We start from the raw sequence: 70049 nt of genomic DNA on the forward strand, positions 1-70049 counted from the left end.
TTATACCTTCTGAGTTTCTGGATGTTTGGGGCATTTCTCCCAGGTAAGAATGCATCCTGCCACAAAACAGTGCTTATCCCTGAGATTAGAATGGTTCCAGTTGTTTACATTTTGGGTCAGAGGTTTTGAGGGAGCATTTCTGTCAGGGAGACACACATCCTGACAAACATGTTAACTTTGGGGGTGAGAAATGCATCTCTCAGGAAGGAACGTGTCCTGTTGCTTTTCTTTGGGTCATAGATGGTGCCTCTATGTTTCGAAATACCATGTTTCCGAGTTGCCTTCACCAGGCCTCACTTTCCCCTAAAATAACTTTGGTCCCTTAATCTTAAAGGAAGTAGATGGATGAATATCTCCTGTGTTTGCTTTAAGCTTGAGTCTTAGAATTCCTGGCAGTTGTTTACCATATCTCACTTTCCCTAATCCATCCTGCCTCACACTCTCCTACCCCCCCCCCCCCCCCCCCCCCCGCTAACTGGTGCCTGGTTTCCTGAAACAGGCCACACCTGGCTGACCCAGACTTGTTCAGTGGATTTGCACAATAGGTTACAGGAACCAGGTTTGTGTAAATTACTTCAGGAGGAAACCATGAACTTGTAAAGCCCTTCCCCAAACTTTCTGTACCCCCAGCACACCTTGTGTCCTCTGACTTTCCTCCGGTCACCATGGCAACCCTCTTCAACTTTCCATTAAAGTTGATCTGGTATGTTGAAGTTGTTTTCGGCTCTTTATTTTAATACCCTCATGACTCAGTTTTCTCAGACTCATTGAATGTTTTGTAGGTGGTGGTGGTGGTGTTTGTATGTGTGTACTAGGTCTTGAACTCAAGGCCTGAGCACTGTCTGTCCCTTGGTGTCTTCACTCAAGGCTAGTGTTGTGTCACTACAGCCACAGCACTACTTCTGACTTTTTGCTGATGAATTGGCCATAAAGAGTCTCATGGACTTTCCTGCCCAGGCTAGCTTTGAACCTTGGTCCTCAGATCTCAGCCTCCTGAGTAGTTAGGATTACAGATGTGATCCACCAGGGTCAGGTTAGGCAAGCAGTTCCAAGCTTTTACCCAATAGGATGAGGTTACTAGGGGGCAGGAAACTAAGGCTCTCTCCTTGTGGCTTCTCCCCAAATGACTTGACCTCTGGGCTGTAACTGCCTGGTAAGGAAAGGCACATGCCTGGATTTCTGAGCCTCTCCTCCCCTCCCCTTTTAGCCTGACAGAGCAAGGTCAGTTATCAGTCATTGTTCACTCAAGTCCCATGACCTTAATCTTAATAATCTTAACCTTCAGCCTAGTGAGTTGGACTCGTGTGGTCTTAGAATGGAATCTTGTAGACCAAAGCATTTCCTCATTCCAGGTACTGGACAAGTAGAAAGGAGGCCTGCACCCATAGGCCAGGCCAGGGGACATGTCCTAGTGCTGTGGTTAGATCTAGAATGTTCTCCAAAGGCTATGTGTGAAGGCTTGCACTCCAGTGTTTTGCTCCTGGAAAGTAGTAGAACCTTTAAAGGTCATTGCATGGAATTGAAAGCAACCCACATCTTCATATTTTTTGGCCTTCTGACCATCAACTCTTTGGGACCCCAACTGAGTGCTGACCTTGTAGGTCCAGGGGAATCTAGAAAAGTCAGTCTGAAGGACAGCAGGTGGATCACATGAAAGCCCCTTTCCAGGGAGAGAGGGAGGGAGGAAGAAGGAAAAAGGGAGGGGGGAAGTAAGAGGTGAGGAGGTGGCAGTCCATGTAAGCAGCCCTGGATTCCTGGAAGATGTTTGTTTGAACTTGGAAATAGCCCTGGAATTCTATCCAGGTTGTCAGATACAGCGTTGGAAGTATGGACAGCAGCGCCATCTGCTGTCTGTGTCTTGGAATATCATGGCTAGAGGAACATGGGAGATCTCTGATCAGGTGGGCTGCTGGTTAGATCTGCAGCTTTCCAGGCCACTCTCCGAGATCTGGCTCATTGGGTCTAGAGACCCACAAATTCATCACATGCTTCAGTGTATTGTTGTGCAAGTGATCCAGTGCCCATCAACCTGTCATCCTGAGGATCTCTTTTAGTTAAGGTTGTCCACAGGAATGTTCACAAGGATATGAAGAACTGGGTAGGTGCAGGCTCCTCTCACCCCAGATCACCTGACCTGAGTCTCAGCAGGAAGAAGCGCTGGCCAAACCTGAGAGAGCAAGATTCTCCGATGTGAGCGTCAAAGTCATTAGAGACAAAGAAAGATGGGGACTCTTGATGACTGATGGTACTTCAAGGGACAAAGATGAGACAGATGAAGAGACTCTTTTCTTTCTGTGTAGATGAGATGGCTAGAAACATCCAAATACAGTTTCTGATTAGACAGCAAGCCAGATGAGTTGGTGTATCTGAAATTCCAGACTTACTTATCCCCCTCCTTAGTCTAGGGCTTTTGTTTTTGTGTTTGTGGTTTTCTTTTTTTTTTTTTGAGGGGGGGATGAGTCTGGTTTTTTTTTCCTATGTTGATCCTGGGGCATGAATTCGGAGCCTGGCATTTTTGCTCAAAACTAGTGTTCTACACTTGAGCCATAGCTCTACTTTCAGTTTTTTGGTGGTTAGTTGATGATATCTCACGGATTTTCCTACCCAGGCAGGCTTTGAACCACACTCCTCAGATTTCAGCCTCTTGGGTAGCTTGGATTACAGGCATGAGCTACTAGTACCCAGCTTTCCTTGGTCTAATCTTAAACCACAGTTCTCCTATTTCCACCTCCTAAGTATCTGGGATCACAGTTATGTAGTACTATGCCCAGCTTGTTGTTTTGTTGCTGTTGTTTTACTTTGTTTTATTTTGAGGGGGAAAGGTATTGGGCTTGACCTCAGGGCCTTGTGCTTCCTAGATAGGTGCTTTACCATTTGAACCATATCCCCATCCTCTCCGCTTGTTTGGGGGATAGGGTGGCACTATGACCTTTCTGGCTCTACCCACAAGGAGCTAGAGGATACCATGGCCAACCTTTAATATTTTTGTCAGATACATTCATTAACTGTAAGTGTGTGTCCAAATTTTATTTGAAGCTTGCCACAAAGCCAAGTCAACAGTTCCCTTTTGTTAAAGTTGTTTCTCCGGAAAGGAGAATGATTGGATAATCATTGCTAAACTGAATATAAGACAAAGAGTGTCTTTGGATAATCAGCCAAGTGTTTAGGTAGCTGATTTCCCTAAGGAGGTTTTAATTTTGTTAAAGTTTATCAGAAAATTGCTGAAGTACTTATCCAAAATGCTAATCTCCTCCCAGAAGGAAGTGTGAGCTGCATCCCTAAAGAAGTTCCGTCCCAGACAGGGCTGGGGACACTTTTCTTAATCATCCCTGCGACATTCTCAGCTGTCACTTCTCAAGCCTCCATTGTGAGCTTGGCCTAGACTCCTCCACTGCCATTTAGCACTCTGGGTAGAGGACAGAGCCATGCAGAGGGCACTAAATGATGATGGAGGAGGCCATAGCCATCCTGTTGCTGGCCTGTGCCCAGTGAAGAACAATGTCCCCTGCCCCCATGCCACCATGATGGAAGAAAGTGGAATTTCTGAGAGGAGAAAGACCACATGCTGCTCTGCCAGTTCACTAGGGATGTGATCCACACTGTCTGGAAGAATGTGGCTTGGTTAGGCTTCTGCTCAACTCAAAGTAAGGAACAGAAGGCCCTTCCTTGGTGTGGTTTGGTGACAAACTCCCAATCCTTGTTGAGAGACCAAAAGCTCCTTGTGAAGCATGGATGCCTTCTCTCTGACAGATGATGGAGGGCTGACCTGAGTTATTGGTTAGCTTCTCAGGGATTTGCTGGACATCTTGCTATTGGGTAAACACACATCGTGGAATGGACTGCCTGACTGTTGTAAGGAGTCAAGCACTCCGTCAGGAAGGAGAAGCACCATCTCCAAGCTGGTTTGGGCAAAGTCTATGGCTCTCCCAGCATAGTCCTCTGAGCAGCAGAAACACCAGCTGAGAATGTTTTCAAGATGAGAACTCTTGGTTCTCCCCTTAATGCCAATGCATGGGACAAATGTGGGCAAAGCCCAGAGACCTCGCTTTTCTTGACATGCCTTCACATGGCTGGAGGAAGTAAATCACTAGGCTGCTGTCCTTGGTGGCTATAGCTTGCCTTGGATCCTCCCCATATTCCCTTGGTCTGCTTCCTGTCCACCATGAGATGAACAGCTTCCACCAGACGCTATCACCACCACGTTTCATAATGGAAAGAACAGAGCCCAGAATTAACAATTGTGGACTAAAATATCAGAAACCACTAAAAGAGATACAAGAAGCTGCGTGAGGTGGCTCACACCTGCAATCCTAGCTACTTCTGAGGCAGAGATGAGAAAGAACACGATATGAGGTCAGCCTGAACAAAATGTTATCGAGATCCCACCTCAACTAACACAGCTGATTGTGGAAACTTGCATTTGTCATTCCCTGAAATGAACCAATTCATTAATTAAGTAATGGGCCATGCTTGCCCATTTCAAATACAATGCCTCATTCAGAAAAATGAAATAAAAATGGCTTGAGACATGGCTCAAGAGAACTTGCCTAGAGGCCTTGGTTCAATCCCCAATAATGCCACATGGGGGGGGACCAGGAAGGTTGAGGATACAGTAGAAAGAGGCCACCTGCCATCCAGATATAAATGAAATATTGGGTAGCACCTTCATCTGGGGCTTCTAGTCTCCAGGAGTATGAAAAAATAACCTTCTGTTGTCAAAGGCCACTGGTCTAAAGAATTGTGATATGTCACCTCAAGATGACTGAGGTTCTTCCTTCTGCTCAACTAAGCTGTCCAGGAGGGGAGAGGGGGGCAGTCCAAGAGATGCCCCCCCTTTAGGGATTAAATAAGAAGCAGCTGGCATTACCTTCCTGGCCCTCAGTTTTCTTTATAATGCATCTGACCCCTCCGTGCCAAACCCCCGGGAGGAGAGATCAGAGCACTCACTGTAGCAGTTTGCCTTCTGCTTCTGTTCTGACTGGCAGAGCCAGCTTCTCCTTTGGTCAGCTGCTTCTCTGCTCTCTTGTTCTTCCTCAGTCCCTCAAGGTCCAAAAGCTGCATGTTTTATCTTAGTAATTTCTAATTATGCCTGTGTTCTATCTGTCCTCCGATAAGCCATAGTAATACAAGCATATGCTTGAGGACAAATTCTCTGAGTAGGAGCACTGATAAAAAGAGCATTAAAAAGATTTGAAGCATCCTACCTTGTGAGACCAGAATCCTGTTGCATAATCTTATTTCTTAAAAGGGAAAAGCTGGTGCCAGGGCTTTTCCCTATAATCCAAGCTGCTCAGAAGGCTGAAATCTGAGCATCAAGGTTCAAAGCCAGCCCAGGCGGGAAGACTCTTATCTCCAACTAACTGCCAGGAAAATTGGAAATGGAACTATGGTTCAACATAGTAAAGCACTATCCTTGAGCAAAAAAAGTTCAAGGATAGCGCCCAAGCCCCAAGTTCAAGACCCATAAGGGAAAAGCTAGTGCTCCTTGACGTCTAAATCCTTCTCAGCACCTGTCCTTCACCTGTCCAGGCACACTTCAGTGTCCCATCACTGTGCTCCTAGAGGTGGGTGGAACATGTCTCCTCCATGCAGCCTGAAAGATAGACTTTAGACTGGCTACAGCTGAGGAATTTGTTATACACTGTTTTCCATGATGTTCCTGTCTCCTCGTTTCCATGCAAGCAACACAGACTGATTGCTCTCCTACTAAGTGACTCGAATATGTACTCAGAACCTGTCCACAGAGGTCAATGGAAGCTCTTCAGTCTAATAATGATGTCGTGGCATACCTTGTTCCTGTATCATTTGCATCCTGTTTGCTGTTTTTTGTATTGTTGTATTTTTGTACCCTTACTGGGGTTTGAACTCAGGACCTTGCCAATAGTGAGTGGCTTTTCACTCACTATTGGTCTCTTACCACTTGAGTTATGCCTCTAACACATTATGCTGGTTTATCCTTGAACCATGAACGTCAAGTCTCAACTTCCTGAGAAGCTAGGGTCACAGACACGAGCCACTAGTGCCTTGCATACCCCTTGTGAGGGCAAGAAGAACAAGCTCTCTTGGACCTGCAACCAAGAAATGCTTTGCACCTTCTGAGAAACTAGTACTTATTTTTGTGTGCCCTGTGTAAATGTGCTGTTTTGTTTTGCATTTATTTTTAATTGGGAGGTATTGTTTATATTTATGGTGAATGTCATATTTTGAAATATATATATATATGCATATATATTGTGGAATGACTAAATCAAGCTAATTAACATGTTTTACTTCCATCCTTCTAAGTTTTTGCTTTGATTGCACTTAAATTCTACTCATATACTTTCATGTTTGCCCAACTAATATATTATTAACCACAGTCACCATATTATACAATAGACTATATCCATAACAGTTTGATCCCTTAATCCCTCTCTCTACCGTGGGCCATTGGTAACCCTCATTCTGTTACTCCCTTCTCCCACCAGAACTTCTTTTTCAGACACCACACAGAAATGAGGCCATGCTGAATCTATCTTTCTGTAAGTTGTAATGGAGACCCTGCTTTAGCTGCAGAGATCCCAGCATCAGTCCTCCAATCACTCCTACACTCTACCAACAGAAGTAATTAAAAACCTTCCATCTAGAATGTACAGTAGTACAGCCACTCTAGACAGTAGTCTGAAGGCTCCTCAACCCATGCTACTCCTGAACATCTACTCTGAACAGCATAAGCCCAGGATACCATAAAGACACCTGTACATCCATGTCCATTGCCGCACTATTCACAATAGCCACAGTGCAAATGTCCCACAATAGATGAGTGGATCCAAAAAAAGGTGGCACCTACACACAATGGAATTTTATACAGCCATTAAAAAGAAGAATGTTAACCAGGTGCCAATGTCTCACATTTGTAATCCTAGCTACTCAGGAAGCTGACATCTGAGGATCACAGTTTAAAGCCAGCCCAAGCACAAAAGTCAGTGAGACTTTTATCTCTAGTTAACGACTAGAAAGCCAGAAGTGTCACTGTGGCTCAAGGGGTAGAGCAGTAGCCTTGAGATGAAGAGCTCAGGGGCAGTGCCCAGGCCCAGAGTTCAAGCCCCAATATGGACCAAAAAAAAAAAGAAGAATGTTATGGCATTTGCAGGAAATGGATGGATCTAGAACAAATTATGTTAAGTGAGGTGAGCCAAGCTCAGAGAGACAAATGGTGCATGTTTTCTTTCATATGTAGAGTTAGATCTAAAATACACCAGGACATAATAAATTATACAGCTCTCTAGGCATTCACACAAAGTGAGACCAAAGAAGGATACTCTTAGGGGAAGAATACAAAGGCACCAATGCCTATATGCATCTGATCATAAAAAATAATACTTACCAACTTGAACTCCAGGAAATGGAAACAAGAGGTGTTTTCCTTGTGGTTGTTTTCTTTTCTTTGTGACTTGTTTGTTCATTTATTTGACTTTGGGAAGTTATGGAGAGGCACAGAAATGAAAGGACAAAGAATGAACAAATGCACAGTAGTACTCACTAGACACTATGTTGAAAATGAACTATACAACTTGTGGGTGGGGACGGGGCAGAAAACTGGGAAAGAGTGAGGGAAGGGATGATATTGTCCAAAAACAAATGTACCCTATACCTGACTTATATAACTGTAATCCCTCTGTATATAACCTTAATAATAACAATAGTTTTTTTTTAAGTCTATCTAACCTGGCATGGGGTTTCACACCCGAAATCCAAACTGTTCAGGAAGCTGAGATTTGAAGATTGCAGTTCAGAGCCAGTCTGGTCAGGAAAGTCCATGAGACTCTTATCTCTAAACACTAGCCTTGAGCTAAAAAGCTCAAGTACAGAGTCCAGGTCCTGAGTTTAAACTCTAGAACTAGTATTCAAACACACACACACACACACACACACACACACACACACACACACACACACACAATCTCTCATCTGAAAAAAGACTTATTAGCTTGACTGTTAAATTCCACAAAATCCCAATTCTTGAGCTATTCCAAAACACTAAAACGGAAGAAATCATGTCATACTCTTTAGAGGAGAAGGAGGGAGAAAAGGAAAGAAGGAGAAGGAGAGGAGAAAGGAGAGAAAAGAACTGCACATGCATATCTCTGGTGAACACAGACACACATTTTTCAATAAAACACTAGCAAACTGAATTCAACTACACATCAAAAAGATGAAGAAGTAAGATTCACTACAAGGATACAAGGATAGTTCAATGTCCATACATCAGTAAGCATGATACAACACATCACACATAAGAGGGGAAAAAACTTATTTCAATAGGTTCAGAGAAAGCTTTTGATAAGATTCAGTGTCCCTTCTTGATAAAACTTACAATAAATCATGTGTGGAAAGAACATGACCTGTAAGTGCTGTAGGTCGTCCATGAAAACACAAGGAAAAGCTGAAGATCAAGACAAGGGCATCTACTTTCCCCACTCTTACCTATCAGAGTGCTGGAAGTCTATGCAAGAGCAACCAGGCAGGACAAATTGGACAGGTAGAAGTTCAATTAGTCATTTGCATATGACATGATTTTTTTTACATAGAGAACTTAAAGACTCTAGCAAATACACTAATTTAAAGGAGGACACAAGTTAGAGGACACAAAATCAACAACAACAAAAAAAACCTAAAAGAACATTTTTATATACCAATAATGAGCTTGCTGAAAATGAAATTAAGAAAACAATTCCAAACCAGGGAACTTTGCCCATGCTATTATCCTAGCTATTCAGGAACCTAAAATCTGAGGATCACAGGTCAGAACCATCCCCAGACAGAAAGTCCAAGAGAGGCCAGGCACTGGTGGCTCACACCTATAATCCTAGCTATTCAGGAGGCTGAGATAGGAGGATCCTGGTTCAAAGCCAGCCCGGGCACTAAAGTTGGTAAGACTTATCTCCAGGGCCAGGAGTTTGGCCTAGTGGTTAAAATGCTTGCCTAGCATGCACGAAGACCCGGGTTCGATTCCTCGGTACCACATACATAGAAAAAAGCCAGAAGTGGTGCTGAGGCTCAAGTGGTAGAGCTCTAATCTTGAGAAAATCCAAGAACAGTGCTCAGGCCCTGAGCTCAAGCCCAGGACTGGCAAAAAAAAAAAAAAAAGACTTATCTCCAATTAACCACTAGAAAGCCGGAAGTGGTGCTGTGGTCAAGAGGTAGGGTAGTGTGGCTGGGAGTTTGGCCTAGTGGTAGAGTGCTTGACTTGTGTGCACAAGGTCCCTGGTTCGATTCCTCAGTACCACATATTAAAAAAAAAAAGGAGGTAGGGTAGTAGCCTTGAGCTGAAGAGCTCAGGGACAACATCCAGGTCCAGAATTCAAGTCCCATGACCAACAAAAAAAATAAAGAAAGTGCAAGAGATTCTATCTCCAATTTGGATGTGTGGCTCAGGGGTAGAATACCAGCTATGAGCAGAAAGGTCCAAGCCCTGGTAACAGAATAAAATTAGCTAAATGACAGGCTGGGATGTTGCTCAGTGGCAAAGCACTTGCCTAGCAAGTGCAACATCCTGGGTTCAATCCCCAACACCAAAAAAAAAAAAAAGATAAAAATAGGTAAATGAATAAATAAAACAATTTCACTTACAACAGTTACAAAAAGTAAAATGTTTGCGAATAAAGTTAACAAAGAAAGGGAAAGCTCTCTACAGTGAAGACTGTAAAATACTGATGAAAGAAATTACAAGTGACATCAAAAAGTAGGAAAATATCCCATCTTCAAGGAGGAAGAATTAACATTGTTGAAATGACCACACTGCCTGAAGCCATAATTAGCCCCAATGCAGTTCTCTCCAAACACCAATGATATTCTTCCCAGGAAAATAAGACTAAATGCCAGGCGTGCGGCTCACGCCTGTAATCCTAGCTACTCAGGAGGCTGAGATCTGAAGATCCTGGTTCAAAGCCAGCCCGGGCACTAAAGTCCGTGAGACTCTTATCTCCAATTAACCACCAGAAAACCGAAAGTGGTGCTGTGGCTCAAGGGGTAGGACGGTAGCCTTGAGATGAAGAGTCAGGGACCGCACCCAGACCCAGAGTTCAAGCCCCATGACTGAGAGAAAGAAAGAAAGAAAGAAAGAAAGAAATCCATATGAACCACAAAAAAAAAAAAAAAGCTCAGAAGAGTCAAGGGAATCCTAGGAAATAGAGCAGGAAGAGATATGATGTGAAAGATAGCATAGTATCTGAAATCAAAACATACTACCAAGCTAAAACGCATGATACCAGCATAAAATCAGACATTGACCAATGGAATAAACTAGAAAACTGGAAAGTTGAAGGCTGGTGGCTCACTCCTGTAATCCTCCTTACTCAGGAGGCTGAAATCTGAGAATCACAGTTTGAAGCCAGCCTGTGTAGGAAAGTCCATGAGATTCTTATCTACAATTAACCACCAAAAAAGCTGGAAGTGGGAGCCGGGAGTTTAGGCTAGTGGTAGAGTGCTTGCCTAACATGCACGAAGACCCAGGTTCAATTCCTCAGTACCACATATATATATAGAAAAAGCCAGAAATAGTGTTGTGGCCCAAGTGGTAGAGTGCTGGTCTTGAGAAAGCCCAAGGACAGTGCTCAGGTCCTGAATTCAAGCCCCTGGACTGGCAAAAGAAAAAAAAAACCTGGAAGTAGAAGTGTGGCTCAAGTGGTAGAGTACCAGCCTTGAGCAAAAAAAATAAAATAAAATAAAAAATAAACAACTTAGGGACAGCACTGTGGCCTTGAGTTCAAAGCATAGAATGGGCCCTCACACACATACACACAAACTAAACAGACATTTCACAAAAGAAAGTATAAATGGCCAAAAAGCACTCAAAAAATATACTGTTACTAATTGAGAAATATAAATCAAACCCACAATGAGACAACATCGTAAAGACAATAAATAACAAATGCTGACCTGGTTGTGGAAAAAAAGAAACTTAAACTACACACTGCAATGTGAAGAAAGGGAAACTATGAACTGCTTCTCTATGGAAAATAGGGAAGCCTCTATGGAAACAGCATGTAGATTTCTCACAAAAACTAAAATAGAATGCCACATGACCCAGTAGTTCCACTCCTGGATACATACATATAATTCTAAAGGAGATGAAATCATTATACCAAAAAGATACTGGCATTCTTGAGAGCTGAAGTAAGGAGTCAACCCAGACGTCCTTCAATGTGGTGTACACAATGGGATGATTTTTTTAGACTCAGTCTCACTATATAGTCCAGGGCAGCCTGGGTGCTGGAATTAAAGGTTTATACCAGCAGCGCTAGTGGATCATGCCTGTAATCCTAGCTACTCAGATCTCAGGCTGAGATCTTAGGATCAGGGTTCAAAGCCTACCAGCCCAGGCATGAAAGTCTGTGAGACTCTTATCTCCAGTTAACTACCAGAAAACTGGAAGTGGTGCAGTAGCTCAATGTGGCAAAGCAGAAGACTTGAGCTGAAGAGCTCCACACATAGCTACAGTGGAATCATGAGTCCTAAGAAGAATAGAATCCAAGGTCAGGAGTTCATGCCTGTAATCCAGTCCATGCGGAAGGCAGACATTGGTTCAAAGCCTGAACAAAAGTTAGTAAAACCCCATCTCAATAAGCCCCTTATCTAAATATGCCAGGCACAATACTATGCACTTTTTATCCCACTTATGCAGGAGATATAGGTAGGTTCAAGGATAGCCACGGGAGCTGGAAATGTGGCTTAGTGGTAGAGTGCTTGCCTAGCATGCATGAAGACCCGGGTTCAATTCAATTCCTCAGTGCCACATACACAGAAAAAAGCTGAAAATGTCACTATGGCTCAAGTGGTAGAGTGCTAGCCTTGAGCACAAAGAGCCTCAGGGACAGTGCCCAGACCCTGAGTCCCACAGTAAGTAAGTAAGTAAGTAAGTAAATAACCAAAGCAAGCATCGATGGCTCACACCTATAATCCTAGCTATTCAGGAAAATCCATAGAAAATTCTTATCTTCAGTTAGCCCACAGAAAGCCAGAAGTGGAGCTGTGGCTCTAATGGTAGAGTGCTAGCCTTGGCAAAAAAATTAAGGGCCCTGAGCGCGCGCGCGCACACACACACACACACACACACACACACACACACACACAGTGCATTTTGTTGTGATATAGATAAATTATACTTGAATAAAAGTGTTTCAAAAGCAACAGGAGCAAGGGAAACATCCAACAGTGTTTGGAAGCCCAGCGTAGTGGAGCATCGATTGTGCTTGTGACTTAAGATGACTCTGCTTGGCTTAAAGGGAGAACCACAGATCCCAGGAGATTTCAGTGGATTCCAGCTGGGCTAGAGAACAGACTGCCATTAGGCTGGCTGGGGCCAGTGGAAGATCCGGTTGGAGAGGTTGGTGGCAGGCAGCCACTTGGCCTTCACCGCCAGGCTGGGTGTTCAGTCTCCAAACAGTGATAATGAGGAATGAATGGAGGGTGTTGAGCTGGAGATGTGATGTGTGGGAGGTCTTCTGATAGCGGTGGACAGAAGGCTTGGAAGAGGAAGCAATTGGAGGTGTGGCACCCCTTCCGCTACTCTACATTAAAAAAAAAACCCTCCAATGATTTCACAAGCAAACAACCTTCTCTCTCTTTCAAGTTGCTGGAAACTGTCCCCAGAGTTCTGAAATCTCATCCCCCCCCTAAACAGTCCTCCCACCCCCCCCACCTCCCCATCCCCCACAAGCTGGCTCAGTTCCTCCTCTAGCCTGTCTTTATAAAGCACTTGGGCCTCCACTGTTACCTTTAGTCTACAAGCCTCCACCCAGGAAAAGGCTGGCATCAAGGATGGAGGCTAGACTACACTGTGGGGCGGTGGTCCTGCTGCTTTTGATGGGGAGCTCCAGGTTTGGAGAAGGGGCCTCCAATCCTGGAATTGTGGTCCAGATCACCAGAAAAGGCCTGGAATATGGTAAGTGGCTGGAACTGTTTTCCTCTGTCAACCATCTATTGCAGGCTGAGGTTCTGACATCAGCTGGAGTTGCAAATTGTGCATTTGTCACCTTTCCGGCTTCTATTTCCCCATCTTAAGTCTGGGAGGGACCAAGAGGAGTAGGAGTAGACCAGCATTTTCCCTCACATTAAAAGACCTAGGGGGGCAGGGAGTGTAGCCTAGCGGTAGAGTGCTTGCCTGGCATGCACAAAGCCCTGGGGTTCGATTCTTTGCTAACACATACACAGAAAAAGATGGAAGTGTTCTTGTGGTTCAAGTGGTAAAGCGTTAGCTTTTTTTTTTTTTTTTTTGCCAGTAGTGGGCTTGAGCTCAGGGCCTGGTCACTGTCCTTGGATTTTCTCAAGGTTAGAGCTCTTCCACTTGAGACTCAGCACCATTTCTGGCTTTTTTCTATGTATGTGGTACCGAGGAATCAAACCCAGGTCTTCGTGCATGCTAGGCAAGCACTCTACCACTAGGCCAAACTCCAGGCCCAGCTATTTTTTTTTTTTTTTTGCCAGTCTGAGGCTAATGTTTACCACTTGAGCCACAGAATCACTTCCAACTTCTTCTGTGTATGTGGTACCAAGGGATTGAACCCCATGCATACTAGGCAAGCACTCTAACACTAGGCCCCACACTCGGTCCTGAGCCTTAGTCTTGAGAAGGCTTAAGGACAGTGCCCAGGCCCCAAGTTCAAGCCCCAAGTTTGGCAAGAAAAAACAACAACAACAACAAAAAAAACTAGGGACAGGTACTGGTGACTCATAACTATAATCGTAGCTACTCTGGAGACTAAGATCTGAGGATCTCGAGTCAAAGTCAGCCCTGGCAGAAAAGTCTGTGAGACTCTTATGTCCATTTAACCACCAGAAAACTGGAAGTAACACTATGATTCAAAGTGGTAAAGCACTAGCCTTGAGCAAAAGAGCTCAGGGACAGTGCCCAAGCCCTGAGTTCAAGCCTCATGATTGACAAAAGAAAAAAAGAATGGGGACATATATTAATGTAGAGCATGTAAGGATCCACTCAAAACTGACTGGAATGGAGCCTAGGAATCTGCATTGAAGACATAGGACCTAAGCAACAGCACAGAAGCGGAAGGTCTGATACTCCCCTCCCCTTCACCACTACAGTAACCAAGTCCTACAGATGCCCCTGTACTTCATTCTTGCTCAAGCCCTTGCTGAATAAATAAGGGGCAGTGATGATCACTTGCCTGATACTGTGACTTACTGATAATTTTTTTTTGCTTTTTTTATGCTAGTACTGGGGTTTGAACTCAGGACCTGGGCACTATTCCCTTAGCTTTTCTGCTTAAAGCTGGCATTCTGCCACTTGAGTCATTAACTCCTTTGCTTTTTTTCTTTGTGTGTGTGGGGGGGGGGGTCATGGGGCTTGAATTCAGCCCGGGCACTGTCCCTGAGCTCTTCAGCTCAAGGCTACCACCCTATCCTTGAGCCAAGCCCCACTTCCCATTTTCTAGAGGTTAATTGGAGGTAAGAGTCTCAGTTCCTTTTGTGCCCAGGCTGGCTTTGAACCTTGATCCTCATATCTCAGCCTCCTGAGTAACTAGGATTACAGGCATGAGCCACCAGTGTCTGACCTCACTGATAGAATTTAATGTCCGGTCCAGCAGGACGTCAACTAGGGCCAAGAACCTAGAGAGAGGAATGAAAGGGACAGGAGACACGAAGAAGGCAGCAAGACAAGCATCCTGATCAAGCTGCAAATTTTATTTTTTACACAGGGGTTTACATGCCTCTTCAGGAGAGGCAGGAGGGGGTTGGGGTATAGAAACTGCTCGGGGTAGGGGGTCTGGTAGTAAGATGTTTGCTCAGAGGCCAGGTGGTAGGATGTTTGCATATCAACGCAAGCAGGCATGTGTTGCTTAGTGACCTAACTACAAGATGCAGGCACATTCTTACACTAAGAATTCAGGGAGGGGGAGAATGTCTCCGACAATTTAATTCATTTAATTCTTAGGATCAAGTTAGTGTCATTATTACCATTTTGCTGATGGGGAAATTGAGGCTTGGGGAATTTAAGGGATTCACTCAGGATTGCCTCAACAGTAAGTGGCATTCAATCGCAGGGACTCCATGACAAAGCCCAGCTCCCCAAGCTGTCTCCCACATAATGTACTAATCAAGGACGCTTCCTTTGCCCTCTCCCTCCAACTCCAGCCCACCAGTATGCAATGGCCACTCTGAAGAAGGAGCTATCTACCATCACAGTGCCCAATCTCTCAGGACGCTCCAAGATTGGTTGGGTTGGATCAATCAGCTATGATTTTCATAGGTGAGGTCTCCTTTCTCTACTTCCGGGACAGCTAAGGAGGAAGGGTGGGAACCAAGATCAATACAGACTCCGCAGTGGAGTAAAGAGAGAACCTCTGGCTGTTGGTGAGAATCAGAGAAACCCCATTTTGAGAGGTTGAGTTGGGAGTCTTTATTGGAGAGCCTGCGTCTACAGCTGGATTCCTGTTTCAAGGTCCTGCAACTTAGAACAGAGCCTGAACCAAGATTTTATCTTATTTTATTTTATTTATTTTTGCCAGTCCTGGGGCTTGAACTCAGGGCTTCAGCACTCACTGTCCTTGGGCTTTCTTTTTTTTTTTTTTTTGCCAGTCCTGGGCTTGAGCTCAGGGCCTGAGCACTGTCCTTGGACTTTCTCAAGGCTAGAGCTCTACCACTTGAGCCTCAGCACCACTTCTGGCTTTTATCTATGTATGTGGTACCGAGGAATCGAACCCGGGTCTTCATGCATGCTAGGCAAGCACTTTAACCACTAGGCCAAACTCCAGGCCCCTGTCCTTGGGCTTTCTTAAGGCTAAAGCTCTACCACTTGACCTACAGCACCACTTCTGGCTTCTTTTATGTATGTGGTACCGAAGAATTGAACCCAGGTCTTCATGCATGTGAGGCAAGCACCCAACCACTAGGCCAAACTCCCAGCCTGAACCAACATTTTAAAGACAAAAAGACATGCTTGGGGTAGGGACCTTAACAAAAGCAGGCCTTCCATGGACATACTCAGGCACAAGCTCAGGAGGTGAACTAAACTTTCCATATTAGGGGTTATGCTTCAAACTTTCCACATGTGGAGATCATCAGAGGCAAGCCAATCAGACCATGGAGTGGAAACTGAAGGCCAGCATTCCCTGCAGCAAAACTCTCCTAAGGTGAAACAGCATGACATCGCAATTCAATGAATGGCTTCTCTCACCTCTAGGTTTTTTAGTGCTGGGTGGAAAGTCCCCTCCACCCAGCAAGGCACCAGGATGTCTGAAGGGAAAAGACATATTTTTTAGGCCCAATCTCCTTACTTCATTTCCCACTGGTTTTATGACTATGAAATCAAATCATTGATCCCTCAATGCAAGAGCGGCATTGGGCTTAGGAGCATGAACCTAATCAAGTTACTTTAACAACATTTACCAGAGGATTTTCTGTACTAGCCCTGTTCTATTAGCATTAAACAACACGTTTTTACTAAGGCTGCCCAGAGTTCCCCTTTAGTTTTTGCCTGGGCCATTTCTGCTTGTAATTTAAGGAGTCTCCAGCAGTCAAAGTTGGCTCCAATCCTTTTACAGCTCAGCCTGGGTAAGGTTTACAAATCTATTTACTACAGAAAGAATGCCTCACAAAATTCCAGCAGCTTCTCACCAGGAACCAGCCATGTGTGATGGAGCCAGGCAGGAGTCCCATCTCTTTTTACCATGGTGGGGGGTGGTCAGGATGATGATGTAGAGTCCCTCCAGGGAGTTGCAAGGCAGTCCTTGAACTTTCCAACTTCAGTGGAATCTCCAGGTTGGAAAGGATGGGCCGGATCTGGACTGGATAGCGGCAGCTGTCTTCTGGACTGTTGACACACTTTTTATTGTATTGGCTAAAGAGATTTATCGCAGAGTTGGGGAACAGCACCTGTCTCTCGGAAGGTTTACATACCTTCTATTGTGTTGCCTACAAGCTCTGCCAAGACTTACATCAGGGCTAGAGAGCAGCAGTCCCCTCCACCCAGCAAGACAACAGGATGTCTGTAAGGACAAGATGCCTTGCTTAGACATAGTTTCCTTACTTTTTTGTAGTGCTGGGGATGGAACCCGGGACCTTACACATACTAAGGACACCGCCCCCCCAACCCCTTTGTTACTACTGGCAGGTATGAGTAAAGGAGGATACAAGGGAAAGAAGCCCTTGGACACATCTACAAAGCCAGTTTGCGGGATCCTGGAGGTAGTGAAGGTCAATCCAGCAGGCTAACTAGAGCCATGATGGAATGGGTGTCAAAAGAAAGAGGAAGGCTAAAGACTTTCAGGCTGGGAAAGGTACCCTGGAGGACTCAGCAGATGAACAGACATGAATGAGCTGCGTGGATGGTCCTTTGTAGTTTAGACCAATGTATTTGAAAATAAGCATGGAGGCCTGAGGCGTCTCTGGGGACTCATTCAGGGCTTATTCCATGATGGATATATTCAGGCTTTTCTGCTTTCCTTCCTTAGCTTGCAAATTCATCAATTTGTGCTCCGGAACTCAGATCTGAGTCTACTTCCAAAGCAAGGAATCAAAGCATCTCTATCCAACAACTACATGTCTATGAGCGGGAACTGGAAGGTGAAAAAAGCATTCATGTGAGTGATAACCTAATGGGAGTGTGACTCTGCCCCCACACACCCTAGATTCAAGTTCTAGTTCTTCAATGTCTATTTTTACAAAAGTATCCAGGCTTAAGAATTCAGAAGCTTCAGTCTGTGAAATGGGGCTAACAATTGGTAGATTAAATAAAACAGAAGTAAGCCATTCAGCAGTGTGCCTGGCACAAAAACGAAAACAATAAACACTGGGTGTTCTAATTAATGAGCCAAAATGGCCCAAACAAGAGCCACAGCTAGTTTGTGAGATCCTGGGATGCAAATCTAGGTCATTATCCTTAGATTCTTCTCCTTAGGAGAAGACCTTGATTACATAGCTTCTCATTTATCCCAACTAGCACCCTCCGTGGCGGCTTTCAGCTCTCAATGGATGGCATTTCCATCTCCATTTCTCTGAACTTGGGCAAGGATGAGTCTGGACGCCCAACTGTCTCTGTGACTCACTGCAGCGACTCAATTGGCCCTGTCAGAGTTCGCTTTTCTGGATCCTTAAGGTAAGTGACCCCCTATACTCATAGTGGACTGGCAGCACTTTCTCTGCATCCAGCTCACTCCCAGTTTAGCTCGTCTAATGAAACCCAAAAAACAGTATTTTAAGTCTCATCAAGATCAGGGCTCAAAGCTGGACATGGCAGTGCATACGTGTAATGTCAGTCCTTGGGAAGACATAAATCTTAGGGGTATGATAAACTCCAGGCCTGGGATACATAGTGAGACTATCTCAACCATTAAAAAATAAAACTAGACACCTGTGGATCACACTTGTAACCCTAGCTATTTAGGAGACTGAGATCTAAGGATTGTGGTTCAAAGCCAACCTAGGTAGACAAGTCCATGAGATTCTTATGTCCATACAGTTAACCAGAAGTGGAGATGTGGTTCAAGTGGTAGAGTACCAGCCTTGAGGAAAAGCGTTAAGCAAAAACTGGAGTCTCTGAGTTCAGATCCCCTATCCTAGAGTAAAAAAATGGTTACTAGCAACTAGGTCTTCCTTATCCCTTATGCTCAGCAAGAGAGAGCACCCTTTCTCATATACCCTGGGGAAGCCCTGGGAAGAGCTTTCATTGGTCTGTGTTGGGTCACATGCTTATCCATGGACCAATCGTATTGGACAGTGATTGAGTAAGGGTCAGGCTGAAGGTAAGGGTAGGGTTAGAAACATTGAACAACTATGCTGAAGATTAAGAAGTGGGTTTTTATTTTTTTGCCAGTCCTGGGCTTGAGGTCACAGCTTGAGCACTGTCCTTGGACTTTCTCAAGGCTGGAGCTCTACCACTGGAGCCTCAGCACCACTTCTGGCTTTTTTCTGTGTATGTGGTACCGAGGAATCAAACCCGGGTCTTTGTGCATGCTAGGCAAGCACTCTACCAGTAGGCCACACTCCTGGCTGAAGAAGTGGGTTTTAAAGCAGGAGTAGGATGCTGGAGAAGTTCACACAATCATACATACATGGGTCATCCTCCCTTGGGATAAACTCATCTGGGTCTCATTGTTGGGTTATTTCCCTTGGGAGGCCTGATTAATCAAAATTGTTTACTGACCCTCTCTCCTCTTTTCTCTAGCTGGATCATAAACCTTTTCCATAAAAAAATTGAAAACAGCATCAAAAAAAACTTGGAACGAAAGGTAAACAAAAAGATATGATTGGAGCCAGGATGTCAGTGGCTACTGACACTAGCTACGCAGGAGGCTGAGATCTGAGGATTGAGGTTCAAAGCCAGCCCGGGCACGGAAGTCTGTGAGACTCTAATCTCCAATTAACCACCAGAAACTGAAAGTGGCACTGAGGCTCAAGTAGTAGAGTGGTAGCCTTGAGCTGAAGAGCTCAGGGACAATGTGCAGGCCCAGAGCTCAAGTCCCACAACCAACCAAAAAAAAAAAAAAAAGATTGGTAGCACATAAATCATTCATATCTACATATTTGATATTGGAAGCATGTCATTAACATGCTTAAGTACGTTGCCATTTGAATTTGTATAACAAAATCATCCTCATTCTCCACGCAAAGGCAAAAGTCATGACTCTGCCAAAGTTTCTGTGATCCGTCTATGCTAAATGGGAATTTGGCATCATCAGTATGTTATTTGATTATCTATTTGTAGGTAATATTAAAGAAATATTGGTGAGAAATTATACCATGTAAACAATTACTTCGAGGAAGTAACGTTTAAATCTTTGAGAAAACCTGGGATATCTTTTACACCTTAGGCATCTGGTTTCCTAAATAAGACTCTTCTGTCCCCCTGATAAAAATTATGCCATCCGGGGCCGGGACTTTGGCCTAGTGGTTAAAGTGCTTGCCTAGCATGCATGAGGACCCGGGTTCGATTCCTCGGTACCACATACATAGAAAAAAGCCAGAAGTGGTGCTAAGGCTCAAGTGGTAGAGCTCTAGCCTTGAGAAAGTCCAAGGACAGTGCTCAGGCCCTGAGCTCAAGCCCAGGACTGGCAAAAAAAAAATTATGCCATCCTTGGGGGCCAGGAGTTTGACCTTATGGTAGAGTGCTTACCTAGCATACACGAAGACCCAGGTTCGATTCCTCGGTACCACATACATAGAAAAAAGCCAGAAGTGGTGCTGAGGCTCAAGTGGTAGAGCTCTAACCTTGAGAAAGTCTAAGGACAGTGCTCAGGCCCTGGACTGGCCAAAAAAAAAAAAAAATATGCCATCCAAACAAGAGTTGTGAGGTTAAACTTCCCCGCCTCTTACCTCATGGCCTTGTGAGGCCTCTGCGCACGAGAGGTGCATTTCTTATTTACTCTTTGAGTCTCTTGGAGCACATTGATGGACCCACTTGACCTTCAATCTTCCTTAATCCCTACATAAAATATACTAGGGATTGAACTGAAATCCTTGTGTTTGCTAGGCAGGTGCTCTGTCACTTGCGTCACTGCCAATCCCAGGCCCCTGGGGTGGCAGGTGGGCAGTGGTCTCTCCTTTCTTTCCATCCTAGTCCTCACCACCTAGCACACACACAAAGGCAGGACAGGGCAAGGACTCTTCCAGGTTCCCCTGCAGTGACAGGCATTCACGGTCAAGCAGAATGGTGTAGGAAGAACTCACCATGCTCTCTCACTGCCTTCTGCAGATCTGCGAGATGGTCAGGAAGTCTGTGGACTCCAAACTGAAGCCCTATCTCCAGAGCCTGCCAGGTTGGGAACTCTCCCCTTTCCCCACTTCTTGCTGCCATCAGATTTTATACCACTGGGTACTCTGGAACCGTCAAACCCTGGGACAATCCTGGGAGAATTTCTCCTATTAAGTATCTCCCTCTATCCTATAGGCTTGGAGATGGAGGAGCATGGGTCTTGGGGGTGGGGAGACTTTAAAAGCTGCTGGCATCATGAGGTACCCAGGGAATCACAAATTCACTGGAGAGAATCATGTGTGGGTTGTGGCTGGGTTATGTAACAGGACAATGTGCTTCAAGTTTCCTAGAGGAAGCCTGAGGCTTCTTCCAGCCCTACCCCCAATCAGTCACAGGGACCTTCAATGGCCACACAAGTTGCTTTTCAAATCCACAGCAGACTCCTCTGACTCTCAGAACTCTGAGCTCAATCTTTAGTGACAAGGCCTTGCCTGGTCTGGCCCTGCCTGCCAGGAGAAGCTAGAAGAAGCAGCTTCCTCCTACTCCCTGTCACTCAAGCAGCCACATGGGATCCCATTGGTTCCTCTGATATACAAGGCCCCGCCTGCTGCAAAGTCCTTATTCACACCCTTCCCTCTGCCAGGCCTGTCCTTCCCCATGAAATCCCCCCTTTCACCCATCAGCACCCCTCTTTCAGACCCCAGCCATCTACCTCCACAGGAAGCTTCTCCCACTCCCTGTCCCAAGCCAGGCTACAAGCTTCTACTCTATCTCCATTATATAGCTGGCCTCGCCCTCTTCAGCCCCTTGAATTGTGCCTGGCATAAAATACTGAATGAATGAATGAGGAAAAAAAGTAATGTTACAGTGCCACCAGGCACTGGTGGCTCACACCTGTAATCCTAACTACTCAGGAAGCTGAGATGTGAGGATCATAGTGCAAAGCCAGCCTGAGAAGGAAAGTTCATGAGACTGTTATCTCCAATTAAACACCAAAAAGCTAAAAGTGGAGTTGTGGCTCAAGTGGTAAAGCAGTAGTGTTGAGCCTAGGACAGCCTCAAAGACAACAACAACAACAACAAAATCCAGGCATGGTGGCTCACATCTGTCACCCTGGCTAATCAGGAGGCTGAGATCTGAGGATGCCAGTTTGAAGCCAGCCCAGGCAGAAACTACCCAGAAAAAGATGGAAGTGGTACTGTGAATCAAATAGTAAACCACTAGCCTTGAGCAAAAAGAGCTCAGGGACAGCGCCTAGGCCCTGAGTTCAAGCCCTAGGACCAGCAAAAAATAAGATAATTTTTTTGGGGGGGCCGGGAGTTTGGCCTAGTGGTTAAAGTGCTTGCCTAGCATACATGAAGACCGGGTTCGATTCCTCGGTACCACATACATAGAAAAAAGCCAGAAGTGGTGCTGAGGCTCAAGTGGTAGAGCTCTAGCCTTGAGAAAGTCCAAGGACAGTGCTCAGGCCCTGAGCTCAAGCCCAGGACTGGCAAAAAACAAAAAACAAACAAAAAAAAAAAGATAATTTTTTTTGGAAAGGCAACATCTCCTTCCCCCCACCTCCCTTGATTGTCTCTTGCTTCAAGTTCCATAGCTCATCTCCCAGTACCTTTTCTATCTTCCAAAGACTATAGCCCATGTGAATGAATTCCCCAGAGTTTTCACACCTATGCAGGGCTACTTTGTTCATAAGGCTGCCTCTTTCCTTTTTCACAGTCACCATGACAATTGACCAGGTTTCTGGTATCGACTATAGATTGGTACAAAATCCTCAAGTGACCCCCGAAGACCTGATCATGTTCTTTAAGGTAAAGGCCTGGGGGTGGGAGATAGGGGGGAGTCATGCTTGGAACTGAGAACTGCTAGGAAATCAGTTCTATTCCCAGAGTCAACTCCTCCTTTGCCTTTTACATCTTAGACACTACAGTGGGCACATGGGGCACTAGAAACTGCAGACCAACACCTAAGGTAGGGCTCTGTGGGTCAACATGGTAAATCCCTCTGACTCCCAGATGAGTTTGAATCCTGGCTCTACCACTGAATGTACTGGGTAGACCTTGGGAAAATTGCTTCACATCTCTGAGGCTCTATTGAAATTGGAAGGGTAACAAGCTTGCCTGCACGTACTGTGGGGATAAAGTGAGATAACCAGAGTCCAGGAAGTACCTAGCCATGGTGCATGACCTTACAATAGCCTGAAAACTGACTCCCTGTGATGCCTATGTTCTCTTCGGATCTGTAAAACTTCCTGCATATGGCAAAAGGGACCCTGCAGATGTGACTAATGTGCCAGTTTATCCTGGTCTGTCCTGCTGGGCTCATTGTGACCTAGGCCTTGGGATAGGAAGGCAGGAGACACAGAACAAAGGTGGTAAGAATGGAAGCAGGGGGTGAGGTGATGGGAGGGGCAGGAGCCAAGGACTGCAGGTGGGCTTCTGCAGGTGCAAAGGACAAAGGCCTTAAAGCCTTCACAAGACGCACAAGCCCTCAGATCCATAAGGGAACAAATCTGTATTGTTTAAAGCTACTGAGATTATGGCTCTCTGTCATAGCAGCTGTATGGAATGCACACATCCACAACTCTTCATCTCCTGTTCATTCTGCTACTCCTCTGTGGGCTGAGCCAGGCTTTGGTGGACTACATTTTCTAATGAGGTTTACTCTTGTGTATTTCACTAATGCTTGCTTCTATGTCAGTTTGGAGAGGGGGGTCCAGAATAGCTCAGTGAGATTCCATATCACTATGAGGCAAAAGGAAGATGGCGCCTTGCCCAACCTTCCACAGCTAGTAAGGATGTAGGGTATAGTTCCACAGTCTATCTCTTCTCTACTGTACTGTACCTCCTCTCCTCCATCCTAGGCTGGGGAGAGGCGATGCAGAGATGGGAGGGTTTCAGGCAGCTGCAGGAGCTAAATGCAATAGGGCCTTAATATATATTTAGTATATTCAGGTCAGGACCAATGACTCAGCTGCCACCCAACCCCAGTAGACTACCCCCCAACCCCAGGCTTTGGGCATTTCTGCTCCACACCCTCACTGGTAGTAATTATGGTAACTGATAAGTAATCTCTCTTCAGGGTGAATTTTTCAGCCAAAGCCAGCGCTCCCCGGTCCCCTTTGATGCCCCAGCCCTGACGTTACCCCAACAGTATGATCGCATGGTTTACTTCGCCATCTCCGAATACGTCTTCAACACAGCCAGCAGAGTGTACTACCAGGCTGGTCACATGAATGTCACCATCACAAATGAGCACGTGAGTGGTGGACAGGGGCTGCGGGCCCTAGGAGAGCTTCAAATGGGATGTGGCTCTGTGGATACTATAAGGAGGAGAAGGTAGAATTGGCAGCCTGTCAAACTTGGATTTGAATCCAACTCATGCCTCAGTTTCCTTGTCTGTAAATCCTAATAGTGCCTTTTCCTGGGGAGTCCATGGGCTGTTGTCTATAAAAAGCTTGGTGTAGTTCGGTAGGGAAATATCTACCTGAAATATTAGCTATCTAGGAGACAGGTAGAAAAAAATCAAGAGTTCAATACCGACCTAGGCAGTTAATAAGACCCTATCTGTCTCAAGAATAAAATACAGAGCTGGGATGTAGCTGAGGAAGAGGGAAGACACCAGTGTCTCACACCTGCAATCCTAGCGACTCAGAAGGCTGAGACTGAGGATCACAGTTCAAAGCCAGCCTAGGCAGACAAATCCAAAAGACTCTTATCTCTAAGTAACCAACAAAAAGCCAAAAGTGGAAAGTACCAGCCATGAGTAAAAATGCAAGCCCCACTACTGCATGCGCGCGCACGCATGCACGCGCACACACACACACACACACACACACACACACACACACGCACAGATTAAAATAAATAAATTTTGCTCACACCTGTAATCCTAGCTACTCAGGAGGCTGAGATCTGAGGAGCAAGCCAGCCTGGGCACAAAGGTCCTCTTTTTTTGTATGTGTGTGTGTGTGTGTGTGTGTGTGTGTGTGTGTGTGTGTGTGTGTGTGGGCGGGGGGGGGGGGAGTCCTGAGCTTGAGCTCAGGGCCTGAGCACTAAGCACTATCCTTGGGCTTTCTCAAGGCTAGAGATCTACCACTTGAGCCACAGCACCACCTCTGTTTGTTTGTTTGTTTTTCCCACATATGTGGTACCGAGGAATTGAACCTGGGTCTTCATGCATTCTAGGCAAGTACTCTACCACTAGGCCAAACGTCCATATGAGTCTTAACTCCAATTATCCATCCGAAAAACTAGAAGTGGCGCTGTGGCTCAAGGGGTAGGGCAGTAGCCTTGAGCTGAAGAGGTCAAGGCAACACCCAGGTCCAGAGTTCAAGTCTCACAACCGACCAAAAAAATTAAATAAATAAATAAATATTTAAAAGGAAGGAGGGGTTGGGGATCTGCTGCCCATTCTCATAGTCATGCTCTACAGTGCTAAACAGAAGGTTATGAGGCTGTGTCATGTGAGGTCCTTCTAGATGGCAAGACAGCGTTAGAGCCGGAAGAGTCATTAGGATGATTTCCAGGAAGCCTAAGGAACAAGGAAGAAGGAACCGGTGGGGAGCTCTGAGGTGGCCGCACAGTTCTGGTACCTGGGAAGGAGAGGGTGAGACGATCAGCTTTACTAACCACCCAAAGAAATACCAAGTCACACTAACAGGCATGCCCTGAGCACTTTTCCCATGCAACCTGTGAGGTAAGTGCGGCCACCTTCGTTCTGACAGCTGAAGAGCCTGATGACACTGGCTGCCAAAGAATCGGCCAAAAAATGGCGAAAGCAGAACGGGAAGCCCAACTGTGAGAGCTCAGGATCCACCCCTCTGTCGACAATGGTGCTCTGCTATTCTAGCAACTTCCTGCTTCCCCTACTGCAGGGGCCCCTACACCTTCCCATGCAGCTAAACACCAACACACTCCAGGCCCTGGTTCCTCAGGTGAGAGCTCAGGCCCCTCAAGCTGGGCCAGCTCCCAGGATTGTGTCCGAACATCGATGAGCTGCAGGTCAACAGTTTAAATATTAAATCAGCCGGGGGGGAAAAACCAAGTGTCAGGGGCTTCATCCTATAATCCTAAACTTTCAGGAGGCTGAAATCTGAGCATGGAAGTTCAAAGTCAGTACAGGCAGGAAAGTTCGTGAGAACCTCATTTCCAATTAACCACCAGAAAGCCCAAAGTGGAGCTGTACAGCTCAAGTGGTACAGTGCCAGCCTTCAGTACAGAAGCTCATTCACAGCCCCTAGGCCCTGAGGTTAAATCCTAGTATTCATACACACACACACACACACACACACACACACACACACACGAAGAAATTTATTAAGCTGAGTTTTGGAGGCACACAACTCTGATTCATGATATAAAGATGCAACATGTGGATTTAAACCTCACTTTAATGTGAGATTTGCCATTTCTCTGCTTTGGAATTGAACCTTACTGGGACTCACTTTCCTGGTCTGTTTACCAGCAGCTGCCCTACTGGCTTGCTCAGGGAGGAGATAAAACAACTAACACAAAGGCTCTTTTAGATATATGTATGGCACCGTGGGCTGGCTAATCATTTGCAACTAAGCTGATAATCATCCACTTCTTAAATGTTTATTTAGAGGCCATGCTGGGAAGTGATGGAGGGTAAGGGGGAGAAGAGTAAGAAAGAGCTGGTAAGCTGCACTTCCAAACTTGTCTTCTAGACAAGCCAAACTAGCACTGGAAAGTAGTATGGTGGTCATCTACTACTCAAGCCATCCACTGGGTGTTATATCCAACCAAGACAGATATTTGTTGTAAAGGAGCTCTGAAAAATACAGCTCAGGACTGGCAATGTGGCTTAATGGTAGAGTGCTTGCCTAGTATGCATGAAGCCCTGGGTTCAAATCCACATAAACAGAAAAAGCTGGAAGTGGCGCTGTAGCTTAAGTGGTAGAGTGCCAATCTTGAGAAAAAGAAACTCAGGGACAGTGCCCAGGCCCTGAGTTCAAGCCCCAGGACTGGAAAAAAAAAAAAAAAAAAAAAAGAAAGAAAGAAAGAAAACTACAACTCCCTTCCCTCTGGCTTTACTGAATCCCTATCAAGGTCTCTGTGTATCTCTTGGTCTCCCCTCTCTCCAGCTGTCCAGGTTGTACCGTAATATGCAGGTGGAACTTGAGGCAACACCAGCAACGGAGCCACTCTTGATGTTCAGCCCTGGGAATGTGACCCTCATGCCCGTCATGGACATCCAAGCCTTCGCCCTCCTGCCCAACTCCACTGAACGCAAGCCACTCTTCCAGCTCAGGGTGGTAAGTGTAGCCTTGACCAGGAAGCAAAGGGCATGGTCACCATGGGTGAAAGGCTCTGGCTCCGCTGACAGATGGTGACCTGCCCATAGATATGGAAAGGCTGTTTCTACCTCAGTGGGCTCTACCTTCCTGTCTGCATAGCAGGCCAGCTATGTAATTACCATATATCAAGTCAGGTACCATCTGAGCCACAGGACACCTCAGTTATCCCCTTTATTTCTTCTTCTTCCTCCTCTTCTTTTGGACTAGACCAGGACTCAAGCTTGAACCTGATGCTTTTACTCGCTGGCTAGTGCCCTACCAACTGAGCCACATCTCCAACCCCATCATTCACTCACTCAGTTGAAATGTTTTAACTTTCTTATTTTTTTAAAAATTCTACATTTAAAAATCTAATCATCCTATTTAAATTATAAATAAAAATGATCAGTGGCCAGGAGTTTGGCCTACTGGTAGAGTGCTTGCCTAGCATGCACGAAGACCTAGGTTTGATTCCTTGGTACCACATACATAGAAAAAAGCCCGAAGTGGTGCTGTGGCTCAAGTGGTAGAGCTCTAGCCTTGAGAAAGTCCAAGGACAGTGCTCAGACCCTGCGTATAAGTCCCAGGACTGGCAAAAAAAATCAAATTATCGGCCAGGAGTTTCGCCTAGTGGTTAAAGTGCTTGCCTAGCATGCATGAAGACCCGGGTTCGATTCCTCGGTACCACATACATAGAAAAAAGCCGGAAGAGGTGCTGAGGCTCAAGTGGTAGAGCTCTAGCCTAGAGAAAGTCCAAGGACAGTGCTCAGGCCCTGAGCTCAAGCCCAGGACTGGCAAAAAAAAAATAAAATAAGTCCAAGCTTCCAGTTCTTAGTGTGCTCTCCCTTCTCCCACTAAAATGGATACCTCCATTAGACTCAGCTTTCCTGTTCTCAGCTATGGATCCCCTCTCCCTGCACCCTCCATTTATCATCCTGGGGAGCCTAAGTCCATGTGTCCACAGGACCTGGGGTTCTAATGGCCGGTAGCTTTGTCTTCTGTGTCAGGAATCAATGGAATGCTAAAGTGGGCTTTGCTTTCCTAGAAAACTAACGTCTCCATCAGCATAAGCATGAAGTCCAATAGGATCGTGGGTTCAGTGACTGGAGGAAGGTAAGTGAACATGGACAGTGTGGAAGGCTGGGTAGAGGGAAGAAGACATCACAGCAGTAGCAGAGCAACTAGTCTAGTTCACTAGATGTCTCTGGAAAACAAGTCTTTCAAAAATGCACTTCTTCTGACAAGTGCCAGTGGCTCGTGCCTATAATCTAGCTATTCAGGAGGTTAAGATCTGAGTGAGGATCATGGTTTGAAGCCAGTCAGAACAGGAAAGTCCATGGACTTTCATGTGGGAGGGGTAAGAGGGATCATGAGGCTTGAACTGGGCCTGGGTGCTGTCCCTGAACTCTTCAGCTTGAGGCTACCATCCTACCCTTGAGCCAAGCCCCACTTCCTATTTTCTAGAGATTAATTGGAGATAAGAGTCTCAGGTCCAGGCTGGGAGTTTGGCCTAGTGGTTAAAGTGCTTGCCTAGCATGCACGAAGACTCAGGTTCGATTCCTTGGTACCACATATATAGAAAGAGCCGGAAGTGGTGCTGAGGCTCAAGTGGTAGAGTTCTAGCCTTGAGAAAGTCCAAGGACAGTGCTCAGGCTCTGAGCTCAAGCCCAGGACTGGCAAAAAAAAAAAAAAAAAAAGAGTTTCAGGTCCTTTATGCCTGGGCTGGCTTTGAACCTTGATCCTCAGATCTGAGGGTTTTTGTTTTGTTTTGGTTTTGGTTTTTCTGTGCCTGTCCTGGGTTCTCAGGGCAAGAGCTCTGTCCTTGAGGCTCTGTGCTCAAGGCTAGCGCTCTACCTCTTGAGCCACAGTGCCACTTACAGCTTTTTCTGAGTAATTTATTGGAGATGAGTTTCATGGACTTTCCTGATGGGTCTAACTTTGAACCATGATCCTCAGATCTCAGCCTCCTGAGCAGCTAGGATTATAGGCATGAGCCACCAGTATCCAGCTCTATGAGACTCTTATCTCCAATTCTGGAAGTGGAGCTGTGGTTCAGGGGTAGAGTGCTAGCCTTGAGTATCAAAAAAAAAAAGCTCAGGGACAGTGCCTTGGTCCCAGGCCTGGCACATGCACACAAATTCATTTCTTACATAAATAGACATAGTGCATAGTTTAATATTCTATTTTTTCCTACTTAATATTTATAACATCATAACACCATATATTTTTTTCCCCTTTTTGCCAGTCCTAGAGCTTCTTCAAGGCTAATGTTCTACCACTTTAGCCATGGCACCACTTCTGGCTTTTTCTGTGTATGTGGTACCAAAGAATCAAACTCAGGACTTGGTGTGTACTAGGCAAGTACTCTTCTGCTAGACCACACTCCTGGCCCATCATAATTTGAGGGATTTTCAGCAAATTTTACTCTTTTTGCCAGGCTGGGGGCTTGTAATCAGGACCAAGGCTAGTGCTCTACCTCGTGGGCCATAATACCACTTCCAGGTTTTTCTGTGGGTTACCAAGGAATCAAACCCAGGGTTTTGTGTATGCTAGGGAAGCACTCTGCCACTAGGCCACACTCCCAGCAAACTTGACTCTTTTCTGTGTGTATGCCAATATTAGGACTTGAACTCACTGACTGGAAGCTGTCCCTTAGCATTTTCTCTCAAGCCTGGTGCTTTATCACTTGAGCCAGTTTTACTTCCAGCATTTTTTTTTGTGACTCATGGGGCTTGAACTCTGGACCTGGGCACTGTCCCTAAGCTCTTTAGCTCAAGGCTTACCACCTTAGCCCTGAGCAACAGCCATGTTTCCAATTTTCTAGTGATTAACTGAAACTAAGAGTCTCACGTTCTTTAGTGCCTGCCTCTCAGCCTTCTGAGTAGCTAGGCTTACAGGCTTACTTCCAGATTTTTGGTGTTAATTGAAGAGTCTCATGGACTTCCCTGCCCTGCCTAGGTTTGAGCTACGATCCTTAGATCTCAGCCTCCTAAGTGGTTCAGATTACAGGCACAAGCCATGGGTGTCCTGCTCAAATTTGAGTCTTAACATATGCTTCTTTCTTCATGCAGCAAACTGAAACTGGAACTGAAACACTCCAATGTCAGTTATATCAATGTGAGTTATTTCTCAGTATCTCCGGAATGTCTTTGCTTGGCAGTTTCATGGGCCTCAGAAGATATGCCAAGGTTCTAGACTTGACACCTGTATCTGAAGGCTATTGGTGTATGAGGACTGTGAGGGTCTAAGTGGGGAAAGCTCAGAGAGCGTGGAGTAAGCTTTGGAGTAAGATACCAGCCCTATCACCTGCTAGTGGAACCATGAGCAAGTCACTTACCTTTCTGAACATTAGTTCCTTAATAGTATTTATCTCAAATGGGAGCTGCATTGGCAGGCAGAGTTAAGCAAGACATGATGACAAAATTATCTCCTACTGGGCACCAGTAGCTCATGCCTGAGCCTCAGACTTTCCTTCCCAGATATAAGGACTGCAGCTTTAATGTCATTCTGGGAAGGAAAGTCTGAGTGATTTTTATTTCCACTAGAACTAACAACAAAAAAGAAGTCTCAAGTGACAAAATGCTAGTTTTGAGCAAAAGCAGCTCAGGGACAGGGCTCAGGCCTTGAGTTCACACTCCATGGCACCATCAATTGAGCTTACAATCAGAGAGAGTGAGCTGGGGTACATGGGGTGATGACATATTTATTGATGATCTAGAGCTGGGATCAGATGTTTTTCCACCATTTCATTCCTATTCCGGTCTTTTTGTCCTGGGCCCTCCTGTGCTCTAGATGAACTTGATGGATGCAATCTTGAATTACTACACATTCAACACCATATATCCCTCCCTCAACGGTAAGAGTAGTGCAAAACTAAGATCCACCCCTTCCACAGGGTCCTCTATGGAGGATAGGAGCTGGGAGGAGGCACTGATTGTGGACAAAGAGATAAAGGAGGGGCAAGCTGGGTGTCAGGTGATAAGGCAGAGTAAGGAAGAGGAGCCTGTCAGGGGGTGCTGGATTTAACTTCTGGGTGCTGAGTCAAGCAAGGTGACATTGCTACATGGCCTTGCTGGAGGTAAACTTGGGCAAGAGTTGCCTGAGCATCCACAGCCCTCCCCCTATCTGTGACTGGTCTCTTCAAAACCTTTGACACCCAGGAGATAAGAACAGTAAGTCTGGCCTTGAAGAGACAGAAGGGAAGGAAGAGGACCTCAAGAATGAGGCCCCAGTATGGCAGCCCCAGACACTGGGTGGTGGGTGGGGGCGAGGGATTCTCAGGCTGTTCATGCAGTCCACCCTGAAGGAGCTGCCTTTCCCAGGCCTTTGCCTCCATATCTCCTGAACCCTGCAACTGGCCCCACGGTTGTATTTTCACGCTTCCTGGTGTGTGCAGCTCACTAGCTCACCTCTTGGCTGTCCATCTTTCAGCAAAGCTTGAGGAGGGTTTTCCACTCCCTCTTCCAAGAGACACCTTCCTCAAAAACATGGAGCTCCAGACTTACAAGGTAAGAAATAGGATGTGTGGAGGAACAAAAACCCACAGAGAAGCTGGGAAAAACCCTTGACTCCCACACATCCTAGAACTAATCTGACAAAACAGACCAGGACCAAGAGTTTGGCCTAGTGGTAGTGTTTGCCTAGCATGCATAAAGGCGTGGGTTCGATTCCTCATACCACATACATAGAAAAAAGCCAGAACTGTTGGGCCCAGTGGCTCACGCCTGTAATCCTAGCTACTCTGGAGACTTGAGATCTGAGAATGCCAGTTTAAAGCCAGCCCAGGGAAGAAAATCTTATCCTCAATTAACTATGAAAAAAACCATTAGTGGAGCTGTGATTCCCCAACTGGTAGAGTAGAAACAAATTGGCCCTACCAGCAGCATTCTTTACAGGAAGCAAATGACCTTTCTTTTCTTTTGGTCAGCTGTGAGGTTTGAACTCGGGGCTTGAGCAGTCCCTAAGCTTTTTTTGCTCAAGGCTAGCATTTTTACCACTTTGAACCACAGTGCCACATCCAATTTTCTGGTGGTTAATGGAAGATAACAGTCTCATGGACTTCAGTGCCTGGACTGGCTTTGAGCCATGATCCTCAGATCTCAGCTTCCTGAGTAGCTAGGATCACAGTTGTGAGCCACCAGTAACCAGCTAAATGACCTTTCTTGACTATCCTTTCTGTTCTCTCTATAGAACTTCTTGCTCTTAGGGGCTGACATCAGTTAAGCTGAAGACAGACTATCTGTGACTGGAAATGCAGACAATCACCACAGCTGGACCTGCAGGTTTGACCAAGGCTTCCAGCCATTCTGCCTCTTCTCCCAGAGTGAACCTACATGTGAAGACACACGCAATGAAGCCAAGACTTCCCAACCTTTTCCCTCCTTTATTAAAGTCCTTCACACATCCCTGTGCAGTCTCTTGGATTGACCCGGCCTTCCATTCTGCCTTATAACTCTAGTAATTCCTACAAAGGAAAAGCCAAGTGCTTGCCTAGCATGAACAAAGACCCAGATGCGATTCCTGGGTACCACATTCATAGAAAAAAGCCAGAAGTGGTGCTGTGGCTCAAGTGGTAGAGCTCAAGCCTTGAGAAAACCTAAGGACAGGGTTCAGGCTCCGAGTTCAAGCCCCAGGACGGGCATAAAAATAAATAAAAATACAAGCAGTGGCCATGCACCACAACTCAGAGCTGCCTGCTCATTAAACATGGAGACCAAGCTGGGTACCGGTGGCTCATGCCCGTAATCCTACTCAGGAGGCCGAGATCTGTGTATCTCAGTTCAAAGCCAGCCCAGTCTAAGACCACCAGAAAACCGAAAGTGGTACAGTGGCTCAAGGACAGCACCCAGGCCGAGAGTTCAAACTCAACAACTGAAACTGCCTCCCCCCATCCCCGCAAAAAAAGCCCACGGAGATCAGCATGGTTGCACCACTCATTCAGTGTCATAGTTAAGGGAACAAGAATCAGCCTAATGGGTTCAAAGCTTCCCATTGCTACTTCCTGGGCAGGTACTTCTGGTAGATAACACCACAGAAACATCTAGCTTCTGCACAGCAGATATTTATTCATTCTACCAACCCTTATTTCAATATTTTGATCCTTTTTTTCATTGGCTTCTATCTCTAAGCTTTCTTGCTAGGAAAGATATGGAAAGTCAAATGAATAAGAAAAGCATGGGGTTTTGCCTTAAACTTCCTGCCCCTGGGCCGGGAGTTTGGCCTAGTGGTTAAAGTGCTTGTCTAGCATGCATGAAGACCCGAGTTCGATTCCTCGGTACCATATACATAGAAAAAAGCCAGAAGTGGTGCTGAGGCTCAAGTGGTAGAGCTCTAGCCTTGAGAAAGTCCAAGGACAGTGCTCAGGCCCTGAGCTCAAGCCCAGGACTGGCAAAAAAAACAAAAAAAAAACTTCCTGCCCCTTGGGCTGGGGGGCCTGTTACTGATTCCAAAGGCAGATAGCTAGTGTACACAGTTTAAGAGATGAAAGACTACCATAAATCAAGGGGAAAAAGGAATTTATTAAAGTCATTCCAGGCCTGGGCAGATGGACATGGGGCTAGTCATCTTTAGCCCTCACAGGACTGTGATCAAGTCTAGCAGGCTTGGGCGTCCACATCAGGGCTTCTTGTGCAAGGATGTTTCATATGGTGACCCCCCTGCACTCTGCGGCCGGCCTGGTGTCCACTATCACTGCCAACAGGACCTACAAGAGAGGATGTGGGATGAGATGATGACTTTGGAGTGCAAAGCTGCTTAGGTCCTGGCTGTGGGTTTGGCCTTGTCAGTGGCTCACCTCAATGAAAATGTCACAGCACACTGGTTCTTGAACTTTCCTGAGAGTCTGATTCTGAGGGGTCAGCTCCCTTGACAGTCTCTGGATCTCAGTGTGAGACCTAGGAGGGTCAGGAAGCAGACAAGTACTGAGCCTCTCGTGATTGTACTTCCTAAGCTACCACACAGAGGGTCTTACCAGCAGGCCTAAGCTTCTAGTTTATGCACATTGAGTTAGAAATAACCCCCTCCCCCCCAAAAATGGTAGTGCACTTGCCTGACAAGCACAAAGCCTCAGGTTCAAACCCCAGTAACTATTAAAGTTTCAGAAACCCAAGGTGAGAAAGGATAAAAAGGGGGAAAGAAGTTATTTCTAGAGTCAGTGGGGTTTTTCTTCACTGTCAGAGTAGGAAGACAGCCCAGGACCACTGCCAGGAGCAGGGCAACGAGGCTCTACCACGTAGGGACTAAAGCTCAAGCAACCATCTCAGCAGCTCCCAGAGCACACAGGCTCTGCCTTCCCTCAGCTCATCACAGAGCCTCTTGCTCCTCTGACCTGGCGCCTCTTTCTCTCCCTGTGTTTCTTTCCCCTGAGATTTTCCCTGGCAGTTCATGGAGAAGCAGTGCCCACTTCAGTACTCAAGAAAGGGAACAGGTCCGGTGCGGTGGCATACACCTGTAATCCTAGCTACTCAGGAGGCAGAGTTCAAAGCCAGCCCAGGCATTAAAGACCCTGAGACTCTTATCTCATTTAACCACTAGAAAACCAAAAGTGTTGCTGTGCCTCAAGGGATAGGGCAGTAGCCTTGAGTTGAAGAACTCAGGTACAGTGCTCAGGCCTAGAGTTTAAGCCCCACGACGACCGACCAAAAAAAAGTGGGGGGGGGGGGAGGGCGGAGGAAGGTGCAGGCGGGAGTTTGGCCTAGTGGTAGAGTGCTTGCCTAGCATGCACAATTCCTCAATACCACATACATAGAAAAAAAGCAGGAAGTGGTGCTGTGGCTCAAGTGGTAGAGTTCTAGCCTTGAGAAAAGTGCAAGGATAGTGCTCAGGCCCTGAGTTCAAGCCCCATGGCAAGCAAAAAAAAAAAAAGGAAAAAAGAAAGGGGACAGCAGCAAGCCTCAAGTCACAGGCACTTTGATAGTACATTAACTATGTGGATCACCACCATGCCTCCAGATTTCTTAAATGCAGAGCCCATGACTGAAGTCCTAAATGCAGTTTGAATTCTCCTCAGGACAGGGGCCAAGAGAAAACGTACACTTATATCTAGCTTAGTTTAAGAAGACAAACCAGAGATCTGGTTGAGTCACATTGCACAGAAACTGGAAAGCATGCAAGACTGGCTAGAACAGAATGTGGGAAAGCTCCAGGGTTCAGAAGGCATAAGGGGGCCCTCCAAACACGGGGAAAACGTCTTTCCACATTTCTTTCCCTGCACTATCAATGACCGAGACATAGGCAGTCTACGATCACTTTCGGATGCAGGTCAGAAGGGGAGGGAAAGAGAGCTAGGAAGGGAGGCTGATGCCTGGCAATGGCCCAGGTTAGGAGAGCAGTACAGCTTGAGCAGAGTCCCGGAAGCTACCACTGTACCCCACACACGCCACGTGGCAATCAAGATGCTTCCAGCCTTAAAAAAGTGTTTTAGGTCAGGAGAAAGTAGAGAGGCAGCTCAAGCTTATAATCCTAGTTACTTGGGAGGTAGAAACCGGTTTATAGGGCTAACCAGAACAGCAAGGATTATGGAACGCCATCACACCAATGACTAGGCCAAATGGTTAAAACTCGTCACCATTAGCAACAAAGGATGACTACAATCCAGGCCAGCCTAGCTAGTAAGCAAGGTATTCCTTGAAAATAACCAATGCAAGCTGGGTAGGAGCCAGACGCCTGCAATCTTAGCTACTGAGGAAGCTGAGACCTGAGATCAAAGTTTGAGGTCAACCCAGGCAGGAAGGTTAAGTGAGACTCTCATCTCCCATTAACACCCTCAAAAAAAAAAAAGAAAAAAGAAAAAAGAAAAAGTGTAAATACAGCTCAGGAAAGAAATGATTTTGGTTCAAGTGGTGTAACACCTGCCTAGCAACTGTGATATCCTGAGTTCAATCCCTAATACTGCCAAAAAAACAAAACAAAACAAAAAACCAAAACAAAGGGCTGGGACTAGGTCAGCTAGACAGATTCAAAAGAGGCCCAGGCCCTGATGCCCTGGCTCACATCATACTGCTGACCCTCCAGAGCCAGGAGGCAGGATGAGGGCTCAGGAGAAAGCAGGTCAAAGCTAAAGGGGTCTGGTTCTAGAGGCTCCTCTTCTATAATTACTGCGGGCAGGAGGGGCTATCCCTATAACAAGGCACAACTGGGACTCATGGGGTGGCAAATTCACCTCGGCCCATCTCTACTTCATCACCCAGGCCCTCAGGGGACACAAACATGGAATTAGGAGATGCAATATTCCAGAGCATACCCCAAAACTCTTACCTTTAGGCTCCATCACCTGGTGCCCTGCTGCTGAACAACATGTCCCATAAAGCTTCTGTGCCATCATATCCACCTACAACAGAGAGCGCACTTGGCACAGGGGCTGGCAGGTTATAAGCATTTCAGATGCAGGCTGCGAGAACCAGCACTCCAGCCACACCATTTATTCAAGAAGAAACACTTGCATGGCTTGGGGAACACTCAAGAATTGTACAAAACTAAACCCTGCTTCCACCTCCCTCCCATAAGCCCTAGCACAGGGTCCTGAGAGGAAGCAGGGCTGGTAAGAAGGGAGACATGTAGGAAAGCACCAGGGTTTGGAAGGGATGGTGTGGACCCTTCAAACACGGGGAAAAGGCCTTCAGGAGTTCCTCTCCCTGCACTATCAATGACCAGGGCACAGACAGCCCACAATCACTTTCGAATACAGGGGTGATAGTCAAGAAGAAAGGCCACTGCCTCTAGCTTACAGAAGAACATGACAGGACGAGGCCAGGAGACAACTAACAGACTAAAAGCCTGCAATTGCAGCAGCTACCCAGTTCCCCAAGGTTCTCTTACATGGGCTTTGCCCACTTCAGCATAGCTAAGAATCACCCACAGAGCATACGAATGTGGACTCCGGGTTCTAGACCCGAACTTCTCATTCATCACACCAGGCCCAGGACCTGTGTTTTTTTAAAACAACAGCCAGGTGACACTGCTGGAATTGGCTCGGGAACCAGAATTTGAGAACTACTGCTCTGATGCCTTCTTGGAAGAAGGCCAAACTTGGGGAAACGTTGAGAACTCCTACTACAAACAGCAAGTCCAGGATTCCCAAGTATCCTACCATGTTCACAGCAAGCTGCCCAGCCAATTTCAGCCTTCCTCCCAGTGCAACCAGTACGGTGAACTTGAAGGAGGAGGCAGACACAGAACCCAAGGGAACTCTCAACTTTTTTTTTTTTGCTAGTTCTGGGGCTTGAACTCAGGGCCTGAGCACTGTCCTTGAGCATTCTCAAGGCTAGTACTTTGCCACTTAAGACACAGCACCACTTCTGGCTTTTTTTTGTGCGTGTGGTACCAAGGGATTAAACCCAGGGCTTTGGCATGCTAGGCAAGCACTCTTCCGCTAGGACATATTCCCAGCTCTTGAACTTTTTTTTAATTAAAAGATGTTATTAACACTGATCTTTTACATCATATTTCAAATGTCATGTTTAACAAACAAATATTCAAGAAGGGAATCTCTGTCCAGCCCCCTGAACTTTTATATTGCGCTCTCTGAAAAAAAAAAAAGAAAATGCCCAGGTTGGCTGGGAGTTTGGCCTAGTGGTAGAGTGCTTGCCTAGCATGCACGAAAACCCAGTTTCAATTCCTTGGTACCATATACATAGAAAAGCTGGAAGTGGTGCTGAGGCTCAAGTGGTAGAGCACTAGACTTGAGGAAAGCCCAAGGACAGTGCTCAGGCCCTGAGTTCTGTCCCCAGGACTGAAAAAACAACACACACACACACAAAACAAACAAAAACAACAACAAAAACAAAAACCCCCACCTAGCCGGGAGTTTGGCCTAGTGGTAGAATGCTTACTTAGCACACACAAAGACCCAGGTTCGATTCCTTGTCACCACCTACCTAGAAAAAATCCGTACTCAGGCTCAAGTGGTAGAGCTCCAGCCTTGAGAAAGTCCAAGGACAGGGCTCAAGCCCTGAGCTCAAGTCTAGGACTGGCAAAAAACAAACAAAAAACAAACAAAACCCGCCCAGGTTTCTTACCTTAGAAGCATCCTGTTCTAAGCTCTTTTTGAAAAGCTGGGGCTGCTAGGCACACAGGACAGAGGTCAGTTGACAAACCTGAAAAGAGAGAAACTATATAAATCAGCTCTCACAACACGCATACTAAATCACCAAGCTGGGGGAAGCAAGAGCTGGAAGGAGCTGAAAAATGGCTTCTCTCACCCTCTTTTTCCTCCTAAGAAGCAGGCTGAACCTGAGGCTCCCACCTAAGACCACATTCTAGGCAAGCTACCCCCCTAGCCTTCCAGCTATATCACCCTTCCAGAGTATCATGAGAACCCTGCATTCTCAAGAGAGCTCAGGAGTACCAACCTTCATGCCAGCCACAACTCCTTGGTATGGAAAGACCCTGGTTACTCAAGAAACTGGATGCCATGCTAAGAAAAATGTGCTCTGAAGCCGAGTGCTGTGGCTCATGCCTGAAATCCTAGCTACCCAGGAGGCTGAGATCTGAGGATCGAGGTTAAAAGCCAGACCAGGCACAAATGGACCTGAGACTCTATCCCCAATTAACCTCTAGAAAACGGGAAGTAGGGCTTGGATCAAGGGTAGGGCAGTAGCTTTGAGCTGAAGAGTTCAGGGACAGCGCCTAGGCTGAGTTCAAGTTCTACAACCTACAAAAAGGAAAAGAAAAAGAAAAATGTGCTCTGACATCTACTCTCATGTGGGAGCCCAGAAAGCTCTGGATTGCTACAAAGGCTGGCAGGAGAGAAATAGGTGTGAGAAAGTTCCGGAGTTCAGAAGGGACAGGGAACCCACCAAACGCCAGGAAAGTATCCTTTAGCCATTCCTCTCCCTGCACTACCAATGACCGGGACACAGGCAGCCCACGATCACTTTCGAATACAGGGCAGAAAGACACAGAAGGAAAACCAGGAAGGGAGTTTGGTGCCAGGTGCCTGACCTTGGCAGAGTTAAGCACAAGGATCCTACAGCTGCATTTGCCTCCAAGTAGAAGTACTTTTGGAGTACATCCCCAATATTAGGGTCAGTGATCAAAGAATCAAAACTGACACAAAAGCAGACGTCAAGCAAAGCTTTATTCCAAGCCAAGCATCAAGAATCACACTAACGTGTCAGGGCCGTCTCTAAGGAGAGACCCCGCCTAATCTCACAGGCTAACTTTTATCAGCCACAGGCGATGCAGTTGGGTTTTGCCACACATAGGTGGCCAACAGAATTTCAACACATACAGGAAAGTTGGATTAACTTTGCCTGGAACTTGTCCGGAACTCTGGGGCCATTAGGCAATGTAGTTTCCAATTAGTGCCCACAGCTTTGGTCAGTGTCTAAACTCACAAAAGCAAGGTTATCTGGCCCAATAGCAAGAAGCAGCCCAAACCTAGGAACAATTTCCTCCAGTAATCATTTTGCTACCACCCCTGCTGTCTCATGTTTGGTGGAAAAAGCCTCTACCCAGCCCGAAAAGGTATCATATCCACAAAGACCAACATTTACCTGTGCCTGTTTCATTTCTTTTTCTTTTGTGGGTCATAGGGCTTGATAAAGAGTTTCAGATCCAGCCGGCGTGGTGGCTCACGCCTGTAATCCTAGTTACTCAGAAGGCTGAGATCTGAGGGTATAGGTTCAAAGCCAGTCCCCACAAAAAGGACCTGAGACTCTCCAATTAACCGCTACAAAATGGGAAGTGGGGCTTGGCTCCAGGGTAAGGCAGTAGCCTTGAGCTGAAAAGCTCAGGGACAGCATCCAGGCCTAGTTCAAGCCCTATGACCCACCAAAAAAAAAAAAAAAAAAAAAAAGCTATCCTGTAAACAAAGTATAAACTTTGTCACCTGACTGGGTGGCTTTACCTTTGAAATCTTTAAAATGTTGGAAAACAAGCTCCAGGGGCATCACAGGTTTACTCTCCATTTGTACCATCTCTTTATATGTACCAAACAACACAAGACTTAAAAAGGCAGAGCAAAAACAACAAAGACAACCAAAAACCCCAGTGACCGTTCCTAGACAAGGTAAAGGAATACAAAATATATTCCCAACTCAAAAACACAACTTGCCGCTGATAGGGATTTTCTAGGTCCCCCAAATACAATGGCCCAGACTGCATAGAGGGACTTGCATGCCCTAACGGCCTGGATTGCCCTGGGGAACTCAAATTCTCCAGGGTCCCTGACTGTGGGGGGCTTAGACCTCCGGCAGTCTGGAATAATGGGGAATCCCAAGGATAGTACATCCAGATCCTCCTGGATGGGCCACACCCTGGAGCCCCGCAAACACAAAGACGAAACACTCAAGATCTTACCACTGGAGGTTTTTCCCCAAAATTCTGATGCTGGCTCAATTCTCAAAGCCCCATACCATCTCTCTCAGGCTTCCCTAAGCAGACTGGACATCTGTGTGACTGCACCTTTGCTGTCGGGAAAACACAAAGATGGAGGAAGCCTACACTTGGATCCTAACAACTCAACCTCTCTTTTATCATCTCATTGTGTCCTTTGGTGCTGTGATAAACCTTAATCAGAGAACAGCTAGGAAGAAAATGGCCATAGTGCCAGATGGTAGCAGAGGAACAACAAAGAAGTGGCAAGATGTCTGGTTAAGTTCCTGCTCCCTGCTGGGACAGCATGGCCCCAGAGCGCTCCAGCACGCCCCCAGCAGGACATGCCAGACTAGGTTCAACCCCACTACCACTACCACCACCATCATCAGCTCACTTACCTCTACCACAAGGAGACGGTCTGGAATTCCTTCAGATGGTGTCTGTTCTGTTTGGTTCTGTCTGTTCCACTATAAGCATCCTGCATTCTAAACTATGTTGTAGCTCTACCATTTTTTTGAAGGCTGTCTGTCTGGCAGTGTTGGCCATGGACCTGGAGAAGATGATGGGGCAAGGGGAGGCTGGTAAGAGCTACTTCTACAAGCCCCTCACGTATCCAGTACTGTCAAGCCCATGCCACCTCCCCTAGGGCTAGTAGAGAACCCCAGCTCCAAGGCTACATAAGGCCAGCACTGAATACCAGTCAGCAACCTCCAGGTATTATGGCTTATACTTTATCTCCAACTACTCAGAAAATGGAGATGAGGAAGAACACAATTTGAGATCACCTGGGCAAACATGACCATCTGAAAATTTGCAAAAAAAACCAACAAAAAACCCCACTTTATTATAAACTGTCATGCCAAAAAAATGTCATTAAGTGGTTAAAAAGAAAAAAATGAATCACAGGTGGCTCATGTGTGTAACCCCAGTTACTTAGGAGGCTGAGATCTGAAGCTATCAGCTTGAAGCTAGCCCAGGCAAGAAAGCCAATGAGACTCATATTTACTCAAAAAAAAAAAAAAAAAGTGACTAAAGTGGCACAGCATGAGCCTTGAGCAAAGCAGCTCAAAAACAGTCCCCAGAAACTGAGTTCAAAAAACTGGCCAACATACAGATAAGGCTAAATGAAAAGACCTCCAGGATATAGAAACAAGAGCCATATAATGTGATTGTTGTTCTTAATGTACTATGTTACTTCTCATCTCTCTTGCTGTCCCCTGGTTATTTCATATTGTTATAGTATCTTACCTTGTTATTGGAATATTGTAAATACATTTGTTTATTGGAAATGGGATAGGGAAGGGGGGAAAACAAGATGAGGGGAGGGGATGGGGGAGAGAAATGGGGACAAAAATGTGAGAGAGGGTAGCAATGTTTGTGAAGTAGTGCACCTTCTTCTATCTGGCGAATATAATGTAACCCTTCTATTAATTACAAAAAGAAACTCCAACATAAAAAAGAACTGGCCAAAAAAAAAATCACTTCAAGAATTATTTAGGAAAAGGGCAAATTTGTTCCTTCCCTGAACTCCTGCAGAGGCTGCTTACTCAAGTATTTCTAGGACACACAAGGTGATGACCCTTTCTACCTTCTCCTATTTTTTGCAGGGGGGGGGGGAAGGAAGGTCAGTTGTGGGGCTTGAATGCTGTCCCTGAGCCCTTTAGCTCAAGACTAGCATTCTACCATGTTGAGCCACAGCTTCATTTGCAGTTTTTGAATGGTTAATTGGAAAGTCTCTGGGGACTTTTCAGAGCATGAGCCACATAGTCACAACCTATCCTTTTTCATTTGTCTACTTGCTCTACCAGAACAGCAAAACTGCTTACGACCAACCCAGAGGAAGCTACAAAATAAGCCAAGCCACAGGTTCTACAGAGTATAAATACTGTTGAATGGGGTAGGGATGGCTAAAGGTGAACAGCAGAGAAAGCCAAAGGAAGTGGCCACTGTAATGCCCAGGCCGCGAGACCACCACCAAGAAGACCACCGAGAGTCAGACGCTCTAGAATGCAAAAGCAAGGCTTTATTCAGGCGGGCTGCAGCTTGGGCTTCGTCCTGCACACCGGCACAGCGGAGCTTAGGAGGAAGCCCTGCACTGAAATTTGACAAGGCTTATAAAGGCAAAAGCAACCGGATGTTTGAGTAAAATAAAGTGGGGGTTAGGCACATTCTAGGGCAACGGGAGCTAACGGGAAAGTTCCCATGCCGGTTGAGTCCTATTCAGCTGTCTGAGGGTAGTTTTATGGCTTGGAAAACAAATGCTATCCTTGGAATTTACATGACTTTTAATTTTAACACAAACAGGTCAGTTCCTGGAACTTATGGACACCACAATCCTGCTTCTTTAATTTATGGGTGCTTTTGGGTATAAACAACAAGATGGTTGCTGCCTCAAAATGAGGGGCAGCTTTTTTTCGTCTCTTCATTTCCCCCCTCATTTGTTCTGCAGGAGGAGCCAATTGTGGGCAATATTTCAATAACTCTGTGAAATCATTTTCCTCAGTTATTTCACCTACAGGAGAGTAATTACTCCAAACCATTAACTGAATGGTCCCCAGTCTCTTTTCATAAATTGCACAGGCTTATTAAGAATGGAAGGTCCAAAAGTTAGTAAAAGTAACAACATTCCTAGGGGTCCTAAACAAGCCGGACACAAGAGTGGTGAACCGGGGGATTTACTACACCAGGCTTCAAACCAACTTTGAACGATCTACGTAGAAACAGCGCGCCTCGCCAAGGGCTGCGCAGAGGCCTTTCTGCTGTAGAAATAAATCTAGTCATCTCCGATTTCGCATATCTATTTCAGCCAGGGAACTAAGGGATTCTTGGAGGTGGGAAATAGAGGATCCAATTCTTTCTATACAGTCTGTTGTTGGGAAATGAAAGAGGCAGTTCCCATTCCTAAACCAGCCAAACTGCCTCCCAATATAATACTGAGAGTTAAGGTAGTTATAGGTTCTCTTTTTTCTGTTCAGTGGGACTATCTGGGGGTCAAACACTTCTCCCTCTTGATGGTAAATTAAGCGTGGAATCAGGCAGACAGGCACACAAAACCTTGTTTGAGTACTGCTATATGGGCACAGGGAGTTAGTCCAGTGGAACATGCCCACCAAGGGTCATTGAGGGGTATCAAGTATCCTGCCCTATGCATAACCCTTGGCCATGCACTTGCTGGAGGGTGAGGGTAAGTGAGGCTGGCCCTGGATGCCATCGGCAGGATGAAAGGTCTGAGATTTGATAGTGCCCCTTTACAGCAACCCCTTCATAAAAAGGGGGCTGGGTGTCATAGCAGAGCCAGCAGAACCTAGTAAGGGCCAGTTGCGAGGAATTTAGGAAGAGAAAGAATTTTTGGATTAGATCGTAAAAGGACTCAGCTCTGTCACCTGGTCTATGGGGATCCCTTCGTACAGCTGGGAGGGACTCCCGAGGGGACTGCTACTGGCAACGGAGTAGAGGGAGCTTAGGATCTATGGGTGGGGTGTGGAGGATTTAGGACTTGATTGGGATACTGTTATTGGGCTGGCTATGTGTCTAATGGTAAAAGTTAGAACAGGGTCCCATCCCGTACGGTACAGCCTGAGCCCCCAAGTTTTACCGGTGGTCCAGTTTGCTTGTTTCCCCTGTTGAGTAAAAGTAATTTGTAAAGGGTTACATTTTCCACCTGGGGTAGCCCAGGGGTGATCGGGAAACTCCTCCTTTTTATAACAGGGTCCACAGGCCACCTTTTTTCCATCTTGGGAACAATATCCTGTGCCTAGCATATTTCTATTCCCTTCTTTGACCATAATCAAATCCCCCTTGACGGGGGGGTCCCACCATATGTGTCCAGTGGACTCACATCCCCAGCTAGCACAGTATGCTTCTCCTGCTCCCCCACATTTTTGAATCTGACTCTTGGATCGGGAGTGGCCTGGGCAGACATAGAAGTGCTGAGTCCGGGTACTGGCTCTTGCCCCCGGAGAGTTGCACCCGTAGCCGGGGAAGGGTTCGTGGTCCGAGGGATCCCAGGTTTCTCCTACCAGGTCGCACAGGTCTACGTACAAGTCCGGGAACCAGGTATCCTTAGGGTCATGGTGTGAAGTGCTGGAATTTGCAATGACTCCGGTTTCTGCATTGACGATTAGCCAGGTCTGGTTCCAATGGAGATGTGGATTGCCGCTAACCAGACAAAAGAAAAGAGGTAGGAGGCCTGCGAGCGGTGGCATATCTTAAGCTTTAAAGGGTTGGAGAGGGGCCTGCTGGTCTTCCAGTTTTCTCCTCGGTAATCTTCGTCCAGGGCAAAGGGATCTGCCAGTCTGGCGTGTGAGTAGTGGCCCCAGGCGGTGACTCCCGTCTACTTTGAGAGCGGTGCGGGTCGTCAGCAACACCACTAGGGTCCTTTCCACAGTGGTTTCAGAGTCTTAGGACTGTCTCCGGATGAGCACCCAGTCGCCTGGTCTAAACATGGGGGGCAGGGACAGAGGCAGAATCATAAAGGGCCTTAAGTTGGGGCCACATGCTCTTGTGCACAAGCTGTAGGTAATCAAGCTTACATAAAAATTCAGTATCATCCAATTCAGTCAGTAATTCAGTCTGAAGACTAGGAACAATGGGTGGGGGTGTCCATGCATTATTTCAAAAGGAGTAAAGCCTAGCTGATAGGGAGAATTCCTTACTCTAAATAGAGCAAAAGGAAGGAGCGACACCCAGTCTGCGCCAGTCTCCAAGGCCAATTTGGTTAAGGTCTCTTTTAGAGTTCCATTCATTCTTTCTACCTGCGCTGAACTCTGGGGTCTGTAAGCACAGTGCAGTTTCCAATCTGTCCCTAGTGCCGAGGCTAATTCCCTCCCTGATTTACTTTTGAGACAAAGGCTGGTCCATTATCTGACCTAATGGTGGATGGGAAGCCATACCTGGGTAGGATTTCTTCCAGAATCTTCTTAGCCACAATAGTCGCAGTCTCATGTTTTGTTGGATAGGCCTCGACCCATCCTGAAAAGGCATCTATAAAGACTACAAATATGTGTATCCAAATTTTCCAGGCTTAATTTCTGTAAAATCTACCTCCCAATACATACCTGGCCTATCCCCTCGAAGGCGGGTCCCTTCTGATAGCGGTTTGACTGGGAGCATTGGTCAGCTGACAAGCCTTACAGTTTTAACAATGTCCTCAATAAGTTGGCTTCCTTGCCTAATTTTTACTTTGGAGCATTGTAGTAAGTCTTGCATTCTCCGGGTTCCCATGTGGGAAACTCGGTGGATCTTCTCAAGAAACTTCTTACCCAGCTCTTGTGGCAGGATGAGTTTTCCCTCACAAGTCTTCCACCAGTCCTTGTTTTCTTCTCTATCTGGTGGTTTATGGGCCATAGGGATTTTTGCTATCCATTCCAAGTCCTTCTGGGAGTATTGAGGCACCGGGGGCAAGGCTCATGGCCCTAGGTGCACTAAGGCCAAAACTTCTGTACCAGTTTGAAGGGCTGCTTCCTTGGAAGCTCGATCAGCTAAGTTATTTCCACTGGTCACTGTATCAGATCTTTTTTGATTCCCAGGACAGTGCATAATAGCAATTTTTATGGGCCCCCACAAGGCCTGTATAAGACTCAAAATTTCTTGTTTTTAATGGCCTTTCCTTCTGCTCTCAGCAGCCCTCTTTCTTGGTATACAGCTCCATGGATATGCCCGGTGGCAAAAGCATATCAGCTGTCCGTGTAGATATTTAGTCTTTTTCCTTTTCCCCATCTGCAAAGCCTTTGTTAGTGCTACTAATTCTGCTCTCTGTGCAGATGTCCCCTAGGGGAGTGCTTCCTCACGCCCAGTTTCAGTGTCTGTAGTGACCACTGCACCTGCGCACCTCTTTCCGTCTCGAATGAAGCTACTACCATTCGTAAACAAGGTGTGGTCAGCATGTTGCAATGGTGAATCCAGCAGGTCTGGTCTGAGGCTGTGTGCTTGGGCCAGAATCTGCTCACAGTCATGCAAAGGTGCTTCTGAGTCTGGATCCGGTAGCAGAGTTCAAGGCTGTGGGTACGCAAAAACTGATTTGCGCAGGGTTAAGTAGTAGAGCCTGGTAATGGACTGTGTGAGCATTGCTCATCCATCGGTCAGGTGGCTGCTTTAGTACTCCTTCTAGGGCACGCGGAGTGGCCCACAATTAGGTTTTGTCCCAAAGTCAGTTTATCAGCATCCTTCACTAAGAGGGCTACTACAGCTATTAGTGTTAAGCATGGGGGCCACCCAGCAGCGACAGGGTCCAATTTCTTTGACAGGTAGGTTACCGGCTGTTTCCAAGGTTCAATTGGCTGAGTGAGCACCCCTTTCACTATCCCTTTATTTTCTGCCACAAACAGCGTGAAAGGTTTGTTCACATCAGGTAAGCCCAAGGCAGAGGCTTCTAAGAGGCTCCTTTTGATTGCCTCAAAAGCTACTTGCATCTGTTCAGTCCAATTAAATACAGGGGAGTTTTTGGAAGCCTCACAGAGAGGTTTGGCCAATTCAGCAAACCCTGCTATCCACAGCGGGTAGAAGCCTGCTGTTTCCAAAAACTCCCTGACTTGTCTGGCTGTCGTAGGTGTAGGAATTTTTAGCAGTCCCTTTTCTTGCTCCAGAGAGCCATCTCTGACCCTTTTTTAATATATATCCAAGGTATTCCACCTTTTCCTGGCATATTTGGGCTTTCTTTGCTGATGCCCAATATCCTAATTGTCCCAAAGTTACCAGCAGTTTTCAGTTCCCGTGATGCATTCTATCTCATTTTCTGCTGCCAGCAGTAAATCATCTACATATTGAAGCAGGCTTACATTGGGATTTAGGGCACGATACCCACTCAGGTCTTCATCGAAGATGGTGGGCGAATTTTTGAATCCCTGGGGTAGCACAATCCAGGTTAATTGCCCACTGACGCCAACTTCAGGATCATGCCATTCAAAAGCGAAATAAGGTTGGCTTTTGGGGGCAAGAGGGAGGCTGAAGAAAGCATCCTTTAGATCAGAGTATACGGGTTAGGCACAGTAGGGTGAATATCATTCTCTTGTTTACTTCCCTCAGATCTTCGACAGGTCTGTAATCTTGGGAGTGGGGTTTCTTAACAGGCAAGCTGACTGAACAGGCTTTAGAACCCCTAGACTCAGCAAATGTCTGATATGGGGGGGGGGGGGTTATGCCTCTTTTTGATTCCAGTGGCATGGGGTATTGGCATACTCTGACAGGGTCAGCACCCAGTTTGATTTCCACAAAGACTGGGGGCCCGTGTTCGGCCAGTCCCATCCCCCCACTCTCTGCCCATGCTAAGGGTAAACGTTCCAGCCAGGTATTGATATCTATTTTTAACACCCTGGGTTTTTGGTGCAGTCTGTATTCATCATCCAGGATGGTTGTCAAGAGTACTTGTATGACTTTTCCTTGGGCATTTTTTAGATGAGCCCCTCCTCCAGTGAAATGCACCTGAGCCTTCATTTTAGAGAGAAGATCTCTGCCCGATAGCGCGTAGGGGCATTCTGGGATGACTAGAAAGGATTGGGTCATCCGTCCTCTCAAGTCAACAGTTCTTTTGGTGGTCCATGCATATGGCTTTGACGCAGTAGCTCCTTGTACCTGGGTGCATTTTTTTTGATAATGGGCCACCAGGTGTCAGAAGTACAGACTTTTCGGCCCCAGTGTCCACCATGAACTGGACTGGTTTCCCCTCCACTTTGAGAGTTACCCTAGGTCGGGAAGGGGGACCGAGCCCCGTCCACTCTAGTCGCTATCCTCTTCCTGAGCAGTCAGCATTGGGGTACATTTTCCACCTTGGAAGTCCTTCCTCGTTTTTCTTAGGGCATTCCTTGGCCCAGTGCCTTTCTTCTTTACAATAGGCACACTGATTTTTCCCCAATTTTGGTCTCCAATTCGTACCGATGGTGGCTAGAAATACCTGTTCCAGTCGCCTCTATTGTCCATCCAGGATTCTTTTTATCTGTTTTTCTTGTCTCCTATCTCTCTGATCCTCTCGTCTCTCCCTCTTTTCTTTCTCCTTTCTGCTCCTCAGTCTCTCTTTTATTGTATACTTTCTCTGCCATGGCCACTAATTCCCTCAGTCCTTTTTCGCCTAGCCTTTCCAAAAACTGCAACTTTTTCCTTGTGTCTGATGCTGCCTGGTTGATAAAGGCTAGAATGACTGCCTGTCTGCTTTCTTCTAGCTCAGGATCATAAGGGGTGTACTGCTTAAAGTCTGCCATTAGCCTTTCTATGTAAGCTGTGGGACTCTCAGTAGCTCCCTGTCTACATCATAAACTTGGCTTGCAAGCAGCAGCCTTGAGACCTGCCAACAGAGCCTGGCGTTAGACCCAGAGACGCTCCCTACCTTCTGCCTCATTGTAGTCCCAGGTGGGGCACTCAGATGGAAGCACGGCTGGAATCAGGGTGAGGTTCGTGATGGGGTCCCCAGTGAGACCCGGGACCAACCCTTGAGCATTTTCCAGGATCCTGTTCTGTTCCTCAGTGGTGAACAGAACTCCCAGTAGCTGCTGGCAATCATCCCAGGTTGGCTGGTGGGTGAAGAGAACAGTTTCTAACAAATTAGTAAGATCCTGAGAATCTTTGGAAAAAGCGGCACCACAATCCTTTTTCTTTTATTTATGGGCACTTTGGGGTATAAACAACAAGATGGTTGCTGCCTCAAAATGGGGGGCAGCTTTTTTTCATCTCTTCAGCCACCATTCAGAGCTCCACTGCAGTCCATATGTATCCCTAAAAGCCACACTCAAGCTTCTGCACCCTTCCATATCTCACAGGAATCTACCCAGATCAAGGAACAAGAACTCAGTAAAGGTGGATGCCAGGGAGGCATGGATGACCAGGTGTGAGAAAGCTGTAGGGTTTAGTAAGGACAGAAATGGACCTTCCAAACACGGGGAAAAGCTTTCAGCATTACTCTCCCTGCACTATCAATGACCAGGGCACCAGCAGCCCACAATCACTTTCGAATGCAGGGGCAGAAAAAGAAAAGTGGACCAGGATAAACTATTCACTCACCCCCCAAATACTAAGTTTTCTACATGTAGCCAAGCAGCAGGTTCAAACCAAATGAAATCCTGGGGCTTGAACTCAGGGCCTGGGCACTGTCCCTGTGCTTCTTTTGCTCAAGACTAGCACTCTCCCAATTGAGCCACTAGGGAGTGAGGGAGGTTAGCAGACTAAAGTGCTGCAGGGGAGAAAGAATGGTGTATGCTGCTGCGGCTCAGTTATCTCCATCTGAAGGCACTTTCGTAGGCCAGGACAACCGCAAGTCTGGGCAAGCAGAGGCCCTTAAGTGTCCTCACCCCAGGCGCGCCGGGATCCCACGGAGCACTTGAGATCCCGGGAGCGTCCCCAGCTTAAATTCCACCAGGCCATCCGCAAGGTGGTCTTGGCGCTCGTGCGGGTGGGAACACGAGTCACCGATCCCGGGGGCGGGTGGGGGGCGTGGAACAACCCCCCCCCCCCGTTCTCCACTGGCAGCCACAGTGGCTTCGGAGGCCCCGGGGGAGCTTACGTGGGGCCTGTGTCCTCCGCCCGGCCCCACGCCCGCGGACACAGCGTCGCCGGGCCGCTGCTGCCCATCCAGTGTCTTCTCCGGACATGTGGGCCCTGGGCGGAACCCAGCCAGCGCGACCCCCAAACCACGGCCTTCTCTAGCCCACCGCCGGCCTCAGTTTCCCACAATGGAGGGAGCACCGCAGACCACGCAGCTCCCGGTGAACTCACCCCGCGTGATGTGGCAGGACGACGGTCCGGCCTGAACAGGCAAGTGGGAAGGGCGCGGATGTCCGGAGATTCCGGGGATGGCGTAGGATGGCACGGAACCACGCAGAAGCCGGCCACCAAGCGGGAGCTCGTTTAAATCGCTCCGCGCCGGCGGAAGTGCAGCTGAGAGTGCGGGCTGCAGCCTAGAGCGGCACATCCGGCCTGCAGGCCCTGGCGGCGCGCCCGCAGCGCCTCTGGCGGAGCGGAGGTCAACCGCGGCCCAGGAGGCTCTCAGCCTGAAATTGGTGATGAAACGGTATTGAACTGGCTTTGCTTTTCTGTTTGTCTCTTTGTCCACTGATTGCTTTCTTTTTATTAATCTACAGGACTGGTCAGTCTTCCACCGTAAGATCTGCTGCTCTCCTGAGCTCTAAGGAATATGTTTAATTTGCATCTTTCTCTCTCTCTCTCTTTTTTTTAAAACTCAGTACCTTGAATGGCTAGACAGATGGCTCCACCACTTGGATCATACATCTAGACATTTCTTGTTTGGTTTGTTTTTGCTCTAGTGAAAGATAGGGTCTTGCATTTTTACCCACCAGCCACTGACCACAGTCCCTCCTCCTTCCACCTCTCATTTATCTGGTATTACAAGTCTGTGCCACACACCCAAGTGGTTTGGCTTTCTTTCTGTAAGTGTCTATTGCTATGTCACATTCTCTACTGTACCATAGCACCTTGGCTCCATAGTGCCACAGTCAAACAAATGAGTGGCTTTTATGATTGCATTGAGATGTCAGTCATGGCCTGATACTGGAATCTAAGGGTGAAAAGGAGATGAGCTTAGAGAGGTGGGGAGAATATGAATTCTTTGCTAAACTTTATCCTCAAAATACAAAGATTGGCGAGTGAAGCAAATTCTTGAAAGGATAGGATCAGGATTCAGATAGTAGCAGAGATAACAAGCAGATGATTGTGAGGCTGGTAGTCAAAGGAGAAAAGGCTTGGGAGGCGGCCCAGATCCTTAGATTCTCACCATCACAATCTGCTTGCATCCCGGACCATGTGTGCCTCCTGGGCCCCGGGACAGCTCTACCCTTGGACGTGAGGAGGGCACTCTCTAAGCAGATTAATGGTACTTATTCTGTCAGAACCAGGAAATCCAGACCTGTTCTGTGCAAACATAAGGGAAATGGAAGTCCTGAAGGGTACAAACAGCTCATATTCCCTACCTGGGAGAATCCCATGGGTTCTAAGACTGAGACTATAAAGAGGTCTTGGTGATGGGAAACAGCCATGAGATGCTGTGACTTGGACGCTAGCAGGAGCTCAGGTGTGCACGCTTATAGTCACAGTTTGTTTCCCCTCCCCCCCTCCCCGTCTCCCTTCTCTCCTCTCTCTTCTTTCTCTCTCTCTTTCTCTGCCAGTTCTGGGACTTGAACTCAGGGCCTGGTCACTGTCCCTGAGATTCTTTTGCACTCTACCATTTGAGCCACAGCACCACTTAAGCCACATCTCCAGTCCACAGTCCTCTCTTGTCACTTGGTACCTTGGCTTAGTGATCTAATTTTGCCCCTACTTAGTTTCCAGTTCTGAAAATGGACAATCATGGTTACCCCTCACAACTCTACTGTGAAATGATTTATAGCAAGAGTGGATGTAGCACAGAGCAAATGGTCCAGGCAAGGAAGTTACTATATTTTAGTATTTCTGAGAAAACTGGGACCTATCATTCTAAGGTCCAGCGGAGATACCAAGGAATTCCAACCAAGGAATCTAGTTAGGGACACAAGCATTCAGTCTATAGCAGGGTTCTATTCGAACAATGAGAGAAGAATGAACAGATCAAATATCTTTGCTGTCTAACATTCAGATTTATGTGCTATTAGGCAGTTTGTTGCCTCTAAAGTTTTACCAGGTGCTGGTGGCTCTGCCTTTAATCCTAGCTACTCAGGAGGCTGGGATTTTAATATCATGGTTTAAAGATAGGCCACCTAGACAGAAAATTCCATGAGACTCTTATCTACAATTAATCATCCAAAAAGCAGAAGTAGAGCTGTGGCTCAAGTGGTAGAGCACCAGTCTTGAATAGAAAACACACACACGGGGCCGGGAGTTTGGCCTAGTGGTTAAAGTGCTTGCCTAGCATGCACGAAGACCCGGGTTCGATTTCTTGGTACCACATACATAGACAAAAGCCGGAAATGGTGCTGAGGCTCAAGTGGTAGAGTGCTAGCCTTGAGAAAGTCCAAGGACAGCGCTCAGGCCTTGAGCTCAAGCCCAGGAAGAAAACACACACACACACACACACACACACACACACACACACATACACGAGAGAGGGAGGTCCTGAGTTCAAATCACAGCACAATAAACAAAGGAATAAATAAAATGTCTGTGAGGTTCTGTACTACATAACGAAAATACCTTTTTAAACTGATGTGTTCTAAAAATGCACTTTCCTGATCAGTATTAGAAAGCCATTATTATCAGCTATGATTCCAAGTACCATTGAAACTGCCCCTGGATTGCTTCTAGAATTTGGTGTTGACTCTCATACTTCCTGTTGCAAGAGACAATATGTCCCTGGCTCTGAGCACCTGCGCACATTCTTGCTGGGTATGTCACAAGTGCAAGGCCTTAACTGTCATTTCCCCTTAGCTGTTTGGTCTGGAAACACTTGATGACACAAGGTAAACACTGCTCCCACACTACTACAAGCAGGCTTACTTCTCTGTGCCCTATGAAATGACGGCTCCTCCACACTCGGTCTTGCTTTAAGATTCACCCATCATCGGCACATTTCTGCCCACCTGGGAGGCCTGAGGACCCCAGGCGAACATGACGCTCTGTTTACTGCTTTTGCCATGAACGATGAAGCCGTTCGCTACCTTGAGCCCGTGGGCTCAGTGCTCAGGCCAGCACAGCTCCTGACGCCTTGGCACTGTGCGACCTCGGATGGGAATGGTGAGCGTTCCGCTCCTGTCCTCGAGGGGGCGCTGCGGGCCCTCTGGCTCGCGCTCGGCAGGCAGAGGCGCTGCTCTCGGCCGAAGCCGGCGCGCGCAGCCGCAGTTGCGCCCTGCAGGCTCCATCCCGTCCACTGGTGCGGCCCCGCCCTACGTCACTTTCCTGCGCCCCCAGACCCCGCCTCCCTGGTGAAGTCACTGCGGGTGCGCGGACCCCCTGAGGCTCTCGAGCCCAGCGCCGCTTTTTTCTCTCAAGCGGGGGAAACTGAGGCCGTAGTGGGCAGAGAGGCCGCGGTGGGCTCCCGAGATGCGACTGTGGGCGGACAACGGCCTGGGTGACCGGGACTGGGCGGCCTGCGTGGGGCGCGCACTCCAGTCCCCGGCCCAGTCCTCGAGGGCCCGACGCCGCCTGTGGTTTCCAACACAGGATCGGAGGTTGCACAGCGTCCCTGCCTGCAGCCTCCCCGCCTGCAGCCTCCCCAAGTCTCCTCTTTACAGCCTAGGCCGAGTTAGAGTTGGGGACCCCCCAGAGCGCCTGCCTTGCACGGGAGCCCCATCCTCTGCCTCTCCCTGCCCAAAGCCTTCGGCTGTCCCAGAGGCCAGTAGAGATGCTGGAGTCGCAGCAGCCCGTGCCCCCACCCCTAAGGCATCCTTATCCGGGACCTCTGCTCCTTGGTGGGCTCTCTGTCCATGAAGAGCACAGATGAGCACCAGTCGCCTGGGATTGCCTTCCCTTGTGTATTAGCAGAAGGTTGTGGGCTGAGCTCAGCCAGACAGCGAGAAGTGTGAAAGGCCCAGCGCCTAGGGAAGCCTCATAGAGCCTAGAGAGACCCTACCCCACAGGGGAAGGGTCTGTAGGTCCAGACGTGTCTGTTCATTCTTTGAACTGAACTTTCTGCAAGGTGGAGAGGCTGGGTGAGGACAAAGACCTTGGCAACTTGACTTTGCTTTGTTGTTTATACCGCTACAGGTAGAGATGGAATATTTAGTAGGTGGAGGGGTAAAGAATCTAGCCTCAATTTGGACTCTCTTAATGGAGACAAATAGTCTTTATTGGAAGTGACGTTAGAAGAGCGCCTAGAGTCCTTAGAGTTTGGCGCTCTAACAGTGAGCATTTTTCCACTGGGGGGTTCTTTGGCAAGAAATGGATCCCAGTCAACAAGGGAACCTTCTGGAATTTCTACAGTACCATCAGAATTTGCATGAAAGACCTGAAAAGAAAATCGCTGTGCTTTAAATGGCCTGCTGTCCTCTGTGTAGTCAAGTTTCATGAGGAAACGATGTGGCTTATGGATGAATCATAACAGCACACGCTTGCGAAGGCGAAACTGTTGTGCACAGCAGGACGAGTATGACCAGTCCTGCTGCTGGCAGAGCAGGCAGGTTGGTGCTGAGGAGACGAGAGGTGTCTTTTTCCTTTCAGAAAGTAGCTGGACCTCAGTGCTCCGAAGGTGAACTCTTTACTCCAGAGGGCTGAGGTTTTGCAGCCCCCTACGAATATATACAGATTCTCCACGAATGATGGGAATAGATGGTGAAAGAGGCTTCTCACCCTCGAATTTAGCTTCCCTGGGAGTTTTAAGTGTGTCTAATTCCTTAAAAGAATCCAATGGGTTTTTCCCCCCTTAATGTTGCTCCATTTAGTAGGCATATTGTAGGAACCTTGGTAGGATTAGAAGCATCTACCAGTTGCCCTGCACTCTATTTGATTGCACTGGCTACTTCACGCTTCTGCTTTTGACTTTGTATAGAAAACCTATGTCCTTTATGACCCTGGGTATATAAGAACCTGGGAGTACCCATGTCCTGATCATTGTGCAGGCAAAGAAAAGTGGAAAGAATCACCCTGTCTTTGGAGGGTCCATGTTCTTGCCTCCAGTCTTAGGAGCTTTCCCACACTCCTGCTTCCCAACTTTGCACACACCTTGGACCTCCTTACCACTGAGGCCTGCTATGTGTGTATGACTCATTACTGGGACTTCTTTCCCCCTGCTTTGGGGAACAAACCACTTATATTATTTAAGGTCCCATCAATTGCTATCATTTCTAGTTGGCTATGGTATACCCATACCACAGACTCTTGCTTCTGTTTATTACTGGTTACCTACTGACCAGTCTTGGCTACTCAGTCATCGACTATCCACTCTCTTCCTTTTTGTGTGTGTGTGTGGGGGGGGCTTGAACTTGGCCTGACCACTATCCCTGCGCTCTTCAGCTCAAGGCTACCACCCTACCATTCAGCCAAGCCCTATTTCCTGTTTTCTAGATGTTAATTGGAGATAAGAATCTCAGGTCCTTTTGTGCCCAGGCTGGCTTTGAACCTTGATCTTCAGATCTCAGCCTCCTGAGTCGCTAGGATTGCAGGCATGAGCCACTGCACCCAGCCCTCTCTTCCTCTTTTGAATTAACTCTTTTTGCTCAGGAAGTAGCAATCCAATAAGCATGGATTGCTTCTTGTCTGGTGACTACTGTATAGAGTCCTCTCCTGGCACCTGGCCTATCCTGCCACAAGCAGTAAGAAACTGAGTGCTCGGGGCCGGGAGTTTGGTCTAGTGGTTAAAGTGCTTGCCTAGCATGCATGAAGACCCGGGTTCGATTCCTCGTTACTACATACATAGGAAAAAGCCGGAAGTGGTGCTGAGGCTCAAGTGGTAGAGCTCTAGCCTTGAGAAAGTCCAAGGACAGTGCTCAGGCCCTGAGCTCAAGCCCAGGACTGGCAAAAAAAAAAAAAAAAACTGAGTGCTCATGGGGCTTTATGTCTCCTGTAGGTGAGGCCACTGTGTAGTATGGGAGCTGTCTTGTTAGGAACATTCTAGGTGCACGTCCTTGAGCTATACTCTGGCCTAGTCTCTGAAGCCCTGGTCACTTGCCTCTGACACAGCCCTGTGCATGTTCCAGGTGGCCTTGAGTCATGGTGTAGGAGCGTTGAGGTGAGATGAAAGTGGCACTATGGGTCCCCAGATCCACTGTCCATCCTGCCAGTCTTGATATCATGTGATTCCTGCCCTTACCAAGCCTGATTGTCTACTGACTTCTCTTCATTCTCCTTGGCAGGGAGGTTCCATGGAGCTCTTGTAGAAAAGAAAGGTCACTCCTGGTGTCCTTGTCTGTGCTACATGCCACTGACATCAGCTCCCATCCTGGGCCTGCTCTGCCTGTGTGTGCACCTGCATTGGAAAGTGATCATGGGCTCTCTGTGCTATGATCATCCATGCTGCAGGGAGAGGAACCCCTGAAAGCCATTTCCCGTGTTTGAAGGGTTCACACCTGTCCCTTTCAAATGCTGGCGCTTTCACACACTCCTTCATGCTCCTGCTGCTTTCCTGCCAATACTTTTCCCATCTCAGTCATGAGGGGGCAGTGATGGGAGGTGTCTGGGCTTGGGTATAGTTCAGCCTCTGTTACCAGAGATCAAATGTGGAACAAGGTACACAGCCAGGTGTAGAGTAGGGTATAGAACGTTGGTGGGAGGAGCCAAGTAATTGAGCATAATGCCTAAATGTAGTGGTGGTGCCTTGCAGTCACTGCTCAGGGGGTTTTAGGAAGTGGTGGGACTGGGGGTCCTTGGAGAGAAGGCAATGTGATAGCAATAGGAAGGTCTTGGGGAGCACAGCATGAAGGTCTCAGAGGCTGAACAGAAACTACTAGGGCCAGGCAGTAAGGACAGTGTGGAGGATGGGCTGCCGGAGTGATGCTTCATTCCCAGGGAGATATTGTGGGACCTCATGAAACCACTGCAGTGTGTATCTTCAGTGAAGATACTGAGAGCAAGCCCTCAAGCTGTCCATCTACCAGTGCATACCTGCTCAGTGCCCTGCAAGGAGCTGCTTTAGACTTCAAGACAGTTTCCCTATCTCCCAATCTGTAGGGACATTGATGGCTTTCTGTTGTGAGCTTGGTACAGAAGAAACCTGACAGCTGTCCCTCATCAATTGGGGACATTCTCATTGGTGTCAGCTTGAAGAAAGATGAAATAATGTTGGAGACTCACAGGAAGGAAGCCCCAGGGACCAAAGCCTCTGCCAGAATCTCCTCATGGTGAGTAACTGCCAGGAGTATTGTGATGATCACAAACACTGACTGGACACAAAAGGAAGATCCTGGAGACCTCTGCTGGCTCCACCCCATCCCAGCAGTGCCACGAGTCTGGCCTACAGTCCCAACAGATCCCATTTTGTTTGGTTGTGTTTTTCTTTTCTTTTGTAGTGCTGGAGTTTTGCACTCTGGCCTTGTACTTGCTAGGCAAATTCTTTCAACTTCAGCCCTTTCTTTACTGTAGTGAGTTTTGCCTAGACTATTCTTGTTTTTTTCTTTTTCTTTTGTTTTCTTTTTTTTTTTTGCTAGTCCTAGGGCTTGAACTCCCAGCCTGAGCTCTGTCCTTGGGCTTTCTCAAGGCTAGAGTTCTACTACTTAAGCAACAGCATCAATTCCGGCTTTTTCTATGTATGTAGTACTGAAGAATCGAACCTGGGTCTTTGTGCATGCTAGGCAAGCACTTTACCACTAGGCCAAACTTCGGCCCCTCTAGACTATCCTTGATCCTATTTTGCTCCTTGTTTGGCTTGGGATTTAGAGGTGTGATCCACCACGCCTGGACTGCTTTTTTTTTTTGCCAGTCCTGGGCTTGAGCTCAGCGCCTGAGCACTGTCCTTGGACTTTCTCAAGGATAGAGCTCTACCACTTCAGCCTCAGCACCACTTCTGGCTTTTTTCTATGAATGTGGTACCGAGGAATCGAACCCGGGTCTTCATGCATGCTAGGCAAGCACTTTAACCACTAGGCCAAACTCCCCGCCCCTGGACTGCTTTTTGAGTTAGAGTCTCCCTACTTTTTTTTTTTTTTGCCCAGACTGGCCTCAAATTTTTAATGTCAAGTGATCGTACCAGCTCAGTCTCTAAGTACTGGGATTACCAGCATGTGCCCCACCCCGGCTCTTTTATAGTTTGTTATTTTTTTTGCCATAAAATCAATAAATTTTGTGTCCTGTTACTTTTCATTGGTGTGCTCGATTACTAGTTTTTCTGTAATTCGGCATGGCTGGAACTAGAAGGTGGGCCCCAGGGGCCAGTCTTTCCCTTTCCTCACAGGTAAGAATCCTTATGGGAAAACTGAAGGCATGACCTGGGAAGATGAGATGTATGTGAGAGTTGGACCCAGCTTGAACAATCCCATCTGGGTGGTAGACAGATGAAGGTTCATAGGTTGGTTGACCTTTGAGGGTAGTTTTCTCAAGCAATGATTGCAAGGATGTGGTATGTGTGTTTCAGCCTTTTGTGCTAACTCTCCAAAAGGGTTGGGGTGGAACAGGTTACCAGGCTCCTGGGGTCCAGCAGAAGACACTGTTAGGAGCTGAAGAGTCCATTCTACCATGGTGAGGTGAGAGAGTGCCTGAGGGCAGGGGAGAGAGACAGACTGGGACCAGACTATGACTGGTAAGGTGGCAGCTGGATGAGGTGAGATGAACAGTTCCCGGTTATACCTGACACAGGCTCCATGCCTATTAATACTTAGTTCCCCCCAGGTGCAACTCTGATGGATGACCAGTGCCTGTGACAACCCACTGATTCCTTCTTGCTCTCTTCTGTGTGTGTTGAAAGCCTAAGAATTGGCTGAAGAAACATAAAAGAGACAAATTAGCTGGATCCTTTTTTTTTTGCCACTCCTGGGCTCAGACTCAGGGCCTGGGCACTATCCTTGGGCTTTCTCAAGGCTAGAGCTCTACCACTTAAGCCACAGAACCACTTCTGGCTTTTTTGGTATGTGGGACTGAGGAATTGAACCTGGGTCTTTGTGTATGCTAGGCAAGTACTCTGACCAATAGGCCAAACTCCCAGCCCCAAATTAGCTGAAAATTAAGAGCTGTACCCAGGGATGCAGATCTTAGAGCTCCTGTCCCAGGCACAAGAGTTAGTTCTAGAAAACTTACAGGTAGAGAATACTTCAATTTACAAACCACATTGGTGCTCCACAAGGCCTGGTTGTGGGCAGCAGTCCTAACTGAATTCAGTCTTTTCTGAATTTTTAAAATGTGTGGTCATAATCAAGATTGTACTCCTCCCCGCCCCCCTTTCTTTTTTGGTGCTGGCCCTTGGGTTTGAATTCAGGGACTGGGTGCTGTCTTTGCTCAAAGGTAGCACTCTACCACTTTGAGCCACAGCTCTACTACTGTTTTTTTTTTTTTTGGTAGTTAGGAATAAGAGTCTTTTTTTTTTTCATATAAGGAATAAGAGTCTTGCTGACATTCCTGACCAGGCTGACTTTGAACTGTAATCCTCAGATCTAAGTAGGTAGGCATGAGCCACTGGTGCCTGGCTCAGTCTTTCTCCCCCTCTCCCCTCCAAAATGAGTACCCCTGTGCTTGTTACTAGAGTGAGCACAATGAGTTAATATAGACAAAAGGCAAAACAGCATGGCGCCCCACACCCGGAAGGTGTGGCTCATGCAAGCCCCTCTGCCTCCATGGCTGCAGGCACCATGGCACCAGGTGCCCTCCCAAGCATATAATCTAGAAGCTAAGTAGGTTTGTAAGAACCTGTCGGTTTCTGATGTGGGCCCTTAATTACTTTGACCTAGAGCATGTTCTTTTGCCTCCTTGGGTCTCAGTTTTTGGCTCCAAATTTGATCATAGAATTATATCTCACTTGGAATCCAAACTACTCAGAGAGGCTGAGATCAGAAGATTGTGGTTCGAAGCTAGCTTAGGCAAGAAAGTCAACGAGAGGCTTATCTTCAGTGAACCACCAAAAAGCCAGAAGTAGAGCTGGGATTCAGTGATGGAGTGCTAGCCTTGAGTGAAAAAAAGCTCAGAGTTCACTCCCTAGTAACAACGCACATACACACACACAGGAACAATACCCTAAAGGCAAGGGTTAAATAAGATCCTTTATGTTCAATAAATGTCAGCTATTTTAATCTGATGAGTGTATATAGATTATTGGTAATTTAAATCAAGGAACAAATACAAAATGTCACTATGACAGATTCATCTATGAAGGCAATACCACATACTTCTCTGTTGGACAATCTGGTGATGGTCATCACTACTGTTGATTGGGCTTAGATTCAGTGTCACACCCATGTGTACAACTACATTTAATCCTCCACTTTACAAACAAGGAGACAGGTTTAGAGGAATGAAAGGACATGCACTGCATGTGAGGAGCAGCCCCGTCAGTGCCCCTCTTCCTGGTGTGTACAGTAACAGGGACTTGCCAGCTGATCTCACAGATGATGGGAGCATGCCCACATGCCATCCGCTGGTTCCCTCTGGGAAACTGGAAATGAGATGTTACCTAGTCCTTCCTTGCTGTTTCTAATGCTATCCCTCCAGTCTCCCTAATATAAACTCATCCCCATCTAGACTTTCACCTTGCATACTGGACTTATGAGCTGACATAGATGAGGACAGAAGTCACGTTTTAGCCAGTACCCACATAGCCCATATCCTTCTCTCCCTCTACCATTATGTGCAGCAGGAGTCACCCCAGGACTCCAGAAGGGTGTGGCAGGATTATTGTCTAGAACAGCCACAATCCTACTAGGAAATCATTACCTGCTACCAGGGATTTATGAAGCAGCCAATGAAGATTACATGTCAGAATGAAGCCAGAATACAATGGGACAGGAAAACTTTAGTTATCGATACATACATACATACATACATACATACATACATACATACATATATGATGTAAAAATCAGTGTTAATAAAATCTTTTTTTAAATAAAATCTTTTAATAAAACTGTATGTGTGGTGTGTGTGTGTGTGTGTCTTGGAGCCAGGCGCTGATGGGTCATGCCTGTAATCCTAGGTACTGAGGGGGTTGAGATCTGAGGATTTTGGTTTAAAGCCAGTCCGGGCATAGAAGTTCATAAGACTCTTTTTTTTTTTTTGCCAGTTCTGGTCCTTGAACTTAGGGCCTGAGCACTGTCCTTGTGGCTTTCTCAAGGTTATAGCTCTACCACTTGAGCTACAGCACCACTTCTGGGTTTTTTCTATGTATATGGTACCTAGGAATCAAACCCGGATCTTTGTGCATGCCAGGCAAGCAGTCTACCACTAGGCCAAACTCCTGGCCCTAGAAGTCCATAAGACTCTTATCTCCAATTAATCATCAGAAAATCTGAAGTGGTGCTGTGGCTCAAGGAGTAGGGTGGTAGCCTTGAGCTGAAGAGCTTAGGGACAATGTCCAGGCCCAGAGTTCAAGTCCCACAACAACAACAACAAAGAATATATATCTCTCTCTCTATATATATATATCCATCACATCATAGACTTAAAATGTCTATATAAATGCATTTATATCTCCAAGTTCAGGTCAATGACCTTGAGTACCTGAGTATTGAGTCATCATCAAAGATATATATATATATGTGTGTGTGTGTATATACATATATGCATATATATATATATATGTTGCTTGTTGGTTGTTTGGTCATGGGACTTGAATTCTGGGCCTGGGCACTGTCCCTGAGCTGAACAGGGCTATTGCCCTACTGCTTGAGCCAAGTGCCACTTCCTAGAGGCAGCCTGGGTGGTCCTTGAACTCAAGATCCTCCTGCTTCTACTTTTTGAGTGCTGAGATTACAGGTGTGTGCAACCACACTCATCTTAATATTAAGCATCATTAATAAAGATATTGAGGATGTAGTTCAGTGGTAGAGTACTTGCTTAGCATGTATTTGACTCTAGGTTCAATCCAGTGTATTGCAAAAGAAAAAAAGTATTAGCTAGCTACTCTGGAGACTGAAATCTGAAGATCTAGGCTCAAAGGCAGATCAGGCAGGAAAGTTTGCGAGATTCTTATCTCTAATTAGTTACCAAAAAAACAGAAAATGGAGCTGTGGCCCAAATTGGTAGAGGGCTAGTCTTGAGGATGAAAGCTCAGAGACATGCCCAGGCCCTGAGTTCAAGCCCTGGGAGACACTCTCTCTCTCTCTCTCTCTCTCTCTCTCTCTCTCTCTCTCTCTCTCTCTCTCTCTCTCTCTCTCACACACACACACACACACACACACACACACACACACACACACGTATGAGGATCACGGTTTGAGACCTGCCTAGGAAGACAAGTCCCCAGGAGACTCATTTCAAATTAACACTCAAAAACCAGAAGTGGCGCTGTGTAGAGCACTAGCCTTGAGCATGAAGATGCTTAGGGACAGCACCCAGGCGCTGAGTTTAAGCCCTACAACCGTCCACAAAAAAAGAGAAAAAAGGCTGCAAGTGTGGCCTACTGGCAGAGTGCTTGCCTAGCATGCACAAAGCCCAGGATTTAGTTCATTGGTACCACATACACAGAAAAAGCCAGAAGTGATGCTGTGGCTCAAATGGTAGAGTGCTAGCCTTGAGAAAGTTCAAGGACAGTGTCCAGGTCCTGAATACAAGCAAAAACAGAAAAAAAATTAATAGGTGGGCACTGGTGGCTCATACTATAATCCTAGATAGGAGGCTCAAATCAGAGGATCACAGTTCAGAGCTAGCCCAGGTTAGAATGTCCATGAGATTCTGTATCCAACTAACCACCAGAAAACTGGAAGTGGAGTTATAGCTCAAGATGATAGAGTGTCAACTTTTAGTAAAAGAGTTCAAGCATAACATTTAGGTCCTGAGTTTAAGCCCCACAACTGGAAAAAATTAATTAAAACTTTTATTTCCTAAACGCAGTCTTTGAAACATGGTCACCATTTTCTCTCTTTCTTCCTCCCTCCCCTCTCTCTTCCCTTCTCCCCCCCCCCCCCCAGTCCAAGACTCTCCTGGGCTTTTGTTTTATGTCTTATTGGCAAAACTTGTCTCACTGTCATTTCTTCAAGGGAGCTTGAGAATAGTGTGGCTTTGCTTTTTTAGTCTCAGTTAAGTACAGAACAAGAAGTGGGAAGTGGTTAGGACAGATAGTGAGTTGGCTTCCTTGAGGTTTTCCTCACACTATGATTTGCCTTGTTGGTTCACAAAGTATCCTGGCACATTTTTTCCTTCTTTTCCTCTTTCCCTCCTTAGCTACTTCCTTGGAGGGTGGGTGTGGTCTTGAAAAAAACACACTCTCCCTTCTAGGAGATTCCCAGTTACTTTCTTCACGCCTTCCTCCAGGGTGTCTTTTTTTTTCCTGGGCATGTTTGGCTCTCTTCTGCTCTTTGCAGACCACCGTGCCTTCAGCACTATTTACCATACTGATCCATCTGCATTATCCAAGGTCAGACTCGAGGCCAGGCCCTCAGCGAATGCCACCAGCCCCCCTCTTTTCCTCTCACTGCCTAGGCGCTGGAGCAGCGTCCTCCTAACGGGTACTATTTTTCTCCGTTGAGGTTGACATCAAATTATTGAGAGTAGTGCTGTCTGCAAGGTGTCGGGTGTACTGCGGGTGCTCAAGGCTGGCATCTCTTTACTACTCATGCCTTATCTCTCCCGCATCGGACTCGGTTCACTGATGACAGTCTCGGAATTCGCTGCCCGACTCATCTCCTTGGTTCACGCCACCAGGCCTGGCGAGGACAGCGCTCGTAATGAATGCTGTGCCCACTTAATGGGGCCCGGCGAAAGGCATTTCCAGGCAGGAAGAGGAGACCAGCAATTCCTGGGGTCCGACTCTTGCATAGAAACTCCTCACACCTGCGAACAGGCAGAAACTTGGACTATCCCAGGACTAACGCGCTGGTGGAGCCGCCTCCCCGGAGGCGTCACCGCCAACTAACCGCGAGCCCGCCCCCCTCACACCTCCCACTCCTCTGGAGCCGGAAGGGAAGGCGGGACTGAGCCTCGCGCGGCCTTCTGGGATGTCTGCGCACGCGCAGCTTCCGGCTGCTCGTCTCGGGAATTATTTCATGCCACCCTTTCGGCCCCGCACAAGTCGGCCAGCAGGCTCAGCGCGCACGCGCAGTGGCCCTCTCGCTTGAGGAGTTATTTGACGCCGCCGACCCTGGCAGTCGGAAGTTGTCTGAGCGGAGCCCAGCCGGCCGGCCCCGACCAGCCTTCGTCGTCCCCGGGCGCCCTGAGAGAGTCGCCGACGGGTGGACGGACTGACCTCCTGAAGACGGCCGGCCCGGGGCGGTGAGCGCGCCAGGCTCAATGGCGCGGGTCGCGTGAGGCGCAAGGCCGAGTAAGGCCGGCGGCGGTGGTGGCGGCGGCGACGGCAGCGGCGCCCGCCCCAGCGATGCGGGCCCCGCCCGTCGTCTCAGGTAACCGGGCGGGCGTCGGGGCCGTCGCGGCGGGACCCCCCCCTGCCGCGCGCTCCCCTCCCTCGGGCCGGCGCGGGATGGCTGAGGCTTCCTTCTCGCTTTTGGGGTGCTCTGTGAGAAGGCCGGGGGGGGGGTCCCGGTCTTCGGAAGCTCAATCCCGGGTTTTAAGGGGGGGACCTTCGGAGGCGGGGGGACGAGCTCGGTCCTTGGAGCCGGCCCGCTTCTGTCCGGCACGCTGGCAGCTGCCCCCCGCCCGGGCAGCGCCGCCCCGGCGGGCGACCTGGGGGAGGGGGCGGGTCTGCAGCCCCGAGAACTCGGTGGAGGGAGAAGGATGTGGTCCAGCGGCGGGGTTGAGCCCGTGGCTGCCGCCCAGCGGGGGTGCTGCAGCCCGGGGCAGCCGCGCTGGGGGCTGGCGGCGACTGTAAACAGCTCAAACCTTCTCGAGTGCCTGCCCTCCGCCCGGCATCGGGCCAGGCCGCACGTTCAGCACGTCTTTCTTCACAACCGCACTGGGAAGTGGCAGGGTCGTTACCCCCATTTTAATGACGAGGCAACGGAGACCCCCACCCCACCCCCGCCCCGGGTGGCTAGGTGACTTAACGTGCCCAAGGTCACCTCCGCTGGTCATTTGAATCAAAACCGGCTAACCGGTGAATCCAAGTTCGTTAACAATTAGGTCAGTAGTGGTTCTCCAACTCGGCTACATGGTTCAGAAGATCCCCCGTGCCCACCAAGCACCCCAGATCAGTTAAATGAGATGTCGAGGATTGAGATCAGATACCGGTTAGTTTTTTATTTTTAGGTTATTTATTTTTTTTTTTATGACGATCCTGTAGTCATTCCAAGGTGCAGCAAAAGTTGGGGACCGGGACATAGGTAATTCTGTATCTCAAAGTCAAGCCAGTGTTTTCTCCACCTTAAGTATGCAGGATGTAGTTTTAAAATGCAAGTTCCTGCTGGGACACATGCTGGTGGCTCATGCCTAGAATCCTAGCCACTCAGGAAGCTGAAATCTGAGGTCTGTGGTGGTTCGAAGCCAACCCAGGCTGTAAAGTCCATGAGACTTTTTATTTCTAATTAGGCAGAAAAAAAAAAAAAAGAGGTGTGAATGAAGTGGTGGCTCTAGTGGCAGGCAGAATTCCAGCCTTGAATGGAACGTGCTCATATCCTGAGTTCGGAGTTCTGAGTCTCAGAACTTGAATACACTCACTAAAAAGCAAGTTATGTCTGCAGAGAGCTTTTCATTGGGCCTACTGATTACTAACGTGCTGGGCTGTTGGGTGGGATGTAACTTCCTCTATAAGAACTACTGAGTCACCTGGGTCTTTAAAAATGCAAACATAGGCTTGGCCTAGTGATAGAAAGCTTGCCTAGCAGGCACGAGGCCCTGGGTTTGATTCCTTGGTACCACATACACAGAAAAAGCTGGAAGTAGTGCTATGGCTGAAGTGGTAGAGCGCTAGCCTGGAGGACAGTGGTCAGGCCCTGAGTTCAAGCCCCCCCCCCAAAACAAACAAAGAAACAAAATCTGCAGAACTGTTAGTTTACAAATTCCTGAAATATATAGTACTGGTGGCTGTGGCTTTCAACCACACATGCAAAATTTACGTGTGCTGTTCTTCTAGGTAGACATTCCTCCATCAAGCCGGACAAACGTCTGTCTCTTAGGCACATGCAGGTGCCCTTCTTCCCCTTCTTGTGTCTCACTGCCTAACTTTCAACATTCTTTTCAGGATAACTGACCTTGGCCCAGCCCACCTTCATTTTTTTTTCTGTCCCTCTTTAGCATCACCATAATATAACTTATTAGTTGTTTTTCTGTGTTGTAGTTGTCTCTTCTCCAAGACTGTGAGTAGTTTGAGGGCAGAGATCTTGTTTATTTAATCTCTATATTCTTCCCAGGGCATTCAGTACAATGTTTTGAGTTCATTTTCTGTGAGATAGCGCTCATGCTGCAAGCAGATTGTTCACTATTTCCATTTTTGTAAAAAGTGTCGGTAGTTGTTTGCATATGGAATTTTGTTATTTTTCCCCCTTGGGAATACAGTAATTAGCTTCATTCATTTAGATTATTCAAGAATTGACCAAACATTCTTACCAGTGGCAAGATATTGTGAAGGACTGTATGTGTATAATCAGTAGTGTGGTTGATTTTTTAATGTCTGATTTTATCACAGTCAGGTAATTTATGAATTGCACTATGGTGCAAGTCTTAGGCTTGCACATGTGTTCCCCTTCCTCTAAAAGAAATAGTTGGCATCCTCTGAATGCCTTAGTGTTGGTAAGTGGAGGTAGATGGAACTGCTCTTGATTGTAGGTCATACTATTTACTAGGAGAGATTTCATAGTACTTAATGAAAAGTAAAACCTTGATATCAGAGGACTTGAAAAACCTAGTGTAAATTTATTGCAGGGTGTCTAAACTGCTGTTGCTGTACATATTTATAAATTTTAAAGGAAGGCAGGCCAATAATTCAGATGTATTTCTTGATTGATCTTAAAACTGGGTAAGATTTGTGAAAGTATGTAGGTAAATGTTGTAGGAAGCTTTTGGATAAAAAACATTTTTTTTGTATCAGTTAAAATATGGTGAAGTATGGTAGCTGAATAAAATACACATTTCATATATTTGTTACAACTTAAGGATTGTTACTGGAAGATTTTCTTTTTTTTTTTTTTTGCCAGTCCTGGGCTTGAACTCAGGGCCTGAGCATTGTCCTTGGACTTTCTCAAGGCTAGAGCTCTACCACTTGAGCCTCAGCACCACTTCCGACTTTTTTCTATATATGTGGTACCAAGGAATCGAACCCGGGTCTTCGTGCTTGCTAGGCAAGCACTTTAACCACTAGGCCAAATTCCCGGCCCTGGAAGATTTTCTTGAGTCCGTTATGTACTGTGTTTAGGCTGAGGCTAAGAAAGAAGATGATGGGACAATTCATGTTAAATTTAAATGCTCTTGTTTGTGATCAGATATGAACAGAGTATCCAATTCTGGCCTGAAAACGAGGAAACTCAATCTTTGAGTCTCGACTTGCAAAGTAAGGGTAAAAGTTTCCTGTGCTTAGTTAATAACTAAAAGTGACTTGAATCAGAATTGCCTCTGACCTTGGAATGAATGCTGTTTATTTTGAGGTGCCCATTAGTGTTAGCAGTTGGGTTTCCTGGTATGTGCAGACATTTTAGACAAAATAAGTGGTTTCCTTCAATGCAAGCAGTTAAGGTTTTAGAGCAAGGTCTATGGAGTTTAATTCTAACTATATTATTATTATTTTATAATAGTCATAGGGCTTGAACTGAGAGTTTTGTGCATTGCTTACCTTTTTTGCTCAAGGTTGGTACTCAGCCACATGAGCCATACCTCCACTTCCAGCTCTTGTTGGTTAATTGGATGTAAGAGTCTCACAGACTTTCCTGCTTGGGGTGGCTTCAAACTTTATTTTATTTATTTATTTTATTTTATTTATTTATTTATTTATTTTTACCAGTCCTGGGCTTGAGCTCAGGGCCTGAGCACTGTCCTTGGACTTTCTCAAGGCTAGAGCTCTACCACTTGAGCCTCAGCACCACTTCCGGCTTTTTTCTATGTATGTGGTACCGAGGAATCGAACCCGGGTCTTCATGCATGCTAGGCAAGCACTTTAACCACTAGGCCAAACTCCCGGCCCTTTATTTATTTATTTATACATACATACATGCCAGTCCTGGGGCTTCTACTCAGGGCCTGAACATTGTTCTTGGGCTTTCTCAAGGCTAGAGCTCTACCACTTGGGCCATAGCACCACTTCTGGCTTTTTTCTACGTATGTGGTACTAAGGAATTGAATGTGGGTCTTCATGCATGCTAGGCAAGCATTCTACCTCTAGGCCAAAGAGATCTCAATCTCAGAATATAGGATTATAGGCTGAGGATGGAAATTTAAAGCTAGTTAGAGCAAAAAGTTCTGTGAGACTCCAAGAGGACCCTGAGTTCAAGCCCCAGTATGTCTCCCTAAACCTACCCCCCCCCAGCAATCTATAGTCAGAATTGTAATGAAAATGAAAGCACTAAAGTACTTTACTGTAATCCTAGCTAATCAGGAGGCTGAGATGTAAGGATTGTGGTTTAAAGCCAGCTCAGGCATGAAAGTCCGTGAGACTCTTTATTTCCAATTAACCACCAGAAAACTGGAAGTGGCATTGTGGCTCAAGTGGAATAGAGTGCTAGCCTTGAGCTGAAGAGCTCAGTGACAGTGCCCAGGCCCAGTCAAGCCCTAGCATTGACCAAAACAACAAAAAAACAGAATAGTAAATTTAACTTAAATCTTCATATGCTGATATATATTGGATTGATCAGTGTTCTGTCTGAGGCATAAGGATGATTGGTGTTGGTGGGGCATTAAAATTTTTAGCCAAGGTATTCAGATTCTCTTTGGATAGCATTGCAAAGCCATCTTTTTCCATCTTTGGGGAGAAATGAAGGCAGAGCCTGTTTTTGTCTTCTCCTGTAATTCAGGTGTTTGATAGCATCTTGCAGTATGAATCTGGTACAGAGGTAGATACATTCTTCTTTAAAAATGCCACTTTGATTGATATCTGCTTTGTGAGGTAATGTAAGATACCAGACTTATGAACTGTAGTCCTTTTGCCTTTATTAGTCATGCATTTATAAGGATAAATCTGAGTGTATCTGTGCCTTAATACCTAGCAGAGTTCATTTACTTGCTTACTGTATGGTTACCCCATAGCCTGACTCCCTCCCTAACCCCCCCCCAAAATCATGCTCTGTAGTCTGTAGCTTCTATTTGTATGACCTGAAATACATGGAATAGGTTGCTTTATTTTACCTCCTCTCAAGTCACTTTAGGTAGGTACTGTAGGTCTTCTTGCTTTATAGATGAGGAAACTAGAAAAAGAAATTCCAAGTGATTTGTTCAAGGTCATATAGTTTAGAGTCAGGCAAAAGGAAGAAACTGTGGACTTCAAGGTAAGAAGTAGTTTCATTTCTTTCTTTTTTTCTCTTTTTTTTTTTTTGCCAGTCCTGGGCTTGAGCTCAGGGCCTGAACACTGTCCTTGGGTTTTCCTCAAGGCTAGTGTTCTACCCTGAGCCACCACACCATTTCTGGCTTTTTCTATGTATGTGGTACTGAGGAATCGAACCCGGGTCTTCGTGCATGCTAGGCAAGCACTCTACCACTAGGCCAAACTCCCAGCCCCTAATTTCATTTCTTTCTTTCTTTTTTTTTTTTTGGCCAGTCCTGGGGCTTGAACTCAGGGCCTGCACATTGTCCTTGAGCTTTTTCAAGGCTAGAGCTCTACCACTTGAGTCACAGCCCCACTTCCAGCTTTTTTCTATGTATGTGGTACTGAGGAATCGAACCTAGGTCTTCGTGCATGCTAGGTAAGCACTCTACGACTAGGTCAAACTTCCAGCTCCCAAGAAGTAGAACTGCTTATTCTAGCCTTTCTATTACTTGATGTGACCCTGGACAGATCATAGCTTTACTTTGTATCCTTAAGTAGTTAGTAGTGATGTCTCTTATTTACTTTCCAGGCTAATTATTAGAATAAAATAACATGGAGGTGGGCTCCTTGGCTCAGGCCTGTAATCCTAGCTACTCAGGAGTCTGGGATCTGAGGATCGAGATTCAAAGCCAGCCCAGGCACTAAAGACCGAAAGACTCTTATTCCCTATTAATCACTAGAAAATGGGAAATGGCATTGTGGCTCAAGGGGTAGGATAGTAGCCTTGAGCTGAAGAGCTCAGGGACAGTGCCCAGGCCCAGAGTTCAAGCCCTGCAACCAACATAAATAAATAAAGTAACAAAGAAGTTCTTTGAAAATGGCCATTTATACAAAGGCACATCGTTGTCATCATCATCATCGTCATTATCATTATTTTGTCCTGGGACTTGAGTCCTGGTCCTGGGCCCTTTCTCTGAGCCTTTTTTGTT

The 70049-nt window shown here is 46.8% G+C and overlaps 2 protein-coding genes, 5 non-coding genes and 1 pseudogene across 14 annotated transcripts in view; 3 read left to right on the forward strand and 5 right to left on the reverse strand.

Moving 5' to 3' along the window:
- Positions 1-12753: 12753 nt before the first annotated feature.
- On the forward strand, positions 12754-32381 carry LOC150050459 (lipopolysaccharide-binding protein-like). Its single transcript, XM_090352851.1, has 15 exons — positions 12754-12925; positions 15133-15247; positions 17451-17579; positions 17939-18094; positions 19163-19226; positions 20690-20753; positions 22409-22500; positions 23771-23947; positions 25416-25625; positions 26796-26966; positions 28033-28100; positions 30059-30104; positions 30780-30843; positions 31419-31495; positions 32178-32381. Exons 1-15 carry the CDS (start codon positions 12802-12804, stop codon positions 32208-32210), a joined length of 1590 nt encoding a protein of 529 aa, XP_090208977.1. The 5' UTR covers positions 12754-12801; the 3' UTR covers positions 32211-32381.
- A 1114-nt stretch (positions 32382-33495) lies between these two features.
- On the reverse strand, positions 33496-47054 carry LOC150050460 (uncharacterized; annotated as a pseudogene). Its single transcript, XR_016538645.1, has 5 exons — positions 44346-47054; positions 40703-40854; positions 38003-38080; positions 36243-36315; positions 33496-33880 (listed from the first exon to the last, which is right to left on the reverse strand). The product of XR_016538645.1 is annotated as an uncharacterized LOC150050460 (transcript).
- Positions 35116-35248, reverse strand: LOC150050461 (small nucleolar RNA SNORA71). The gene has a single exon (XR_016538789.1). It is a non-coding gene; the product is annotated as a small nucleolar RNA SNORA71 (small nucleolar RNA).
- On the reverse strand, positions 36541-36674 carry LOC150050462 (small nucleolar RNA SNORA71). The gene has a single exon (XR_016538787.1). It is a non-coding gene; the product is annotated as a small nucleolar RNA SNORA71 (small nucleolar RNA).
- Positions 38742-38874, reverse strand: LOC150050463 (small nucleolar RNA SNORA71). The gene has a single exon (XR_016538790.1). It is a non-coding gene; the product is annotated as a small nucleolar RNA SNORA71 (small nucleolar RNA).
- A 2064-nt stretch (positions 47055-49118) lies between the features above and the next one.
- On the reverse strand, positions 49119-49251 carry LOC150050464 (small nucleolar RNA SNORA71). The gene has a single exon (XR_016538786.1). It is a non-coding gene; the product is annotated as a small nucleolar RNA SNORA71 (small nucleolar RNA).
- A 6862-nt stretch (positions 49252-56113) lies between these two features.
- Positions 56114-56247, forward strand: LOC150050465 (small nucleolar RNA SNORA71). The gene has a single exon (XR_016538788.1). It is a non-coding gene; the product is annotated as a small nucleolar RNA SNORA71 (small nucleolar RNA).
- Positions 56248-63863: 7616 nt separating this feature from the next.
- The window catches only part of Ralgapb (Ral GTPase activating protein non-catalytic subunit beta), a 92060-nt gene continuing 85874 nt past the window's right edge, over positions 63864-70049 (forward strand). For all 7 annotated transcript variants that reach the window (XM_090352346.1, XM_090352348.1, XM_090352350.1 and 4 more), the window contains exon 1: positions 63864-64120. The gene's annotated coding sequence lies outside the window, so the exon portion shown is untranslated. The remainder of the gene's footprint in view (positions 64121-70049) is intronic.

The sequence above is a fragment of the Megascapheus bottae genome, chromosome 18, assembly GCF_031878675.1.
Source record: "Megascapheus bottae isolate mThoBot1 chromosome 18, mThoBot2.hap1, whole genome shotgun sequence".
NCBI classification, from domain to species: domain Eukaryota; kingdom Metazoa; phylum Chordata; class Mammalia; order Rodentia; family Geomyidae; genus Megascapheus; species Megascapheus bottae.

Excerpts from the sequence above, each read along its gene's own strand:
- LOC150050459 (XM_090352851.1), top strand. The coding sequence starts at position 12,802 with ATGGAGGCTAGACTACACTGTGGGGCGGTGGTCCTGCTGCTTTTGATG. Across the intron at positions 19,227-20,689 it reads AAAAAAACTTGGAACGAAAG|ATCTGCGAGATGGTCAGGAA; the intron begins GTAAACAAAAAG and ends TGCCTTCTGCAG. Across the intron at positions 26,967-28,032 it reads CACTCTTCCAGCTCAGGGTG|AAAACTAACGTCTCCATCAG; the intron begins GTAAGTGTAGCC and ends TTGCTTTCCTAG.